We start from the raw sequence: 72,089 nt of genomic DNA, 5'->3' as shown, positions 1-72,089 counted from the left end.
GTGATCTGACCACAGTCACAGACACCATTTGGACAACGAGATAGCCAATGGGTAGTCGGGTGACAAATACTGTGGGTAGTTGGTTTGATATCAGAAAAATTGTAATTCCCCTTAATACTGTAGATTATAACAAATGTGTCGTTTTCAGTAAAATGAATGATTCACTCAGTATTTCCCCGCTGACAAAACCTTTTTCAAACATGTTTCAGGTGATCTGGTATGAGCAAAGAAAAGTGCCGTGGAGCACTCCCAGCTTAGAAAAGTGGCTCAATGTAAATAAATAAACGAACATGTTTTGAAAATAAAGATTTCCCGGAGAAATCACATTATTGTAAATTACGGGATTTTATCCCTCAGTTATAAAACGGGCAGTTTAAATTATTGAAAGATCCTGTTTTTAAAAGACTTCCGCTGTCGCTTAAATTAAATACCACGGGATTCCTGTCCCGCGGCTCTTGAAACGGGTTAAACCGGGTCGGGGGCCGTGACAGTATGTAATATGATACAAACATGGTGGATACGCCGCTGGTACTTCCTATATATAAATGCTTGTATAATATTACATATCGTGGTGTTATCTAAATCATTTCTGTTTAGACATATTACGTTTTACACAAATAACATATTCTTCACAAGACATTATTTTTACAAACAACTTACCTTATACAAATTCATCTTACTAGGTTATACATTTAACCTTACACTTTATTTATACGTATCATCTGAACTTATCGTTTTTCATACGATTTACAAAACAAAACAAATTACAAGGTTCATGACTGACTGTTATTAAACGTTTCTTTAAACTCAAGTCATGGATCCCATTTTCACAAAACCTATGTATCTCACAGGCATTTTTATGCTGACGTACCTACTTTCACATGTGTTTTCAGGAGCTGTTCCATAGGATGATGATCATGACACTAGGGCGGACCTGTGCCTTAGAGACTAAAAATGAAGATAGACTAGTTTAATTATGTTATGAACTCTTTGATTCCTATTTAAGACAATATAACACTCTTGTTTATAAATAAAAATACAACTTTGTATGCCATGGTCATGAAACAATTAATTCTGTCCCAACACTCCCCGGCGTTTCCGCCGCGGTTGCATGTTATACGCGGCCGGGGTGTGACAAGTGGCGCGAGGGCCGCCGCGCACTACCGGGAAAATGACCTGTTGCTCTTGCCATGAGGGTTCATAAGGGCGCTTGCCCTTCTCTTTTGCGTTGTATCTTGGTCCATTGACCATATGGGTTTCTAGGCGTCGGACTTTCTTGTGATTCCCCTCATCCTGGGGTTGAATCTGTCGAGTTTCTTTGCGCACGTTTTTCACCAGGTGGCTTAGCTTCCCGCTTTTTAGCGTTGTCTCAATCTCTTGACGTAAACTGAAGCAATCATCTGTCAGGTACCCTGTATCTTTGTGGAAGTCGCAGTACAGGTTGGGGTCTTGCCCCTTCTTATTTTTCATAGGCCTTGGAGCCTTGGAATCATGATTCTCCGTCATTAACACCTCTTTTGGTGTTTTTATGAGCGGAGTCCAGTGCTTTTCTCGGTTTTCATCCCTGACTGCTTTTCGATAGCCGATTCTATCAATTGTGTCGCGCGCATCTTCTCTATAGCGCGGTCTCTCTTCATGGCCCCTTGATCTTCCGAATTTCCAATCGTTACCTTTGTACTTGTTGCGCTTGTTGTGATCGCGCGAGTTTCCCTTGGAGAATCGGTCTTCGGTATAATAATTCTTGTTTCCAGCGAGTGACTCTTCAGTTTGCGCGACTATTTTCGCGGCTTCCATGAGTTTATCCCATTCTTTGGGCATTCCATCTTTCCCGGTGATAGTTCTGATGAGACTATCACAGCGAATGGCTTTCTTGAAGTGGCAACGCATGAGTTGTTCACTTACGCCACTGATTTCCAAGCACTCCTTGTTGAAGTGAGTGATGAAATCTTCCAAACCCTCGTTATCTCTGCGCCAGATGTCTTCTACCTCGGCTGTGTCGCGCTGGTAACGTCTCTGTTGACTGAAGTGACTCAAGAACTGTGTCTTGAAATCCACCCATGATTTGATCTTTCCCGGAGGGAGGCTGTCGAACCAGGCGCGAGCAGCCCCTGTAAGAGTTTGAATAAACAGATGGCACCACATGGGCATGTTCCATCCTCCCATGCAACCTACGCTTGTGAAAATTCTGACGTGATCATCGGGATGAGTCAATCCATTAAACTTTCCAACTGTCGGAGGTAACTTCTCTCTTGAAAGTGGCGCAAGCGCAATTTTTGGAATGAACTTTGAATGTTCCGCAACTTTAGCTGGTCGATAGGCGAGGCGGAAGTCTCGCTCTGCCTCTTCGGTGTACCCTACGTGTTGTCTTGGTTTGTAGTATTCATGGTTCTTCTGCAAGCGATTGAAGACTGACGAACCCTCATCATCTCCCCAAGTTGGATCGTTCGGGTCAGTATCCTCCCATTCATTGTTCATGTTGCGCGGCGTGAGCCGGCTATGAACTGGACCTCTTTGAAGGTGTGATGGATAGTCATAGTAGCTTTCTGTCTCTCCCCGTGTATCGCGCGTGTCATGCATGCTTAGTCGTCTGGTAGGGGGAAGTCTATTAGCTCTGCCTTGGATGTTTTGCTTTGGGGGTATCTGGCGCGCCCCCTGACTTTGTCCCTGGGGAGTAACCAAGGACGGTTCTGCCGTTAGGACTGCTTGCTGTGCGATCAGAGATTGATACGCCACGTTAATGGTGGCGATATTTTTGGCGTACCACGAGGCTGGAGTTTCGCCCTCTAGTAGCCCTAATAGCGCCGAAACGTTTTGAGGTGGAGCCGGGTTTGAAGGTCCAGCGCCGTTGTTTCCTGGGGTCACCGTCTGAGTGATGCGGGTGATGCTCCCGCGCGGTCCCCCAGTGTTGGTTACTTCGATTTCGCCAATCTCTTCAATGTGTTGGGGTTGGACGTTTTGATTACCCTCACCCAACACCGCATTAGAGTTTGCTCCAAAACCAAACTCGGGAATGATTCCTTGACCAGCCATGATCGAAGGAGGAAAAAACGACGAAAAACTCAAAAAAAAGAAGATGAAAGTGGTTGTAGAAAACCGGTGGGCGCCAATGAAGAAACACGGAACTAATTATGGGACTAATCAGTTGGGTTTATGTCTCTGCCATAGAGGTTAATCTTCTAATGACTTTCTGAGCTTCGTCCTGATCGTCTAATCCTGCAAAACAGAACACCGTTACTCGTTAAGAGGGGAATATGGGGGTTTCCCTCTTAACCGGGCTCCGGCGTGAGAATAAGCGACTGCTTTGGGGAAGATAATTAAGTATTAAGAGTGAGAGTAGAGGGAGTGGAATCCTTTTACCTATGAAGGAAGTGCTCTATTTATAGCCGGAGTGGTGTAGAGGATGTGGGCTGATGGGCCTTGGGCCGTAAGACGACAACAGGGTGGATATGCCTTTTGTCTCACTGGTGTCGACCGTTAGTGTCTTCTAGACGTTTCTCGGTGTTGGCGCACAATGAGTGGAGCCACGTGTCGCTGTTGTCGGTCTCTGTCATCAGCCAGTTAGTGGAGATCGTGGGGCAGGTGTCTCTGCCCCATGATTGGTGCTACGTAGGCGTCCTTGAGTACTTTATGTCTCCTGCATGTCAGGTGATCGTGGAGCACGATTGAGCAAAGCCCAGAGGATGTGGATTGGCTCGTTTCATCTGGCACTTGTACCCTTTGTACTCTAAGATGTCTTTGCGCCGCATCTCTGCGCGACCCTTGTTGCACATGGGGTTAGCCTGCGCGAGGTATAGGTGATTGTAGGCTCGACTTCAAGATGCTAAGTGTTGAAGTCGGTTTCTTTCCCTTGCTTGGATCTCGCGCGGGGTTGTTAAGTGTTGCCTTGCCGCGCGAGGTTGAGATTGAAGAAGTAATTGATTAAGGAGTACGGCCCTGCGCAACCCGGAGGGAGATTCGCGCAGCTTTTTCGGACCATACCCCTTCTGTAACACCCCAAAACTCGAATTATCTAGTTGTTAATATGTTATCACGTTTAAAAGAAGGAGATGTAATAACTAGGTTATCAAACCAAGTTAAATGCTTGGTTTAAACAAATAAGAATAGGAATTGGGTAAATTATGAACAATGGCAAACATGAGGGGTTGATATGGACAAAAGGAAAAGATAAAATATAAACAAAAAAAAATAACCCTTAAACCACACACCTGGGCGTGTGTTCGATCAGAAGAAGAGAAAGAAAGGGGTCAAACCCTAGAACACCAAAATCTATCAAATTGAAAGGGGAATTGAAGCCTAGTTGAATGCATGAACTAAGAATGATGATCATCTAAGCATACCCAACATCAAGTAAGTCGAAATTTGCAATTTTGTGATGTTTGATTTTGTGGGTCTAGTATAATTCGGGTATGTAATGCAAAAAATGGTATGAATAATGGTTGCTATGGTTGTCAAAACATCAAGAGATGTTAAATTTTGAATATGAGCATGGATTAGGCAAAACCCACTTGCATGTCAAGGAATGGCTAGAAATTTTGAGATTCTACATGTTAATTTGGTTGTTGTTGATGAACTTGTTATGAATAATTGATGTTACAACCATACGTTCATAGTTAGGATGAAATATTGTTATGAACTTGATTTATTGTTAATAAGTTATGTGAAGATTTAGTAGGAATCACGCTTTAAAAGCTTGTACATAATGTTTTACAAATGCGAAACCCGCCAAGTGTTCGATGAAATGCCTAAGAGAACAAATTTGTGAAATTGTATGAAAGTTGTGGGTAAATATGTATAAAAAGTGTTCATGGTGTAGTCGTTAGCAAAATAATATGTTAAGTGTGCTTAAGGTGGAGTCCATATGAGAATTCGGATCGAATGTATGGTTTGGTAAAAATTATGCATTAGGGACTTGTACCTTGTGCTTAAATGGTGTGATGCTCACCATGTATTTGATGCACTTGATTTATGGTAGTTAAAAGTGAATGTGTATGAATGTGAAACGAATAGCTTATTGGTAAGTAATAATGTTGGAATTATGTCGTGTACGTATGTATGATAATAAATTTAATTAAGTAAATGTTGAACAATGTGGTTGCCAGTTCATGTCTTATGCGTGATAAAGTTTGACTATTAAAAGTCTATGTAGCTAAGGGTTGGAAATGGATGTGATATGAATGAACACGCATACTAACTATGATATGGGTATAATGACTTGAACGGATAGGAAACCCCAAATTGGCGTGGACTCAGGTATGGAAGGCTAACGGATCAAGAGGAAATGAGGAAGCTATGCACAAACTTGGATGCACAAGGTAAGTGATTCCGTAATCACTTCTTAGTATGTTTAAGTAATGTAGCGTTTTAATTAATTAATTAAACATGATGTCTAAAGTCAAATGTGGATTAGGATGTATGAAATTAGTGGATTTCATTAAGTAGACCAATGGGTCAAATTAAGGTCTTATGATTATGTTGAAATGTTGCATAAGATATGGCTACGATACTATAACTGGTTAATGGGTAGAGTTGCTTGTAAGTACGTGATCTAGGAATCGGAGATGCGGTTTAATGGTCAACATAATCAGAGGTGAGTTTGGTTTAATAGATAAACCATTATGTAAGTGGAGGTTTTAGTAACGAAGTTTGATTCGTAGACTTAAATGAAATGAATGAGTTTAACGAATACCGGGTATTGGGTGTGTAAACCCCAAGTACAAAACTCCGGATAAAGTAAAAGTATTATGATTATAATGTTCATGTATGTTTTGGATAAAACAAATGAGTGGTTTGATGAAAACATGAACGGGTCGAATAATTAGAAAATGACTATTAAGTTGAAAGCGCGTAAGTTAAGAATTTCCTTTAACCGAAAGTGGGATATCAAGTCCATATGATAGAGGGTTAAATTACGATCACGTAGGAAAAAGAATCGGGTAAAACGGATAAAAAATGAGAGAGTTATGTCCGTTTCGGTAAGAATTAATGGCTGGGAAAAGTGCAGAGCTGACACGGCCGGGTGGTGAGTTGACACGGCCGGGTGAAGGTTCTGTCAAAAATATTATTTATGTGATTTATGCATCGTAGGCTTCGGTATATTATCCGTGGACTACGGTGGGCCTCCCAAACATGATTTCGAGTGTTCCCTTGACGATTATAAGTTGTAAACCCAAGTTTAAGCCTCATGTAATTTATATAAGAGTATGATAGATGTATGTAATGAAGTTGGACATGTATTACATGTAAATGGTATACAAGAATGCGTACGGAACACGTAGGTATGAATACATGATTGTAGGTATGATTGAATGTATATTAGGTATGTAGATGTGTATGATTGTAAGTATGTATGTGTGCAAGTATGTGCGAATGCATGATTTGGATGCATTTGAGAATTAACGTTACTAACAATGCCCTTGAGTTTGGGATGTAATGCAGGAATGAGAATGTCGAATTCTTATGAAGTTGAAGCCGAACTCGGATCAAGAGACTTAGAGAGAATAGTCGAATGAATCGAAGCTATATTGTCGAACATTATACGAAAGTTAATTGTGTGAGAATATTGTTGTATGAGGTTGTCAATGACTAATGATTAAGTTGTATGTGATGTTCACAGGTACCATACGGATTTCTTCTTCTACTAACAAAGATGAGCGGACGAAGATCGAGTCAAGAGAAAGGATTGTACGGGAAGGATTGGTCACATAGTTAACAAATGTAGGTCCGAAGTATTAATATAATGGAACGTGGTAAATACTTTTTAGTGAGTGTATGACATTTGGTATTCAAACTTTCCTGTAAGTACTATGTCTATTAAAGAACGAAATTTTGGGTTCATATTTTCCGCTGTGTTGTATTTTTAAGTTATTACAAGTTAGTCTACAGGGAATTGTTCATAATACGAACGGGTCATGCCCGATTTTTGTTAAATTATAGTATGATAATATCACATTTAGGAAGGTGAAACCTTGGGCGTTTCAAGTTGGTATCAGAGCCATGGTTTGAGTGAAATCAAGTAGAAGGAGGTAAATACTTGAACTCAAAATGGTGTGCTCTCGTGACCAAGAACCCGTACAATCCAAGACTCGATCAAGGCCTAAAGGCAAAAGCGAATGTAAGTATGTATTAGATTATGTATTTGAAGGAAACTAATAGTATGTTATGTGAAGGGTAAGCGCAATGGTTTGGAAGGGAGAATCCGTGAATGTTGTATAGGACCGGCATCAAGGCATATAATAGTACAAATTGATCCCAGGTACGTAAATTTAATATGTGGGTAATTGTAATGTTAAAACCTAGCAAGTAAAGGAAAATTTTAAATGAAATATATTAGTAGAATGGTAATGAAGTTTTGAAAATGTTACACGTGCCAAAACCAAATTCTTCGGACATAAGGTGGCGATCACACGAAGACACGAAACTAGTATGTGGATTGTGTACCTGGCCAGTACACAAGAAACATACGACGTTCGTGAGACCGTGATAATTGTTACAGGTATGTCCGTAGAATTAGGTAGTAGGTGGACGTGAGGGTGAAGAGAAACGTAAGACTTTCAGGAATGAAAGTATAAATGATACGTTAGAATCCGCAAGATGGATTCAAGGAATGAAAGGTATGAATGGAATGTTTGAATCCGTAAAACGGATTCAAGGAAGTGAAATGTAGAAATGATACGTCTGTATCCGTAAGACGGATTCAACACATGTAAGAAACAAAAATGTGAATGATATGTTTGAAACCGTGAGACGGATTCAAAACGTGAAAGTAATGAAAAGTGTAAATGATAGGTTAGAATCCTCGAGATGGATTCGAAATATGGAAGGAAATGAATGTTAGAATGAAAAGTTTGAGATTGTAAATAGGTATGAATCAAATAAGTAAGAATGATTGATAAGAATGAAAGGTTTGAGTTTGTAATTAAGGACGAACTAAGCAAGTAAATATTTTATGAAACGGGTATGATTCAAGCTATGCTTTTAAACTTATGTGTATATGTATACGTACTTATGCAAACGCGTTGTATGCAAGAATGATTTAAAGGACAAATGAGTTATGCGGATCAAATGGTAATTGCCATTTGAACCCTGTATTTAATGATTGAAATGGTTAGGTTATATAATGAGAGGTGAACGTAATGTACGGAAATGTAATGTCACAAACTGGAAGGAGATGGTCAAAGCAAGGTATGAATAACGAGTCAATGGATTGGACTCGCGTCAGGTATATATAAAGGTTAGTGTAACACCTCGAAATTTTGCGTCCAATAATGTATTGACACGTGTCTTAGGTTTACACGTGGTATTAAATACTAAATAAAGGACTAAAGTTGACAAACATTGAAAGTATGTGAATTCGAGGGTTAAAGATGTTAACGAGGGATAAATATACTGTACAGTAACCCCAAATGATGCTCGTACCTTCAAACGAATGAATCATGGATCGTACGGAACGAATTATGGAAGAAAGTGAGGAATTACAAACTACAGGGGCCAAATGTGTCAACATGTTTAAGTTATACCTCTGAGTGACCTTTGGGCATACCCGAGGCTTTGTAATGATAAATTATACTCACTAGAATGCGCGATATAAATTTCGCGAAGTTCCGTTTTAAGACGAGAAAGTTATGATCAAAATCGTATGCGAGGGGTTAAAGGCGTCAAACCTTGAAAGTTATGACCTTTCGGATAATGACAAATTAACCAAGGGTTAATAAGTTGGGTAAAAGCCACAGGGCCCTTATACGCAAATTAACGAGGCCCAAAACGCAAAGTTACCCCTTCGAAACCGAAAGGCCTAGGCAATAATTACAAAAGATTTGAAAATCTTGAAAAACAGGTCGCAGGCGGGCCGCGTTAAAGAAACAAGGGGTCTTACGCGGGCCGCGTGGTCTGTAGAAGTTATGGGCTTGTCAGAAGGATTCTGGCGACCCGCGTAAAGGTTAAGTGATCCTTAACGCGAGCCGTGTCAGCCCCCTAGATGTAGAAAACGTGGACAGAAGCACTGTTTGGTGTTTTAACCGACCTTAGAGCCAATAAAGAGAGCATGGGCGCCCCCTAAACGTCCCCAAGCACTCAGGGACAGCTGTTGATCATCCATGAACAATTATAGGTCTTGTTGTAATGATCTCATGCTTAAAAGTTCACTATAAAAGGCCTTGTTGTGCACACTTTAGAAACACACCTAAACCTGCCTTCTTGATCACCTCTGGAGCTCAAGAACACTCTTCTAGCATCTCTGGTCGTGTACCAAACTTCTATAAGTGTGCCTAACCCTTTGTGGTTTAGTTTTTGCTTAGTTATAGCTTAAAAGTCAATCCGTCGTAGTTAACGATTGACTTAACGATAAATCACAAATGGTCCAGTGGTTTGTCGAATCAAAGGTAGTTATATGTTGGTAATCATGTGGGCATTAAACCCCTAAATGGGCACCCTCTGATTCCCACTCTAACTAGTCCGAATGTCGAGTCAATCTTGCTTAGAAAAAGTCAACAGAATGCTAATTTGCGATTTTATGCATAATCAGTAATGTAGATGGCGTGTAACTTGTTTTAACACTCACATAACATGATAATAAGTATATTAACTAGTCTAAGCTTGTTTGATCCGACCATTTACTGTTTTTAACCCGGTTCGGAACCGAAAGTCGCAAAACTTTGACTTTTGCTTTGACTTCAGTTCTGACCCGTTATGGTATGATTTAGATATGCCTTAGGAATCTCTTAGGACCAGGTTACATGATGGTATAACCCTCTGTGACCGGTTCGTTGTTTGTCCGAGTCTTTAGCACATTTCCGTTAAACGCCTAAAAGTTGACCATAACGCCCTTTTTACTTTAAAACGAGAATTTTAGACATGTGAAAGGACAATAACCTTAGTTACTGATTTCTAAGCATGTCCCTAAAATTTCATGACAATCCGAGGTCTAGAATAGGAGTTATGCTAAATAGCGTAATTACGGAAACTTTAGTAATTAAACGGTGCAATTAGCATAAAGCCTATCTAAACCCAAATTTCGACACCAAACCTTTTACACACTGATGTAAAATAATATTTTGGGATTTTTAAAGATTTTTAATAATTTTTAACCTGCTCATAACCTGCGGTTATGGCATCAGTTCGGTAAATACCGAATATACCCTTTTCGAACATAACTTGAGTTCTACATGGTCTTTTGACCCGATTCCAGTTGCTACTAATTTTAAATAATAAATAAAGTATTTTGAACTTTATAAATTGTTCGGAAAACTCATATTTCCTATAGAACTCAGAAATCTCTTTTATAATCTTTATAAAGACCGAAATACCCCTTCGGGGCGTATATTGGATTTAAACTCGTTACGGGCATTATGGAAGGTATCCTACTGATACCACAACCTCTTTAGAGCATATTAACTTAGGAAACCTGTGTAGGACTCTTACGGTTACCCGTTACGCCATTTACGTGTACGGTTCGGTTTATGTAACTAGTTTACATAAACTAGCCGAAACGGGTCAAACCTTACCGTTTTTACTTCAAAATCCAGAGTGTGGTTATATTACCCATATGAAACAAGTCTTCAAACTTGATTGGGTCTAAACCACATTCCATTCCCGGTTTTCGCCTTTCACGCGATTAAACCGTATTTATCCTTTGAAACTGACCGGTCTAAGCTAAGGCTAAATTAAAGACCCGTTAGGATTCTAATAGGTTGTTATAAACCTTCGTTCCAGAATAGGAGACCAGTAAAAGATACTTGCATTTGTTTGATTGAGGTTATTACTTGCTCAGGTAAATACTTTTAACTTATTTTCCGTTATACGGGCTTGGGTTACGGTATAAAAATACCGCTTGGTCGGGCAATTGACCCCAACTCATTAGTAGTTGGGTATTATCAATGTGACCCGTTTAAAAACTTGTTTTGTTGGCTTTACGCCTTTGGGGGCTTAATGACCATGTCCCGAATATCCTTGGCATCATTTTACGAAATGGCCACGACCTCGACACGCGGGTGTAGGCGTACACCCGACAATGTGTCTATATTTATAAAGGTATAACCGTTGGTTTTCCCGCCACGACTTTATGCTATGTGGCGTGTCAGTTAATCTTAAACCCAGCATGACCCGGGCGACCGAACGCATAGTGAACATGTAATTCTTTTACAAGATTTAATTGATAAATTATCCCAAGTTATAAAGAGTTTGTGCCTTGTGCATTCAAATCAATTTTATTAAACATTTTTACAAAAGTGTCGGTTGAATGTATTTACTAGTGTAAACTGACGTATTTTCACCAAAAAGATTAAATGCAGGTTCTGTACGAAATAGGCTGGCCACTCCTTAAGCATCGTTAGAGTGTCGCAAGCTTGGGATGCCATATCTGTTGAACAATATTTATATTTTCATTTTTATCCCCTGTGGATTCATTTCAACTACTCGTGATACTTGGATATTACATTTGGTGGTTGAAATATAATCTATCTTTATGCTTCCGCTGTGCATTTATATATTGTGGTTTGACTATATTGTTGCCAACTACGTCACGGTAATCCCCCACCGGGCCCACCGGTGAAACACGTGGAAATCGGGGTGTGACAGGTTGGTATCAGAGCCAACGTTGAGTGAATTAAACACTATCCTTATGTGTTTAATCTCAATGACACAATTGCACATACTCGAGTCTAGACAAGAACATAGGACAAATTCGAATTGTTATTCCAGTTTGTCTTTTATTGTTTATTGTGATTTAAAAGTTTGATAAGCAGGAAATATGCCACCAACAATTAGAAGAGGGGGAAGAGGCAAAGGGCCGATCACTACTCATAATGATCACGAGGCCGGACCTTCAAACATGCGAGCTCCTTCCAGTACAAGGAGTGAAGAACCTCAGAGGCGTAGGAGAAACCTCTTTGAGCCAGCAAGACGGTCCACCTCACACAGTTCGACACCTTCATACCGTCACTCTTTTGGACCAAATTCGGAGAACGGTCCAGTAACCCTCAACCTTCGTTTATACCTCTCCAGCGTTCTGTTTCGCACCGTTCCTATGGCGATCCTACTCCTTTCTTCCAAGGCCAGTTCAAGCCGGCTGATTATGTCCAAGAACCAATAGGTTATAACCCTTTAGGACCAGAAGACCATTTCTCTGAAGATAATGCGGTAAATATGGACGAGGATACGGATCCCATCGAACCCGCAAGAGGTACTCCCAACCATCCTATCGAGATCTCTGATGGGTCATCCTTTCATGGAACACCCTATCAAGGTCCCGACAGTTACCAGGCGAGGTTTAACCAGTGCGAGTGGTACTTTACACCCTCTCACCATTCATCACCTCACCAGCAGCAACAGCAGCAACAGGATCCTTCAGAGGATTCACGTTTCGTGGCAGTTACGCCACCGCCTCCACCGCCACCAGTTCAGCAAGCACCTCCAGATCCGCCAAGGCGTAGGAGATCAGGCGCGCGGATGTCCACCCGAGGAGGGGAATTCCACTTTAGCACCCCTCGCCACTCGAGTGCAAGTCATTTTCCGCCGCTGCCTGAAGAACCTCAGTTAGGTGAACCTTCGGGTCAACCTGCAGAGGTGAATTCTGCACCAGTTGCACCACCTCCGCCATCATTTGGGTATGATAACCCTATACCTGCGTACGCCGGTTCCGCAGCGTACAACCCGTTTGAGCAGCCAGCTCACACGCGCTACAACTATAATTATGCGGATGCCGACCCATACGTGGTAGCGGCCAATTACAACGCCCTCCATCCCGACAGACCTTATGGGGATCCTTGGGGATTAGGATACGCAGCTCATGGGTATCCAGCTCCTACTAGAACTACGGCTCAGCAAGTAACGCAACAGCCACGTTTTTCCCCACCAGAGCAAGAAGAAATCCTTCACCGTTTAAATAGGGTAGAACGCAAGAACAATCGTGGATTCCTTAAAGGCCTAGCAAACCTGTTAAAAGGGAAGAAGAAGCGAGATCATTAGTCTCTAGATATACTATTGTAGTTCTTATTTTAATCAAGTCCCTGTGTGGACATCTATTTGTTTTAGTCCCTGCGTGGACATTCTTATGCTTAGTCCCTGCGTGGACAATTGCCTTTCAGTCCCTGCGTGGACTTATCTTTTGGTCCCTGTGCGGACATCTATCCTTGTATTTGGTCTCTGCGTGGACTTGTTTTTTTGTAAACCTCTGCGTGGTATTTGTCTATTAAAAGTCCCGTTTAGGGCAGTGTGTAATCATTATTATGATTAATGGAATGTTAAGTTTATAAATTTCATTTTTGTTATTTTAATACATTATCATATGAAATAAATTAAAAATCACTCCTTTTAGTTAAGTCTGCCTAAATAAAGAATCTTAATGGTGAGACCTAGCCTGGTGTCCTTATAAGACCTGGCCAAGATGGTGAGACCTGAGTAAAAGGTTCAGATTCCTGTTAACCTCTGTAAGCATGTTAACATTCTCGGCAGATGTGATTCGTTAAAACCACACGCGTCATTCTTATAAGAATCTTTCAAAGGATTCCAAGACCTAAACTAATGATTTATAAATCATGGGTTAAAATCATCCCTTAGTGATGTGGTGCCTACGGGCCATACTTATTGTCATATAAGACAACAGACAGTTGTAGTCTATGACTCCCTGTCAGAAAAGGTAAAAGAACTATGGTTCAAATCTTCGTGCCTGGATTCTCTGAAATTTTGGCTAATAATATATAAAACGTCCTTGTGACTAGGCTTTTGCGCCACTAACAATATTATTTGTAATTAGAATAAGTTATGTTCAAATCCTAAATAAAAGTGAGTAACAAATTAGCCAAATATGGTCTATGTTTACCATGGTTAATGAATTGCCATAAAAGACAATTCCATAATAAACTCCTAAATAGAATTCTGTCATATTCCTTGTAGTAGATCAAGATCTCAAAATGGCTGACCCAAATGAAGTTAATAGTCATTCGAAGGAGGATGGCAACGATAACGCCCAAATTCATATAACGGGCGCTGAATTGAAGGCTTTGGTAGACAACGCTGTGAAGACGGCCTTAGATCGGCAATATGAAGAGTACAGCGAGTCTCGAAGCAGGACCTTATCTACACCACACTCAAAGCTAAGAACCCATTCTAAATCTCACAGCAAACCACTCTCGACCCCGTCTAAGCCTAAGAAGGACGACGATCGGCACTCATCAAATGAGAATAGTGTCCGTCCTAAGAAGAAAGTGTTCACTGATGCACCCCGCGCCAAGGGTTGCACGTATAAGTACTTTGTCTCCTGCAAGCCCAGAGATTTTACTGGGGAAAAGGGCGCGGTGGATTGTATGACCTGGCTAGACGAAATGGACACTGTCGTGGACATCAGTGGTTGTGCTGAGAGAGACGTGGTGAAGTTTGTATCGCAGTCGTTCAAGGGTGAAGCCCTAGCATGGTGGAGATCATTGGTTCAAGCCTCAGGGAAGGCTGTTTTGTATAGCATGACATGGGAGGAATTTATTGCTCTCATCAAAGAAAACTACTGCCCTCAGCACGAGGTTGAGAAGATAGAGTCTGATTTCCTATCGCTGGTCATGAAGAACCTGGATTGCCAGGCATATCTCACTACTTTCAACACTCTGTCAAGATAGGTTCCGTACCTTGTAACACCGGAACCCAAACGGATCGCGCGCTTCATTGGGGGTTTGGCCCCAGAGATAAAAGCTAGCGTGAAGGCTTCTAGGCATGCTACCTTCAGATCCGTGGCAGATATATCTCTGTCTCTCACACTGGATGCAGTAAGGCAGAGATCATTAAGAAATGCTGATAGTGAGAAAAGAAAGCGTGAAGATGATGATTCACGAAGGTCTAACAAGAAGCACCGGGGGAATCGTGACCACAAGAAGGGGTCAGAGAACAAGAAGAATGATCGACAGTCGGGCGATAAACCCTTGTGCAAGGTTTGTCAGAAGCACCATTTCGGAAGGTGCAGGTATGAAAAGAAATCCCAGCCGAAGGCCTGTGGGATATGCAAGTCCTCTGAGCATAAGACTCTTGAGTGCAAGAAACTCAAAGATGCAACTTGTTATAGTTGCAACGAGAAAGGGCACATCAAGACTAACTGCCCGAAGATAGTGAAGAAGGCTGAAGAAGGGAAAAAAACCAATGCGAGGGTCTTTCAGATGAATGTTCAAGAGGCTATCCAGAACGACAAGGTCATAACTGGTACGTTTCTTATCAATGATGTATTCGCAAGAGTATTATTTGATTCCGGAGCAGATAAATCCTTTGTGGATGATAAGTTCTGTGAGTTGTTAAAATTGCCTGTTAAAACCTTGAATGTGAAATATGAAGTAGAACTAGCTGATGGGACTATGGGAACAGTCTCAACTATTTTAGATGGATGTGTTATATCCATTAGGAATCACTCATTTCCTTTATCCCTGTTACCCTTTAAACTCGCTGGTTTTGACGTAGTGTTGGGTATGGATTGGTTATCGCATAACCAAGCCCAAATCGTGCGCAACCAGAAACAAGTGGTAATCAAGACTCCGTCTGGAGAACCGCTTACCATCCAGGGAGATACTCGTCATGGATTGCCTGCACAAGTATCTATGCTTAAGGCATCCAGATGTTTGAAGAAAGGATGTATCATTTATATGGCACAGGTGACTATCGGTGAAGAGAAACCCAAGATTGAAGACATCCCAGTCATCTCTGACTATCCGAAAGTTTTCCCGGAAGAACTGCCTGGTTTGTCACCAGATAGGCAAGTGAATTCAGCATCGACATCATTCCAGGAGCAGCGCTTATCGCAAGAGCACCTTATAGATTGGCACCCACGGAAATGAAAGAATTGAGGACGCAGCTAGATGATCTGCTAGCCAAAGGTTTTGTTAGACCAAGTTCATCTCCTTGGGGAGCACCAATCCTGTTCGTCAAGAAGAAAGATGGTTCGATGCGTCTATGCATCGATTACCGTGAGCTGAATAAGGTCACAATCAAGAATAGATATCCTTTGCCCAGGATCGACTATCTGTTCGATCAGTTGCAAGGAGCGAGCTACTTTTCCAAGATTGATCTTAGGTCAGGCTACCATCAATTGAAGGTCAAAGACGAAGATGTGCACAAGACTGCTTTCAGGACTCGTTATGGTCAATTCGAGTTCCTAGTGATGCCTTTTGGGCTCACAAATGCACTTGCCGCATTCATGGATCTTATGAATCGCGTTTGTAAGCCTTATTTGGATAAATCTGTCATTGTCTTCATCGATGACATCCTCATCTACTCAAAGAGTCAAGCTGACCACGAGAAACATCTACGATGTATTCTTAAACTGCTTCATCAAGAAAAGCTTTATGCCAAGTTCTCTAAATGTGAATTTTGGCTACGAGAAGTCCAGTTCCTTGGGCATGTAGTCAGTGAGCGTGGTATCCAAGTGGATCCCGCCAAAGTTGAAGCCGTCATGAACTGGCAGGAGCCGAAGACACCTACGGAGATTCGCAGTTTCCTAGGTCTAGCAGGATACTACAGACGCTTCATCGAAAACTTCTCAAGAATTGCTACACCCCTAACTTCCTTGACTAGGAAGAGTGTAAAGTTCAATTGGGGCCCGAAGCAGCAAGAAGCTTTCGATATCCTCAAACAAAAGCTGAGCAATGCCCCAGTGTTGACATTGCCGGAAGGAATGGAAGAATTTGTCGTATATTGTGATGCATCACACACCGGTATGGGTTGTGTGCTTATGCAGAGGGGCAAGGTGATTGCCTATGCGTCACGACAATTAAAAGTGCATGAAAAGAACTACACCACCCATGACTTGGAGTTGGGTGCCGTTGTATTTGCACTAAAGCTATGGAGGCATTACTTGTATGGCATTAAATTTGTGATCTATTCTGATCACAAGAGCCTCCAGCACCTGTTCAATCAGAAAGATTTGAATATGAGGCAGCGACGTTGGATGGAAACTCTGAACGACTATGACTGTGAAATAAGATACCATCCAGGCAAGGCCAACGTAGTCGCAGATGCCTTGAGCAGGAAAGAAAGAGTGAAACCAATAAGAATCAATGCCAAGAGCATTGAGATCAAGAACAGTCTGAATGAGAGATTGTTAGCTGCACAGAAGGAAGCTGTGTTAGAAGTTAACTATCCTAACGAAAAGCTAGGAGTAACTGAAGAGCAGTTATCCTATGGCAAAGACGGAATTCTGAGATTGAATGGAAGGATATGGGTTCCTGTTTATGGAGGTCTTCGTGATGTTATCCTTCAGAAAGCCCATAGTTCTCGATATTCCGTCCATCCTGGAGCGGATAAAATGTACCAGGACTTGAAGGCAAACTTTTGGTGGATAGGCTTGAAGAAGTCTATTGCCACCTACGTAGCAAAGTGTTTGACTTGTGCGCAAGTAAAAGCAGAACATCAAAAGCCGTCAGGCTTGCTACAACAGCCTGACTTCCCGAATGGAAGTGGGAAATGGTAACAATGGATTTCATCACCAAGTTACCAAAAACAAAGAAGGGAAACGATACAATATGGGTAATAGTTGATAGACTGACCAAGTCAGCACATTTCCTACCCATAAAGGAGACTCATAGCTTCGATATGTTAGCCCAGTTGTTTGTAGATAAGATTGTAGCCCTTCATGGCGTGCCTGTGTCTATCATCTCTGATAGAGATACCAGATACACGTCACACTTTTGGAAGAGTTTCCAACAATCTTTGGGCACACAGCTAAACTTCAGTACGGCTTACCACCCTCAGACAGATGGACAGAGTGAGCGTACAATCCAGACGTTGGAAGACATGCTTCGCGCATGTGCGATCGACTTAGGTGGTAATTGGGATAAACACCTACCATTGGTCGAATTCTCCTATAACAACAGCTACCATACGAGCATTAAGGCTGCACCTTTTGAAGCTCTATATGGTAGAAAGTGTAGAACGCCCGTTTGTTGGGCAGAAGTTGGGGATGTCCATATGACAGGACCTGATATAATATTTGAAACAACGGACAAGAACGTCCAAATTCGCGGTCGATTGAAAGCTGCCCGAGACAGGCAGAAGAGCTACGCAGATTTGAAGTGTAAGCCTTTCAATTTCGAAGTAGGCGACAAGGTTTTGCTTAAGGTATCACCCTGGAAGGGGGTGATGCGATTCGGTAAGAAAGGCAAGTTGAGCCCGAGATATATCGGACCTTTCGAGGTAATCGAACGTGTCGGATCGGTTGCCTATAAATTAAACTTACCAGAGGAGCTCAGTGGTATCCACAATGTGTTTCACATCTGTAACTTGAAGAAGTGTTTCGCTGATGAATCACTGGTTATACCGCAGGAAGTATATACCGATTGTGAAGGTAAAATGGGATGCTCGTAGAGGTCCCGAGTACACGTGAGAGGTAGAATCAACGATGAAAGAAAAATACCCTCATTTATTTCAATAAATCTCGAGGTCGAGATTTCTTTTAAGGGGGTGAGGATGTAACACCTCGAAATTTTGCGTCCAATAATGTATTGACACGTGTCTTAGGTTTACACGTGGTATTAAATACTAGATAAAGGACTAAAGTTGACAAACATTGAAAGTATGTGAATTCGAGGGTTAAAGATGTCAACGAGGGATAAATATACTGTACAGTAACCCCAAATGATGCTCGTACCTTCAAACGAATGAATCATGGATCGTATGGAACGAATTGTGGAAGAAAGTGAGGAATTACAAACTACAGGGGCCAAATGTGTCAACATGTTTAAGTTATACCTCTGAGTGACCTTTGGGCATACCCAAGGCTTTGTAATGATAAATTATACTCACTAGAATGTGCGATATAAATTTTGCGAAGTTCCGTTTTAAAACGAGAAAGTTATGATCAAAATCGTATGGGAGGGGTTAAAGGCGTCAAACCTTGAAAGTTATGACCTTTTGGATAATAACAAATTAACCAAGGGTTAATAAGTTGGGTAAAAGCCACGGGGCCCTTATACGCAAATTAACGAGGCCCAAAACGCAAAGTTACCCCTTCGAAACCGAAAGGCCAGGGCAATAATTACAAAAGATTTGAAAATCTTGAAAAACAGGTCTCAGGCGTGCCGCGTTAAAGAAACAAGGGGTCTTACGTGGGCCGCATGGTCTGTAGAAGATATGGGCTTGTCAGAAGGATTCTGGCGACCCGCGTAAAGGTTAAGTGATCCTTAACGCGGGCCGCGTCAGCCCCCCAGATGCAGAAAACGTGGACAGAATCACTGTTTGGTGTTTTAACCGACCTTAGAGCCAATAATGAGAGCATGGGCGCCCCCTAAATGTCCCCTAGCACTCAGGGACAGCTGTTGATCATCCATGAACAGTTATAGGTCTTGTTGTAATGATCTCATGCTTCAAAGTTCACTATAAAAGGCCTTGTTGTGCACACTTTAGAAACACACCTAAACCTGCCTTCTTGATCACCTCTGGAGCTCAAGAACACTCTTCTAGCATCTCTGGTCGTGTACCAAACTTCTGTAAGTGTGCCTAACCCTTTGTGGTTTAGTTTTTGCTTAGTTATAGCTTAAAAGTCAATCCGTCGTAGTTAACGATTGACTTAACGATAAATCACAAATGGTCCAGTGGTTTGTCGAATCAAAGGTAGTTATATGTTGGTAATCATGTGGGCATTAAACCCCTAAAAGGGCACCCTCTGATTCCCACTCTAACTAGTCCGAATGTCGAGTCAAACTTGCTTAGAAAAAGTCAACAGAATGCTAATTTGCGATTTTATGCATAATCAGTAATGTAGATGGCGTGTAACTTGTTTTAACACTCACATAACATGATAATAAGTATATTAACTAGTCTAAGCTTGTTTGATCCGACCATTTACTGTTTTAACCCGGTTCGGAACCGAAAGTCGCAAAACTTTGACTTTTGCTTTGACTTCAGTTCTGACCCGTTATGGTATGATTTAGATATGCCTTAGGAATCTCTTAGGACCAGGTTACATGATGGTATAACCCTCTGTGACCGGTTCGTTGTTTGTCCGAGTCTTTAGCACATTTCCGTTAAACGCCTAAAAGTTGACCATAACGCCCTTTTTACTTTAAAACGAGAATTTTAGACATGTGAAAGGACAATAACCTTAGTTACTGATTTCTAAGCATGTCCCTAAAATTTCATGACAATCCGAGGTCTAGAATAGGAGTTATGCTAAATAGCGTAATTACGGAAACTTTAGTAATTAAACGGTGCAATTAGCATAAAGCCTATCTAAACCCAAATTTCGACACCAAACCTTTTACACACTGATGTAAAATAATATTTTGGGATTTTTAAAGATTTTTAATAATTTTTAACCTGCTCATAACCTGCGGTTATGGCATCAGTTCGGTAAATACCGAATATACCCTTTTCGAACATAACTTGAGTTCTACATGGTCTTTTGACCCGATTCCAGTTGCTACTAATTTTAAATAATAAATAAAGTATTTTGAACTTTATAAATTGTTCGGAAAACTCATATTTCCTATAGAACTCAGAAATCTCTTTTATAATCTTTATAAAGACCGAAATACCCCTTCGGGGCGTATATTGGATTTAAACTCGTTACGGGCATTATGGAAGGTATCCTACTGATACCACAACCTCTTTAGAGCATATTAACTTAGGAAACCTGTGTAGGACTCTTACGGTTACCCGTTACGCCATTTACGCGTACGGTTCGGTTTATGTAACTAGTTTACATAAACTAGCCGAAACGGGTCAAACCTTACCGTTTTTACTTCAAAATCCAGAGTGTGGTTATATTACCCATATGAAACAAGTCTTCAAACTTGATTGGGTCTAAACCACATTCCATTCCCGGTTTTCGCCTTTCACGCGATTAAACCGTATTTATCCTTTGAAACTGACCGGTCTAAGCTAAGGCTAAATTAAAGACCCGTTAGGATTCTAATAGGTTGTTATAAACCTTCGTTCCAGAATAGGAGACCAGTAAAAGATACTTGCATTTGTTTGATTGAGGTTATTACTTGCTCAGGTAAATACTTTTAACTTATTTTCCGTTATACAGGCTTGGGTTACGGTATAAAAATACCGCTTGGTCGGGCAATTGACCCCAACTCATTAGTAGTTGGGTATTATCAATGTGACCCGTTTAAAAACTTGTTTTGTTGGCTTTACGCCTTTGGGGGCTTAATGACCATGTCCCGGATATCCTTGGCATCATTTTACGAAATGGCCACGACCTCGACACGCGGGTGTAGGCGTACACCTGACAATGTGTCTATATTTATAAAGGTATAACCGTTGGTTTTCCCGCCACGGCTTTATGCTATGTGGCGTGTCAATTAATCTTAAACCCGACACAACCCGGGCGACCGAACGCATAGTGAACATGTAATTCTTTTACAAGATTTAATTGATAAGTTATCCCAAGTTATAAAGAGTTTGTGCCTTGTGCATTCAAATCAATTTTATTAAACATTTTTACAAAAGTGTCGGTTGAATGTATTTACCAGTGTAAACTGACGTATTTTCACCAAAAAGATTAAATGCAGGTTCTGTACGAAATAGGCTGGCCACTCCTTAAGCATCGTTAGAGTCTCGCAAGCTTGTGATGCCATATCTGTTGAACAATATTTATATTTTCATTTTTATCCCCTGTGGATTCATTTCAACTACTCGTGATACTTGGATATTACATTTGGTGGTTGAAATGTAATCTATCTTTATGCCTCCGCTGTGCATTTATATATTGTGGTTTGACTATTGTTGCCAACTACGTCACGGTAATCCCCCACCGGGCCCACCGGTGAAACACGTGGAAATCGGGGTGTGACAATTAGGCTTTTAATGGGAGCTTATAGCTCGAAATAGGAGAGGGATGTGACAAGTTGGGTAATTGGTAAATATAGGACATAATGTAATTGTAAATGGACTTCCGAAAAGTTAAACAAGTAAGTATATAGCTATTAAGTAAGTAAATGTAAAAATAGCATGAAGTATATGATTACCTAAGTAGGTAAGTCCGATGAGAGCTAATGTAGTAGCAAGAAACCTTGGTCGAAAGAAATAAGCTTTGAAATAAGTTATGTGTTAGACCTATTATAAATTGACTCTTGGGGGTCGGGATGAATGACGGCTACGACTTAAACAAATGATTTAAGTAGGGGCTAGAATGGGTAAAATCTTGCAGTTAATATTAAAATGATGAAATAGGTCTATGCAAGTATGCAAGAATGGAAAAGGAACTCTAAACGTGTACTATGATACGTCTATAATAAGTAAGAAGTACCTGTTTGACTTGGAAAAGTCAAACTGCAAAAGTTGACAAATGAGCTAAAGATCTACGAAGGAATGGTTATGTATTAACCCGTCATGAACGGGTCAAACAACGAAAGAGATATGTTATAAAGTGGTCATGTATTGACCCGTTATGAACGGGTCGAATGCACTAATGTTCTAAAAGGAATCAAGAAAGAATTAATATGCAAATAAAGTGGTGTAAAGAACATCACGTCTGAATGAACTACGTAAAACCCTAATCTTATGATGAGAATGGCAGGAATCAGGATGTGATAAATCTAGCAAGGTCAATGAAAGAATGCTCATGAGCGAAAGCTCATTACACGGATGAATGAGGTCAATCCGGAAGATGGTACGAGTGGTAAGGAAGAGGACCGGTTCGATCTTACATGCCGAAGCACTGCGCCAAAGTAGTAAGTTTAGCAAATTATTAATATCTGAATGTAAAATTATAGCTATGGTTGAAAAGTATTTTTCAAACAAAAATTATGGTGCACAGAATGTGTTATGAAAATGAAGGCTTGGCTTTTAGAGGTTGATTAAGATTAAGTTTCAGTTTTGGCTTATGCAGTAAGCAGTGTGAATGAGTAAGGAGGTAGAAATAGAATTACAGGAATAAGAGAAATTAATGCTAACAGTGAAATGTATTAGCAAGATCATATGAAATTCAAATTGTTGTAATGTAAATTATGGTATTAGACTCTTTAGGTCTTTACTAGTCAGCACACACTAGTTTAAGTACAATCATGTAATGAGTTGAAAGTTTAAGAAGAAATTAATAAAAAAATGGAATTGTAAAGTAGGTGTAGCTGACCGGTTATGAACGGGTCAATGTGACGAAGAAAGCATAATAAAAGGGGTATGTATTGGCCCGTTATAGACGGGTCAATTAAGACGAGCATGATGGATTGTGATAATGGTCGAAACTTTGACCCGTTATGAACGGGTCGGATGGACGATATTTTTGATATTAAAGGAACGATATATACAATTTAGGTAGATTGAATTATGGAAAGAATGAGAAAAGGGATTTCTAGAAATGATGCTTTTAAAGTTATGACTATACTAATGGTAAGCCGATTTTGATGAAGGTAGACTTGTAACACCCCAAAACTCGAATTATCTAGTTGTTAATATGTTATCACGTTTAAAAGAAGGAGATGTAATAACTAGGTTATCAAACCAAGTTAAATGCTTGGTTTAAACAAATAAGAATAGGAATTGGGTAAATTATGAACAATGGCAAACATGAGGGGTTGATATGGACAAAAGGAAAAGATAAAATATAAACAAAAAAAAATAACCCTTAAACCACACACCTGGGCGTGTGTTCGATCAGAAGAAGAGAAAGAAAGGGGTCAAACCCTAGAACACCAAAATCTAACAAATTGAAAGGGGAATTGAAGCCTAGTTGAATGCATGAACTAAGAATGATGATCATCTAAGCATACCCAACATCAAGTAAGTCGAAATTTGCAATTTTGTGATGTTTGATTTTGTGGGTCTAGTATAATTCGGGTATGTAATGCAAAAAATTGGTATGAATAATGGTTGCTATGGTTGTCAAAACATCAAGAGATGTTAAATTTTGAATATGAGCATGGATTAGGCAAAACCCACTTGCATGTCAAGGAATGGCTAGAAATTTTGAGATTCTACATGTTAATTTGGTTGTTGTTGATGAACTTGTTATGAATAATTGATGTTACAACCATACGTTCATAGTTAGGATGAAATATTGTTATGAACTTGATTTATTGTTAATAAGTTATGTGAAGAATTAGTAGGAATCACGCTTTAAAAGCTTGTACATAATGTTTTACAAATGCGAAGCCCGCCAAGTGTTCGATGAAATGCCTAAGAGAACAAATTTGTGAAATTGTATGAAAGTTATGGGTAAATATGTATAAAAAGTGTTCATGGTGTAGTCGTTAGCAAAATAATATGTTAAGTGTGCTTAAGGTGGAGTCCATATGAGAATTCGGATCGAATGTATGGTTTGGTAAAAATTATGCATTAGGGACTTGTACCTTGTGCTTAAATGGTGTGATGCTCACCATGTATTTGATGCACTTGATTTATGGTAGTTAAAAGTGAATGTGTATGAATGTGAAACGAATAGCTTATTGGTAAGTAATAATGTTGGAATTATGTCGTCTACGTATGTATGATAATAAATTTGATTAAGTAAATGTTGAACAATGTGGTTGTCAGTTCATGTCTTATGCGTGATAAAGTTTGACTATTAAAAGTCTATGTAGCTAAGGGTTGGAAATGGATGTGATATGAATGAACACACATACTAACTATGATATGGGTATAATGACTTGAAAGGATAGGAAACCCCAAATTGGTATGGACTCAAGTATGGAAGGCTAACGGATCAAGAGGAAATGAGGAAGCTATGCACAAACTTGGATGCACGAGGTAAGTGATTCCGTAATCACTTCTTAGTATGTTTAAGTAATGTAGCGTTTTAATTAATTAATTAAACATGATGTCTAAAGTCAAATGTGGATTAGGATGTATGAAATTAGTGGATTTCATTAAGTAGACCAATAGGTCAAATTAAGGTCTTATGATTATGTTGAAATGTTGCATAAGATATGGCTACGGTACTATAACTGGTTAATGGGTAGAATTGCTTGTAAGTACGTGATCCGGGAATCGGAGATGCGGTTTAATGGTCAACATAATCAGAGGTGAGTTTGGTTTAATAGATAAACCATTATGTAAGTGGAGGTTTTAGTAACGAAGTTTGATTCGTAGACTTAAATGAAATGAATGAGTTTAACGAATACCGGGTATTGGGTGTGTAAACCCCAAGTACGAAACTCCGGATAAAGTAAAAGTATTATGATTATAATGTTCATGTATGTTTTGGGATAAAACAAATGAGTGGTTTGATGAAAACATGAACGGGTCGAATAATTAGAAAATGACTATTAAGTCGAAAGCGCGTAAGTTAAGAATTTCCTTTAACCGAAAGTGGGATATCAAGTCCATATGATAGAGGGTTAAATTACGATCACGTAGGAAAAAGAATCGGGTAAAACGGATAAAAAATGAGAGAGTTATGTCCGTTTCGGTAAGAATTAATGGCTGGGAAAAGTGCAGAGCTGACACGGCCGGGTGGTGAGTTGACACGGCCGGGTGAAGGTTCTGTCAAAAATATTATTTATGTGATTTATGCATCGTAGGCTTCGGTATATTATCCGTGGACTACGGTGGGCCTCCCAAACATGATTTCGAGTGTTCCCTTGACGATTATAAGTTGTAAACCCAAGTCTAAGCCTCATGTAATTTATATAAGAGTATGATAGATGTATGTAATGAAGTTGGACATGTATTACATGTAAATGGTATACAAGAATGCGTACGGAACACGTAGGTATGAATACATGATTGTAGGTATGATTGAATGTATATTAGGTATGTAGATGTGTATGATTGTAAGTATGTATGTGTGCAAGTATGTGCGAATGCATGATTTGGATGCATTTGAGAATTAACGTTACTAACAATGCCCTTGAGTTTGGGATGTAATGCAGGAATGAGAATGTCGGATTCTTATGAAGTTGAAGCCGAACTCGGATCAAGAGACATAGAGAGAATAGTCGAATGAATCGAAGCTATATTGTCGAACATTATACGAAAGTTAATTGTGTGAGAATATTGTTGTATGAGGTTGTCAATGACTAATGATTAAGTTGTATGTGATGTTCACAGGTACCATACGGATTTCTTCTTCTACTAACAAAGATGAGCGGACGAAGATCGAGTCAAGAGCAAGGATTGTACGGGAAGGATCGGTCATATAGTTTAACAAATGTAGGTCCAAAGTATTAATATAATGGAACGTGGTAAATACTTTTTAATGAGTGTATGACATTTGGTATTCGAACTTTCCTGTAAGTACTATGTCTATTAAAGAACGAAAGTTTGGGTTCATATTTTCCGCTGTGTTGTATTTTTAAGTTATTACAAGTTAGTCTTACAGGGAATTGTTCATAATACGAACGGGTCATGCCCGATTTTTGTTAAATTATAGTATGATAATATCACATTTAGGAAGGTGAAACCTTGGGCGTTTCACCTTCAGATCTATATTTAAACGTCAACTGAGACGTATCCCAAATCTCCAACTGAGGAGAGGGATCTATATTTAAATGTTAACTGAGATGTATCCCAAATCTCCAACTGTGGAGAGGGATCTATATTTAAACGTCAACTGAGACGTGCCCCAAATCTCCAACTGAGGAGAGGGATCTATACTTAAACATCAATTGAAACGAATCTCCAACTGAGGAGTGGAATCTATATCTAAACGTCGAATGAGATGTGTTCCAAATCTCCAACTAATTCCCAACTATGTGGAAAGGAGAAAACTCTCGTCCAACTACGTGACGATATTCGTTCCAAATCTCCAACTATGTGGAAGGAGAGGAACCATATTAAATACGTTGACTGAAACGTATCTCCAACTAATTTCCAACTGTGTGGAAAAGAGAAAACTCTCGTCCAACTACGTGACGATATTCGTTCTAAATCTCCAACTATTCTCAACTATGTGGAAGGAGAGGAACCATATTAAATACGTTGATTGAAACGTATCTCCAACTAATTCCCAACTATGTGGATATGAGAAAGCTCTCGTCTAACTACGCGATGATATTTGTTCCAAATCTCCAACTATGTGGAAGGAGAGGAACCATATTAAATACGTTGAATGAAACGTATCTTAAAATCTCCAACTAATTCCCAACTATGTGGAAGGGAGAAAATCTTAATCCAACTATGTGACCTTACTTATTTTAAATACGTTGAATATGTATCTACATTGATTACGTTGACTAAAACGTGTCCCTAATCTCCAAATAATCCCATATGTGCGGAAGGGGAGGGACTAAAATGTGACACTCGGCTATTTAGAGGTTGTACCGTACACATGTAACACGTGTCATGAACAAATAAAAAGGCTGTATTTGACTGATATTGATGTTTATATGTGATATTAGATGTGTTGGTGAATCCAAACATTGATAAAAATTATGTTGGCAACAATAAGATAAACGCTTATCGCGTAACGAATAAAATGCGAAACGAACGTCGGTGGCCACCCGATCAATGTTAAATCCTAAAAATAGTTTGTTATGATTAGAATGGTAATTTTAATCATGTCCGGAAGGAAAAAAAATAAAACGCTAAGAAATTCTATTTTTCGAGTTTGAGTGCGTGCCGCGCGATACTGCGCGTATTTGACAAAATACTGTCAACGCGGCCAGTCAAGGCAACTGGTAATTATTTTAGTAATATTTTAGTGAGATTATTTTTATAGAATGATAAAAATAATTTAAAACGCATTAAAACAGGATTAAAACGCTAGATAAAATATCCGGTATCCAGTAAAATACCAGTTTGTAGCCTATATATGATATATATATGTATGTAGACATGAAAATATGTGAGAGAGGGGACTAGGTGGCAGCACAAGACATGCCCACCTTTTTGCCATCTTCTTTCTTTTTGCCAAGTGTTGATCTTGGAAACTTCAAATAATGATTAAGCTTTTCAAATCTTCCATATCTTTCATCTTCCAAGAACATAATGAAAACTCAAACTCTCACTCTATCTCTCTTGAATATACACGGCCGAACACCCTCTTTCACTACACCATTTCCATTTTTCAAACTTTTTCTTGAAGATTAAAGTCCATTCCAAGAAGGTTTCAAGGTGGTTTGAAGATCCAAAGGTGTTTTCAAGGTGAAACAAGCTCCCAAACATCAAAATCTTGTCAAAACCCACTAAAATCTTGAAAGGTATAAACTTATTTTCAAAACCACATTCTTGATTTTTAGTGATGATAGAGATATTGGAAAGTTTCTCTTGAACTTGGAATTAAACATAAACTTGAAACTAATAAAGGATGAGATTTTAAACAAAATGAAAATGGGTGTGTATGTGTATGTGTATGTATGTATGTATGGTCGTAGGTATGTGTGGGTGTATATATGATTGTGTTTTGATTTTTGTTGAATGATTCTTGAATAACATGATTCTTGAATGATTGATTACATGAATGAATCAAAAGTTGTCATAAGAGAATGTTCTAAAAAGGGTTTTGTGATTTGAAAAGGATATGTTAAAAAGTGAACTTTTGGAAGTTCATATGTGTATGTATATATGTCGTATGTATACATATATATGTGTATGCATGCATGTATTTTTTGTCACATATTCATAAATGTAAGAATGTTTGCATTTATATATGTATGATTAGATGATAATGGATGAAATTGTATAAGTGTTGAAAGTTATAAAGGGGGCAGGCCACTTGGTCGGATGATCATTCGATCGGATGGTTAGCCGGTCGGATGATCATTGGAGTGAGTGATCTGTTATTTTGGAAACTTTTTGTAAAATTTTGCCAAGTTAAAAAGTTTGAGTTTTAACGGAGACGGCGTGACGACGTGTCAAACAACGGAAACACACCATGGTCCAGCTCAGTCGATCGGATGGGAATCACCCCATTCGATCAGACTAACTGTTCCTGATGGAGTTTCATGTTCAACCCGTGAATCGGTCGTCTCTCCGGTGGAAATCCGTTTTCAGACCGGTTCTCAACTAGAGAATGAGTGGAGAGCCTGGGATGAGTCTAGATTCCATCGGTTTTGAGTAAAAGTGAAGAAAAGTTGAAGAAAAGTATGAAAACAGTTGGAAAATGTTGAATCTCGTTGAGATTTGTATTGTATAGTGTGTAAATCCTTTAGATCTGAACCATTCTTGATGGGATGACGTCACACAACCGATTGCATAAGCAACTGAGGTGATGTCACCTTCAAGGGTGTAGGATCGTTTTCAGACCCGAACGAGTCGATCAGAGGAGTTTTTATCTAATTCAAAGGCGGAAACAGAGAAATAGACTTCGAAACAGCTTGCAAATCACTATAAACAGCTTTCTGATTGATATAACACTGTTTACAATCACAGGATAAACCGGCAGCACCTCGGTATCCAAATTCAGAATCGTTACCTATGATCTCGCTTGAAAGACTTTATATAGACAAGGGGTTCCGCTTGAAATTGACAAGTAACATTTCAAGCAGAATCAGTTAGATATGATTTCGCTTGAAACTGTCACAAGTCATTTCAAACGGAATCAGTTAGATATGATTTCGCTTGAAACTGTCACAAGTCATTTCAAGCGGAATCAACCCCATTCAAGCGAAATCAGCTCAAACATTCCTAAACCCTATTTTCTCGTACACCGTGCCCTGATCTAACAATCTAGTACAAGACTCGATACAAGACGAAGTCGACAGATGCATGCACCAACAAAGGGTCCAAATCAGGTGATTTCATAGAGAAAATCAGTGATTTTGATGGAGAGGATGATGGAGAAGTGTGTAGTGATGATGGAAGTACAAGATTTAGGGAGAAATACTTACGAAATAGCCTTGAATCGAGGGAAAAGTGCTTGAGAATGATTTGGGAGCGAGTTGGGTCGAATGGAGCTGTCACATCAGTGAACAGTGGTGTACGGGTATTTATAGTGAGAGAGAGAGAGATAGAGAGAGAGAAAGTAAGGCGGTGTGAGTGAGGTTCGAATGGATGTCCGGTCGGATGGCCATCCGATCGGATGGTCATCCGGACGGATGTCCATTCGATCGAATGGTCATTCTACCAGTCGAGTTGTGCGAGTTAATTTCCCAACTCTCGTTTCGTGCGTTGAGCGTTGCGTTGCGTTTAAGCGAGTTGCGAGTAAGCGTTGCGTTGAGATAACCACATAACATAAAACAAGTAATCACACACATAACACACATAAATGCATAAAAGTAAATCTGCGTTTCGAGTTTGCGTTGAGATTGCAATGCGTTAGCGTTGCGATAGCGTTTAGTGTAAACATGCGATGTAATATGCGATAAAATGCGTGTAAATAGTATGCGTTGTAAATATCGTAAAAATGCGATAACTGCGTTTGAAATAAGCATTGTGAACGTGTTGTAGAATATAGTTTAAAATATCGTTTAACCCATTGCGATAATCGAAATCTCGAGAGTACAAGTCAATTAAGCAATAAATGACAGATCTAAGTAATGACTCGACTTTCCGAGAAGTCGGGTTGTTACATTTTGTGGCCCATAATACACTTGAGAGGTGGAAATCTGAAATGAAACGAAACTAACCGTATTACTTTAAACAAATATCGAGGACGAGATTTCCTTTAAGGGGTTGAGGATGTAACACCCGTAAATTTTCGTCCAATTGTGAGGCGACACGTGTCCCGAATTTCCAACTAAGGAAAAGGGAATTTATCGTTCCACTGTGTAATGATACATATTTAATCCTCCGATTATTCCCGACTATGTGGAAGGAGGAATAATTTATATCTACGTTCATTGAAACGTGTTTTGTATCTCCGACTGATCCCGATTATGGGAAGAAGAGAAACTCTTATTGTACGTTAACTAAAACGCGTCCCAGATCTCTGACTAATCTCAACTACGAGCAAGGAGGGGGACTAAAAGTACCAAATGGCCAAAGATGTAAAGTCCAAGGGCTTAAAGTGTAAAAATCCCAAAATTTGTTTTTGGAGGTCCCTTACGGACCGCAAGGCTTAGCCCTTACGGTCCGCAAGGGGTTTAAGTCAAATTTGTGCGTTGAAGGTCCTTACGGACCGTAAGCGGTCAACCCTTACTTTACAAGAACATTTTACAAAATTACTCTACAGGTTATTTTTTTGCCTTTTTCATATTATTCATATATTTAGTATCTTAAAGTTATTTGTACGACATAACTTTACTCAAATAATAAAGCGTAAAAAAACATACACACGAGTTTTCATTAAGACTAAAGGGTATGGAGAGGATGGGCTTGGAGGGGATGAGCCGCCACGTACGTAGGAGTGGCTTGGAGAGGATGGACCTAGGGGGTGGGGGATGAACCCCTTTGTGTATATATATGTATATATGTATAGGTATATGTGAGAGAAGGAAGAAGGAGAGAGGCACGGCGGACCCGGCTGTGGGTCGCCGCTTGTGCTGGGCCGAGCCCCAGGGGGGCGGTGTGGGGGTCCGGCGCCGGGCCTAGCCGGGCATGCCGGCCCCCATACCTTCCAGTCTAATCGACATCTAACCTAACCTTGTCATATTTGTTGCGACTGGTGTTAACAAGCGACAACAAACATTGCAGACGTGGTCAGACCAGAATCAAACAAAACCCCGCATCGACGACTATAAAACCCAGCCAAAGGTACATATACTCACCGTCCCCAACACACAGCTCTAAAAAAGTAATTATGGATGCAGAATCGAACAGTATCAAAGTAAATGCTATGCAATTCGGATACAGTGGCGAGAATCCTCTCTTTGTCAATTTTAACCTCAACATCTCTGCTCGATCCCGTTGTCTTCTTGTCGGCGCCAACGGATCTGGTATTTCTTAACCCCTAACTTTATAAATTCTAATTCGTACTGAATTTCAACGATTGAGAGAGTTATGTGAAATTTGTTATTGAGATCTAGTTTTGTAGTAATTGTTATAAGGCGGATTGGATTTTCTGTGAGTTTTGTAACAGTTTTTATGTTAAGGGTAGCTTTTAAATTTAGATATTAAAGGAGGAAATGTGTGATTTAATATCTTAAAAAAACTGATTAGGAATCTTGTTCCTTTTGCAATCATAATAATAGAATGGAATCCGGATGGAATTGGAATGTAGAAACCATTTCTTATGTTGTTCATTCAACAAATGAAGAATTGAAATTGAATAATAAGATAAGGAACGGAATCTACATTCTAATTCCATCCAGATTCCATTCCGATCAAATTTCCATTCCTACGTAAATTCCAATTCCAGTTCCATTACATTCCACGAAACGAACGTTAACTTAGGGTTAGTTAGTCTGCTGATACACATCTAATAGGCACAATGTTTGTGCTAGGCTAATACATTGTTGCTTACATATATGCAATGCTGCTGGTAATTAGATGTTGCCCAGAATATGTACTAGGCCATGTGTTTTCTTATTGGTAATTGTTAGAACATACATTGCTAACCGATGGGATCGATTAAAATGTAAGCGGCGAATGGTCTTTAATGGGATTAAAGGCAGAAAACCAGTGTAGGCTGGATATTTGAACTTGAGATCTCTACTAAAGGGACTCCAATACTTACCACTGTGGCACCCCCTTGAAGGTTTAAACTAGCCATATTGTGTACATCTACTTGTGTATTTGAAGCTACACGGTGGGCTTCAAAGTACTCGCTTTCTTTTGGTGGTTCACTTTATATCTATTTTATTTTGATTTGTAGAAATTGCTTTGTATTTTAGCATAACATGTTTGTTTTCAGGGAAGACTACTCTGCTGAAGATTTTGGCCGGAAAACATATGGTTGGGGGGAAAGATGTTGTGCGGGTGCTAGATTTTTCATCTTTTCATGACACACACTTGGTTTGTAGCGGTGATTTGTCCTACTTGGGTGGATCTTGGACCAAAACTATTGGTTCGGCTGTAAGTACCTTAGTCTTATAGTTACGTCATCTACTATATACATCATTACATAGTCCTCTTCTGTATTATGTCCTATGTTAGTCTCTCGATCGTTGTAGGAGTTTCATTCTTGTCTCTTGTATTGACATGACCAGAATATTAAAGAGTATCATGGTTTCTTATGCACCAAGTGAACATCCACTTTGTTAATTATTGTATTTTTTTTTATATTTTGAATAATTTCAGGGAGAAGTACCACTACAAGGAGACTTCTCTGCGGAACATATGATATTTGGCGGTGAGTTGTGGCTTATGGCTATTTATCTATCGAGACTTCTCTGCGGGAACATACGGTTTAATCAGTCTACTGTTAATCTAAATCCTCTACCAACCTGTTTTATCCTTGTTTTGGTGCAGTTGAAGGTATCGACCCAGTTAGAAGAGAGAAGCTGATTGAACTGTTGGATATTGATCTACAATGGCGTATGCATAAAGTTTCCGATGGGCAAAGACGTAGAGTACAAATCTGCTTAGGCCTCCTTCATCCTTTCCAGGTCGGTTCTTGTTTTATATCATCTTGAACCTGCAAATACAAATGTAAGGTTAATGATAGTTCGTTTATTCCAGACTTAATACGCTCTTTAACGGAGTCTTTCTGGTTCAGGTTCTTTTGTTAGACGAAGTGACAGTTGACCTCGATGTGGTTGCAAGGATGGATTTACTCGAGTTCTTCAAGGAGGAATGTGAGCAGGTATCAGTTATATGGTTTCACTTGTCAAATACAAATAGCAAGCCAAAAAAAACGTCTTTTAACAGTTTTGTACATGTCATTGGTAACAGAGAGGAGCTACGATCGTATACGCAACACATATATTTGATGGTCTAGAGTCATGGGCAACAGATTTGGCCTACATACAAGACGGAGAGTTAAAAAGATACGAGAAGTTGGCAGATCTTCCGGAAATGAACAACTCCTGCAACCTGCTATCAGTGGTCGAGTCCTGGCTCCGTTCCGAGACCAAAAATCCGAAAAAGAAAACCGTCAATCCTTCGAACTTAATCGCTAACAAAACGTCCCCGTTTGATTCTTCCCCTTTTAGATCATCAAGGCACATGGCATACTATAGATGATTAATATTTTATACCCTAAGCTGCCAAATTGTATGTTTTCACAAAGTGATCAGTCAAATATTCTTTACTTGTAAAGTTGTTTCTTTTTGTCTTTAGGGACATCAGGATACAATTAAAGGTACTTTTGATTGGGTTGTTGACTTAAAATATCTTCTTGTATTGATTATATATGTATCTCATGTTTTGATGGTGGTTAATGATGTTAATCGATTTGAAATGATTTATCTGATGGTCGGATCAAAGGGTCCATTACTAGTCCTCAAACGGCTCTGATTTAGTCGTTACATTCACATTAAGAATATTTTCTGATGCAGCAATAAACTGTTTTAGGGCTGCTAAGTTTTCGATACTGATAAAAACTTTTAAAGGTCTATATAAAATTCGGTAGAGGTGTGCAAAAAACCGAATTAACCGAACCATAACTGAATTAACCGACAAAATCGAACCAAATAAAAAACCAGTGGGTCGGTTAATGGTTTTTTGAAAACCGAAAGTAGCGGGTCGGTTATGATTATCAATTTTTCCATACCCACCATAACCGAACCGAGATGTAATAAATCTTTGTAGGATTTAGGACTTTTCACCATATTTTTAATAGTTGATGTTTTTTATTGAAGATTTTTAGTACTTATAGGTTTTTCATATCATTTTATGGTTTTGGTTGAATATTTATGTGAATTTATGGAATGTATCATGTCACTTATTTGAATATTCGATAATAATTGGTATTAATATTATAGATTATATGTATTTGGGTGGGGTTCCGCTACAAAGTGTGCAAAGTCTTAAAACATCACAATTTCAGCCATAAAACACACCCAAAACCCACAAATAACATAGTGAAGATCACTAAAACACAATATCCAAACCCTAACATTCCTTAAAAACTTCAAACACACCATCGTACAACTATGAATATAAAACACAACACGATAATCAACATAAAACACACTAATGTTAGTCATTCGATAATCAAAGCCTTATCATTCAAAACACAACACAAACCCACGAATATGGTGTTTTAGTAATCTCCACTATGTTATTTGTGGGTTTTGGGTGTGTTTTATGGTTGACATTATGATGTTTTATGACTTTGTACACTTTGTAAAAAAAATAGACTTTGTAGCCAACTTCCACCCATATGTATTTTTTTTAATACTATGTAATATACTAATATAGAGTTAGGATCCTGTAAAAAAGACTAAAAGTGTGAGAAGGGTAAGAAAGAATCTAAACCATTAGATCTTTGATCTAATGGTTGAGATTAATAAGGATCAAATTGTAAAATTAGGTTTATTTTTTTGGGAGTGAATTGAAAATTCTAGGGGTAATAAAGTCTTTATACCCATTCAAAAATAGAAACTGTAAATCAAAATCCCTACAATCTCTCTCTCTCTCTCTCTCTCTCTCTCTCTCTCTCTCTCTCTCTCTCTCTCTCTCTCTCTCTCTCCAGATGATCTCCATCTACGATCAAAGATCTCTCTCTCATAACAATATCATTTCATTAATGGTGATTCCATAAACAAAATCTGTTATGATCGTTTTTTCTCAATTATTTAAGAAATTGGAGAAACTTGTTCAACAATGGCGGAAATGAAGACAATGAAACCGAAGCGGTTCAGTGTCGGTTACGCATTGTTACAGAAGAAACAGAGGAGTTTTATTCAATGTTCGTTACTGAATTCCGCGAAAGCACGCAGTATCGATCCCGTTCGAATTGATACCGACACACCACTAGTGAACCAAAGTCCTTTCGATTGCGTGATTCACAAGTTAACAAGTGAGGATTGGAAGCAACAGCTAATAGATTATCTGGTTCGAAACCCTAGCTCCGTTGTCATCGACTCTCCAGATGCGATTACAAGGCTGCATAACCGGAGTGGTGGTGCGGAACGACAATGGTGGTGCGGCAGTGGTGGTGTCGGAAGTGGAGAAGATGATACATAGGTGTTATATTTTTCTTTACTGAATGGTGTTATATCTTGTACTGAATGGTGTTATTTTGTGTTATGAATGGTGTTTTTTTCTTTTCTGAGTGGTGTTTTTTTTCTTTGCTGAATGGTGTTATTTTTCTTTTCTTAATGGTGTTTTTTCCTTTTCTGAATGGTGTTTTTTTTCTTTTTCTGAATGGTGTTATATTTCTTTTACTGAATGGTGTTATATTCTTGTACTGAATGGTGTTTATTTTATTTTACTGCTGAATGATGTTTTTTTGTGCTGAATGGTGTTATTTTTGTGCTGAAAGATGTTATTTTTGTGTGAATGGTGTTCTTTTGTGCTGAATGGTATTATTTTTTGTGCTGGATGATGTTATTTTTGTGCTGAATGGTGTTATGGGTGCTGAATGATGTTATTTTTGTGTGAATGGTGTTTTTTTTGTGCTGAATGGTGTTATATTTTCTGAATGATGTTATATTTAAAACACCATGTCATGAACATGCTCTGAATGGTGTTATATTTATGGACGGTTATAAGTCCTTAAATCAAGGATTTTCTCTCTCCAAATCCTTAAATCAAGGATTTTCTCTGTCCAAATCCTTAAATCAAGGATTACCATATTTGAATTTGTTAATACATTTACAATTATACCCTTTTTATTAATTTAGATCTAATGGTTGAGATTCTTTCTTACCTTTCTCACACTTTTGGTCTTTTTTACAATAACTTCACCCTACTAATATATACAAATATGCAATAACAATTTATTTCATGTTAAAAAAATTAAGCTATTTTTAGCTATGCTAAATACACGGTTAACCACACATAACCGATCCGCTATAACCATCAAAACCTAATAAACATAACCACCATAACCGATCGGTTATGGTTATGGTTATCCAATAACCAACATCGTGGTTATGGTTATGGTTTTTGGTCAAAATCGACCCAAACTGACCCATGCACACTCCTAAAATTCGGTACCAGTACCCATTTTTACCCGTACCAATACCGAAAGTACCGAATACCAAAATCAATAAATACGGGTACACATACATGTACCGAATACCTAAAATCGGTACGGGTACAAGTACGAGTATTTAGGGAAAAAAAAGCTCATCCCTAATTTGTAGCCTTAGATAATTGCCACTTATATTTATACAAAATTAGTTTTGAAAACTGCCTAACAGGTGTCCTTATTGTTTTAACTGATGATAACGTGAGGCGTAAGGGCCACACTGCCACGCTAGTGAACATAATAGTCATATTAGGCACCACCGATAGCACACTGGTGTAAATGACATAAATGGGTTAGCGACCAGCACCACAAATGATTGGTTATATATAGCTTATTTAGATTTCTAAAAAACAAGTAATCAAGCCTACACAAATTTGTCGCAGGACACGTACATATATGCAAACATGAGATGCTTGACCAAATGGTTATAAAGTGGATAAAAAAGTGTTGAGCGCCAAATGTTTTAAAAAATTATATTTTTATCTAAAACACTGTTATTCTCACGCCGGAGAGTGATTACAAAGAGAATCCCCCAATCCTCCTCCTTGTAACGAGCTTCACGGTGTCGTGTTGTTTTGCAGGATCTCGTAGCAATCAATCGAGGAAGAAAGAAGATTAACTTTTATTTGATGAGACAAAACCCACAAGTTAACCGTCAGATTAACTTGGTGTTTCTTCAGAGCATCAGTGTTTAAAAAAAAAACTATATTTATCTAAAACTTATCCGGAGTACTTGCCGAAAGAATTTGATAGATTATGTATGCAAATTGAATGATTATGGAAAACCTTGTATTGCAAATTGGAATCTTGTGAAATAAGTCAGCTTGTCTCTTGGTTTAGCTCATTTTCTTAACGTAAGGCACCTACTAGGACACCACGGTGAAAATAACTTGTATTTTGTAAACATGTATGTTTTGTAAAGTTCATAAGTTGGCTTGGGTTTTATGGTTTCTCCTTACTAATAATAGCATTAATAGGATGCAAAATATACTACTAATAAGAGTAAATTATACAAATGATCCGTGTAACTTGTCAAAAGTGGCACCATATCTTCAAGCATAACAAATGTAACTAATGATCCATAGATACTTTTGAAACCTAGTATGTATTTAGTTTTAAAAATGGATGAGTGTTTACCACATATGTTAGCTTTGTAAAAACGATAAGTTTACCATTTTCTTAGAATAGTTAGATTACACTTGTGGTCACTAACCCTTTGATCAACTATAAATTCATAAATCGCTCTTCAAAATACCATTCATCACCACCTTACACCATATGTCACCACTCTCTTCACAAACAACCATCACTTTACTTGACCACCACCAACCAACACCTCACACCATTCTGACCGCTATCCCCTTTCTTCCTATCTTGCCTCCTTTTCTTGGCCCACATCACTCTTCCGCCACCTTCACCGTCACACCTAATATCCTTCATTGTCATTGTCATCGTCACACCTCAAACCCCTCATCACAGCTATAATTCTCACCTTCAAAAACCATCACAATCTCTAGCCACATATCTCATCACCCCTTTTCCCTCACATGCAATAAAATTAACCTTAACATTTAGAACAAATTCAAACATTAATAAAACACACACCATCACCGTCTTTAGAAACTATAGCTCAAAATTCTCTAACACGACTCATATTCTCTATAAAATTGAACCCACACATCATATTCTCCAAAATCACCATGTGCAAATAGTTTGTTACACATCCCCACCCCACACACAATCTAGCAATGTTTCTTGGTGTGTGATCAATGGACCAAAGTTGATGTTCGGCGACAACCGTCGAGGAAGAAAGAATGGAAGGAATTATAAATGTAATTTAACTGGTTCAACCAGTGAATGCTTATTCGTATATTTTTGAACTTTGAGACGGAATAAAAAAACATTTATATAAACACTATACCAATAATAATATGATAGTGATTAGTGATTTGGACAACTTTAAATTTTAAATTTGATGTATATATGTATTACACTTTTTCTCTTAATATCATACTTTAGTGGCATTCATATTTCATACTTTGCAAAAGATATTGCTTTATGAATCAGCTATCCATAACTATCAACATTAACAATAACATTATTAGCAATAACAATAATAACATTAACCATACACCAAAATAAAAAAAAAAATTAAAAAAAAACTTGTAAACAAATAAAACCTTCAAAAACAATACAAAATAATATCAACACCTGCCCTTCTTATTTTCTTCATTCTCCCCCTCACGTATCCTCTCTCTCTCTCTCTACTCTCTCTCATCAAATTCAACGCAATCTTTTACCTTTTCCTCATTCCGTTCATCAATTCTTCTTCACCGATGATGCTTTTGAACATTAATCGCCGTTGAACACGATTGCGTTCATCAATTTTGACGATTACGTTGTTGTCAAGAAACGGTTAAAATTAGGGTTTGTATTTGAGAAAAAGTCATTGATTTTGTTCAGGATTTTTTAAAGTTTTGTATATAGATTGTTGATTTGGGTCATTTTCGGTGGAAATTGGAGGTTGATTTGATTGTTTGTTATAAATTAGGGTTGAGTTTTTTTACAAACCCTAGGGGAGGTGTAATTAGGTAGATATAGGTAGATCTGTGTTGTTATGGATCGTGTTGTTGGTGGTAAGTTTAAGCTTGGGAAGAAGATTGGAAGTGGATCTTTTGGTGAGCTTTATTTAGGTATGTTTTTGGTTGTTTTGAACTTTTGATTAAGCTTTTTAGGTATTGTGTTAGTGTTTTTGTGTAGCTGATTTTGTGTTTGATGATATTCAGGTGTTAATCTTCAGACTGGAGAAGAATGTGCTGTTAAGCTGGTATTTACCTTTTTTCTTGATAATGTTTTGTAATGTTAGATACTTATTGGCTATTAAAGTTGTTGGATAGTTGTTTGGTTGATTCATGGTGTGTTTGGATGTGGTTTTGAAAATGATTGTTTGATATTGAATGATTAGAATTAGATAATAAGTAGATGTAATAACTAATAAGTTATTAACAAAGGTATTAAGATACATTTTTGATATGCTTCATTGAAGTTGTAATAATCGCGTTTGATGGTGTCTAGGGTTTGGCAAGTCATGGTTATTTAAGGAAGTATCGGATAAAGTAAAAGTATGAAGCTGATTACGTAATAACAAGTATTCAGATGATTATAAGCAGAATTTGATTCCTAAAAGCTAAAAACTGATGTTTGGATAATCACTTTTCAAACGCGCATCCAAATAATCCTATCATCTATATTCCAAATAGGATTTTGTGTATGATTATTTTATGTATTGTTATAGTATACAAATACGACCATAATAACATCTCGTTCGTTTGTTTAACATTTAGGCTTTATTAGTTGCTTCTTTTTTTTTTCTAGTTAGGACTAGTGGACTACATAAAGGTGTACGTTATCTATATGTCATTACTCGTTTGACTACTATAGTCTCATACTCTCATTAACCCCTTCACATATATATTCATTCGTGTCTCTATATAAAGTGTCTACCGCCATTGATTCTTACCGTATTCGTTTTAATCTTTAGCACGCGCATGCATTCTGTGATTAAAATGTAGATCAACTTGTATTCTTATTTTATTCATTGATTTGACCTAATCTTTAGTTTGATGCTTTATTACTATAATCTTCTTGTCATCAAAGTCACAGTTGCAAACAACTTGTAGGGTTTCTGTTTGAATATTGCATAAAGGGTTGATTTGTGATGTACAATGTACATAGGGAAACATTAGTTAGAAATTTGATCTTTTGTTAGACCAAAGAAAAGAAAAGAAAAGAAAAGAGGAAAGCAAGACTTTTGTGTTGTCGCTTGACACTTGGTATTTCCAACTATGAGTTATAATCATTATCTACATACATTTCATACGCGGTATCCCTATTTGTACGCGTTATTATTTTATGCCCGATATCATCTTTTTCTGTTGCTGCAATTTCCAGGAACCCACCAAGACAAAGCATCCGCAACTTCATTATGAATCAAAGATATATATGCTTCTTCAGGGAGGAAGTGAGTATCCTAGTCTAGGTTTCTGTTAAACATGCATTTTTGTGTAGATTAATAATTTTTAATACCCTAATACATGGCTGTATTCAGTTAGATCTTTAAACTCTCTTTGCTACTGAAGACTAAAGTATGTCGTAATGGTTAATTCAGTATACTTCCTCATTCCTGAAAACAAGTGGGGCATTAATAACTTTGTATATTTAATGTATTAGTTCAAATCTCCAAATAATTATATTTATAGAATTTCAAATCTTTTTTTAGTAATTAATTAATAGTTTAATCATTTTTAAGATCAATTACTAATGCATTTGAAACTTAAATAAAAAATATTGTATAATGCTGTTTACACTTTACATATTTGAGTTCGAACAGTTAGCAACTTGATGTGTCGCGTGTGTATTTTCAATGTATGGTTGAGTTGTTCACTTTTAGAAATAACACGATCGTTCCTTTTTTTAATAATGAAGCTGGGGTACCCAACCTTAAGTGGTTTGGAGTCGAGGGTGAGTACAACGCCATGGCCATTGACCTACTTGGACCCAGCCTTGAAGACCTTTTTAACTATTGCAATAGAAAGTTTTCCTTGAAGACGGTCTTAATGCTTGCAGATCAATTAGTAAGTGTCAGTGATCCCATCCTTTTATAGCGTTTTTGACTTCAAATCATTGATTATTTATATAACGTTGCAGATAAATAGAGTTGAGTACATGCATGCCAGAAGCTTTCTTCATCGTGACCTTAAGCCTGATAATTTTTTAATGGGCCTGGGCCGCAAGGCAAATCAGGTGCTCACCCGCTTCTTTTTACCAGAGCCTTTTTTTTCAAATATGATAATGGCATTTATAAATATATTATCTTATGCTTCTTTTATGGCAGGTGTACATCATTGATTTTGGTCTTGCAAAAAAGTATAGGGATCTTCAAACTCACAGGCACATACCATACAGGTAACTTTACTTTTTAATCTTTTTTTCTGGCGTTATTTCTGTATTTGTGGAACCGTTACAAGATATTTTTTTTCATCAGGGAAAATAAGAATCTCACAGGCACGGCTCGTTATGCTAGTGTCAACACACATCTTGGAGTTGGTGAGTGGTTCACCATATCTGGATTTGTTTTTGTATGATAATTATAGCAATACGGTAAGCACTTAATAAAATCTTCGTTGCTTCTGTCTATGCAGAGCAAAGTAGACGCGATGATTTGGAATCACTCGGTTATGTTCTTATGTATTTCCTAAGAGGAAGGTGAGTCATTTTTTTAGTTCAACATCTTCAACTTTATGCTAATAATCTGTTATTTATTTTATTCACTATTTGTATATGTTTTTTTTATTAGCCTTCCCTGGCAAGGACTGAAAGCTGGGACCAAGAAGCAGAAATACGACAGGATAAGTGAAAAAAAGATGATGACTTCAAAAGAGGTATATTTTGACTTTTTAGTTTTGTAGTCATATAAAACTCACATGACGCTAAATCTATCTCAACGACTTAACAGGTTTTATGCAAGTCGTATCCGTCAGAGTTCATGTCATATTTCCATTATTGCCGATCTTTGAAATTTGAAGATAAACCTGACTATTCATATCTAAAGAGGCTTTTCCGAGACTTGTTCATTCGTGAAGGTGTCAAATACTTGATATTTTTATGTTATCTTACAGTCGTCGAGCATGAATTCATTCTGAATTTGTATATATATGTTTCTTTTTTCCAGGCTATCAATTTGACTATGTTTTTGATTGGACCATGTTGAAGTATCCACAAATTGGTGCCAGCTCTAGAGGACGAGTTAGTGAAAAAAATGCTTGTATTACTGGTATATTTATGTTGGTTTTGTATAAGATATATTCATCGTGTCCCCCTTTTGCAGATTCAAAGCGGCAATGCTGGTCAAAACGTCGGTACGTCTGCAGAAAGACCAGGAAGAACTTCAGGTGTGATTTAAAAGCAGAAGTGGCTATATTTGAGTTTATGTATTTATTTCTCGAGTCTGCTTACAATTGTTACTTGCATCTTTCCTGTAGCTGTACAAGATGTTCGTGAGGCACTTTCTAGAAGAAATCCAGCAGGTGGACCCCGCCTTGAACTTTCAAGAAACAGGACTCCAGATGATGTACCTTCATCCAAAGATGTGGTAACGAATTTAATTACATTTTTATTGACAACTTTATTCATGAATAAAATTCAAAACGCTTGTGAATAAATTTAACTATGATACTACCGTGTACAGCAACCTGATTCAGAAAAGGTCCGAACTTCTAGAAACGGGAGCTCGTCAAAACGGGCCTCCTTTCTAAGCAGCAATAAACCAAGTTCTTCAGCAGAAGCGACAGATGGCAGAACAAGCCGACACATGTCGAGTAGTGGAGCCCGCTTATCTACTATACAAAGAGGATATGATAACAAACCCTCGCCAACGGGCTTGTCCGGTACTTCAAAGGGTGGCCGTGAAGATCTTCTCAGGAGCTTTGATTTTCTTCAAATCAGGAAGTAAAACAATACAAGGTGTCAAAATTACATTAAAGTGAATTTAAAACCCCTGCAAGTTTAAGTTATGTAAAAAATGGAAAATTCATGTTTTAGGGGAATTTGCAGACTTTGGTTAACAATTGGAACTTCAAGTGGACTGATGTTGTATGTGTTGTTTTTGTGCTTTAGTGCAAATTATTCTTTTTAATATTTTCTGGTTGGACTTTTGAGAACCTGTTTAGAATTGATTGTCTACTTGTTGAAGTCAGTGACCCGAGAGTAGTTCAATCACGCTATCATATTTGTATAGTTATTTCTTATCTTATGCTTGATCTATGATTGCCCGATTGCTTTTAAGTTGGTCACCCGGGATGTGGCTCAATTGGCTTGGCATATCTGTAGAGTTATTTAGGCCTCTTTGTATCAAAATGGTAGCCAATCATGGTGAACTGCATCGAGCAACGGCAGGTTTACTGTCGCAGAAAATGTTGAACATGAGTGGAATTTTAAGTATGACATGGTTAGACCTTCTCTAACGTGGCGCACATGAGGGTCCGTGGCTGTTGTAGAAGAGAGAGACGGGTTGGGAGGATGTGGAGAGCAGAGAGGGGGGGGGGGGGGGCAGGAATGTGAGAAGAGGAGAAAAGGAAGGCTGTTAGTGAAGACTTTTGACGTGGAGATCAGAAGATTCGCCTTTCGTTTGCTGCAATGAAGATGGTCTTGGTGAGTTGGTGGCTCGAAAGAAACCCATATGGTTACAAGTGTTTCTCGAAAGTGTTCTCAATGTTAAGTTGAAAGATGGATGTAATTTTTCTTCCATAAACTGATCGACCATATGGGTTAAGTTTATGGACTTTTATAAACAATTTATCTATTCTATAAAAATCCTCAAAATGATTTAATTTGTTTTACAACTAGATTTAAACTCCCCCGCGTTGCGGCGGGGGTGTAGAACTATGCCAAGTAGCACTAATGCCACACCACCGTCAGCGACTACCAACACTGAGTCGATCCAGGATCCGCGCGTTGCGACAAACTTGTCAAACGAAAAAAATAAATGTAAAACACTGAACCACACATGCATGTTGTGTCGTGTTAACTCGCATAATTTTGAACGAAACAAAAAAAAAAAAGAAAACGTTAAATGACACACGCACGTCGCGCCGTCTTAACTCGCAAAATTTAGAACGGAAGTAAAACGAAAATTTACGAAAGATGAAAAGTAGAGGGACCAAAGTTGAAGGTAAAAATATTGTGAGGTTAAATTGAAAATAATAAAACTTTTGAGTTAAAAATGAAAAAAAAAACAATTTATATGTGTTAAAATTACAAAACATAAAAAGCTTTTGGGTTAAAGTTAAAAAATCAATTTTTTTTGAAAACCCCCCAAAACATAAATTACAACACCTTATGCACAAAATTGTTGCTAATTTATGGAGTGTAAATTTACAAATAAAATAACACAACTTTGAATGGATCAAACCGATTGAATTTGGTAAGCTAATGAAACCATTATTTGATTAGGGTACAACCACTTAAGCACAATTTACAACCATACATGCATACAAAACAGATTGAATTTGGTTAGATAATGAAACCATTATTTGATTAAAATACAACAACTTAAGCACAATTTAGAAAAATGTTACAAAATAACAATATATAAATAAATTAGATAATGAACAACAATTTAAGCACAATGTACAACTATTTTGATTAAGATACAATAATTTAAACACAATGTACAACTATAAATGCATACTTTTGTTACAAAATAATAGTATATAAATATTGACCTTTTCCCGCCAACCATTTAAAAGTATAAATAATTTAGAAAAGTTTATTGTGTTCAAAACTCAAAAGTTGTTTATAAGATCTTAACATGATTTATTCTTTAGGCTATTCCATTTGGCTTCATTAATCGTTGTAGTTGACTTTAGGGGCGAGTATAAAACTGTATTAACCAAAATTGAAACCGAATAACCGAATTAATCAAATCGAAGCAATAACCGATGGTTCAGTTATTGGTTTTTGAATAATCAAACTTTTGGTTTCAGTTTCGGTTAATCTTATATCTAAAACCGAAAATAACCGAACCGATTAGCCAAACATACATACACACACATATATATATATATATGTATATATATAGGGTTAAGTTTCTTTGTGAACAACTCCCTTGATAGTGAACTGTGTGAACTAATCCTAGCCGTTAGATTAACACAAGTGTAAATCACTAGTGTATTTTACGATTTGATGATGTAAATCAATGGCCAGGATTTGTTCACTCAGTTCACAAATACACTAGTGTTCACTCTAGAACCTCATCCTATATATATATATGGGCAGGATTTGGAGTAAACGCTCTAAAGTTACCCAATCATAAACGTGTGTGTAATTATTTCATTTATGTTTTTTTGTGTGTCAAGATGATCAAAGAGAAGGTAGCGTTCGTTTAATGAAATGTAATGAAATTGGGATTGCAATTTGCGCAAATTTAAAATTTGATTTGGAATTTAGGTGTGTTTGTTTCACAAAATAGAATGGAATTTGGATGGAATTGGAATGTATATTCTCTTCTCTTTGTTGTTCAATTCCAATTCATTTTTTAAACCAACAGTTGAAATTAAATTAACATTCCAATTTTATCAAGATTTCATTTCATTTTGTAAACCAAACACTACCTAAGAGTTGTAAAGAGCATACGTAAAATAGTAATGCTAATACACAAGGAAACTTGTGGTAAATGAGGTATCTATGACTATGATTGACTATGACCCGCTAAGAAAATGGGCAAGAGTTAAATTCACAAACAAGGCATATGCATATGGATATAGTGTTGGGTTTTTCACATAGTTATCAAAGTAATTTTATCTATATAAAATAAAAACGCAGCGGAATAATTATTTAAAACATGTTACTTTCAAGATATAAAACTCATTATATATGTAAAACCCAATAACCCAGATCCATATACGAAGATGCATGCTATCTAACACAACCATAGGGTGTTTTAGAATGCTACCTTTCTAAGAACAAGTAGGTGAAAAGGATGATGCTTCTTGAACGGTAATCTTCAAAGGAGAAGACCTCAAGCTTGTATACCCCAAGCCTTCCAACAAACACTTTGATTTTTACTAGGATTTCTACACTTAAAATCAAACTTGAACCCCTCTTTGAAACCTTATCTTGGCCGAAAATTTGAGAGGAGTTATCAAGTTCATCCACTTTGATTTTGTCTTACAAAATGTTATTAAAAGTGTGAGAGATGTTGCCACCCAATCATGAGTCATCTAATTATGAAAATTGCATGTAATCTCATTGGTCAAAAAAAGTCTTGGGAAGACAAAGGGGGGGGGGGGGTACTTGTGTTTTTTATAAAAAAAACTCAAAATTTTTCTTTTATTTAAGTCTTGGTTTTATTTTATAACTTTTATAAAATTATAACATCATATGTTTACAAGACTTATGCAACTTTTTAAAATGTTATTTAATCCATTAAATAAGATAATAAAATATTCTCTCAAAATTAATTATCCATATAATTTATTAGTTTCTCAATTGCAATTATTTAGAAAAACAATTTCTAAATATTCTAAATGTTAATATTTATATGTTTGATCATATCATAAATAAATATTATAAGTGTTTGTCTAGCTTGTTATTGGGCATGACCCGACTTGGATCATAACGTACTAGCCACATCAATTTAATATGCGTCTTGGGCATACAGAGTCCAACAATCTCCCACTTGCACAAGATACATAGAAGATTGATGCAAGCAGTAAATATCACCTAACAATAGTTTACTACCCCTAATATGTATGACTTCGTGCCATTCAATAACATCATCCCTTTCAAGTCACTTACTTGAACATGATTTAGGTGAATCGATCATTTATCCTTTCGTTACAGATGTCATGTTAAATCCAGAGACATAGAGTGATCACTCTCTATTGATTTAACTTTAGCAGGCCTTAGACATCTTACTCTCAACGAATAAGAGGAACACATCCCTTCTTGACTACATACGTCTCTCACAATCACCTTGTACCATACCTAAGCTTAGCCTTATGTACTGTCATATTACTGACATCAAAGAACTAGGTGAAGGTATAATATTTGGTGAATATCAAGACCCAATATGTATCTCAGGTCAGAGGATACTATGATATTCGCCTTTACTCAGATTTACTTATGATCAATCACAAATGATTCCATGTAGTAATATTTGAAAGCGGGTCAGTCCAATATTTGTATCCCACAAATATCTATGAACTTTGTCAGTAACACTTTGCTCTATATTCATGCCAAATGAATATCCACCAATCTAAGTTCATAATAGTCTTACATTCATATTTGTTCCCACAAGTATGATCGATTACGGACATTTAGAATAATTAACATATTCATGGATTTAAACATGCTAAAATGGAACATAACTCAAAATGCCATAATCATATAAATGAGTCAAAATTACAATCGTTCCAATATCCAAATATAAAATAGATCAAATCCAATCACTAGAATATCAAAGTCCCAAGGCACAAGTATGATTCTCATGTTTTGGCCTTTCAAGGAGCTTCGTGAGTGGATCCGTAATGTTTTGATCGGTGTGAACTTTGCAGATACATATCTTTCCCTTTTCAACTTCATCCCTTATGTAGTTGAATCTCCGCTCAATATGTCTAGTCTTTTGATGCGCACGAGGTTCCTTGATTTGAGCAATTGCACCCTCGTTATCACAAAAGATCTCTAGGGGGTCTTGAATGGTAGGGACCACCCCTAGGTCGGCAATGAATTTCTTCAACCATGCAGCTTCTTGGGCTACCAATGAAGCGGCGATGTATTCTGATTCTGTAGTGGACAATGCTACCACATCTTGTTTTGAGCTCATCCAAGAGACCGCTCCCCCATTTAAAATGAAGATATACCCCGATTGCGATCGAGAATCACTTCAATCAATTTGGAAACTGTAACACCCATATTTTCCACGTGTCACCGGTAGGGGGTTCCGTGACGTAGTTGATATCGTCATAGTCAAACAATACAAAAATATAAATGCACAGCGGAAGCAAAAGAAAGATTTATTCCAACCAAATAAAATTGTAATATTCAGTATCACAACAGTTGAAATAGATCACAGGCGGATCAAGACAAAAAGGAAACTTTTATTCAACAGACTTCATGCATCCTAAGCTTACGAGACTTATACTGATGCTAAGGAGTGGCCAACCTATTACGCGTAGTACCTGCACTTAGCCTTTTTTGGAAAATACGTCAGTTTACACTGATAAATACAATTTAACTGACTCATTTTGAAAATGTTTAAAAATTGATTTGAATGCCCGCGGCACAAAACTTTTTATAACTTGGGATCATTATTTGCTTATAATCTTGTAAAAGAATTACATGTTTGTTATGCGTTCAGTTTTCCGGGTCGTACCGGTTTAAAGATTAATAGACACATCACATAGTATAGTTCCGCCGCGAGATTTCTTCTCGTACCGACTGTTATACTTTATTGAATTTGATGCACTACAGGTGTACGCCTACACCCGTGTTCTAAGGTCGTGGCCATTCTTTGAATGATGCCAAGGATATCCGGGACATGGTCATTAAACCCCCAAAGGCGTTAAACAAACAAAACAACATTTTCAAACGGGTTACTTTGACAACACTTAACCACCGACCGGCTAAGGTCAATTACCCGACCAAGTGGTATTTTATATACCGTACCCCAAGCCCGTATAGGGAAAATAAGTTAAAAGTATTTACCTGAGCTAAATAGAAACTTAATCCCAGCCGTATCAAATCAGCAAGTACAGATAGCTTTTACTGGGCTCCTATATCTGGAATTAAGGTTTTAAATAACCTATTAGAATCCTAACGGGTCTTTTAACTTAGCCTAAGCTTAGACCGGTTAGTTTTAAATGAAGATTACGGTTTAAACACACGATACGACGAAGACCGTTCTAGAATGTGGTTTTGACCCGACAAGCTTGCATACTTGTTTAATATGGGTAGCTTAATCACATTCTGGATTTTGAGACAGAAATGATATGGTTTGACCCATTTCGGCTAAAATGGGTAAACTAGTTACATAAGCCGATTCGAACGCGTAAAGTGCGTAACGAGTAACCATAAGAGTCATATACAAGTTTCCTAAGTTAATATGCCTTAAACATGTTGTGATATCAGAATGATACCTTCCATTATGCCCCAAATGTTTTTAAACCAAAACTATGCCTCATAAGGGCATTTTGGTCATTTTAAAGGGTGTAAAAGAGTTTAAATAATAACCTGAGTTACAGGTCTGATTAAATCAGTAAATATACTTAGTTTACTAAGTTATAACAGCAAGGTATCATGTATATATGTGAAATTTATTACTTATAACCATACTATGTTCCGAAGGGGCATTTTGGTAATTTCACATATGCCTAAAAGGTCAAAACTGGAAATTCTGTGTTTAAAAGATTCACCTACTGTTAAAATATAAAATTTTACTGAATACAATCAGTAGGTATCATCCCCATATGTTTAAAAAGATTTTATTACATACTATGCGTTAAAAACGCTTAAAAAGGCGATTTGGAGCCATTTCCGGGTTTGGTACAGAAAGCTGATATTATTAAAATTCCAGAAGGCTCAAAATACTTTATTTAACATATTAGATCAGTAGAAAAAGGTTTGGGGTCCATAGGATTTATAAAACTCATTTTATAGCCCAAAAGGGCAAAACCGACATTAGCCGAATTTAGCTTAGAACACTAAGTTATGCTCAGCCTAAAATTAAATAAAAATCTTTAAAAATCCCAAAATATTATTTTATAACATTAGGTACAAAGTTTTGTATAAAAATTTGGGTTTAGATAGGCTATATGCGATTTGTGCCATTAAATTACTAAAGAAGCTTCTAATTACGCTAATGAGCATAACTCTTAATCTACACCTCAAACTGATCTCAAATTTTAGGTGCAAGTTTATAAATCAGTAGCTAAGGTGTTTACCCTTTTACATTTTCAAAAATCATATTTTAAGGTCATTTGGGCAATAATGGTCAACATATAAGCAATTAACGGAAACATGCATGTGAATAGGATTTCTAATGAACCAAGTTGCATAATCTCAGAGAGTTATACTAACATGTAAATAGGTCCAAAAGAAGCTCTAAGGCAATCCTAAACTTGGTTTAAACGGGTCAGAACTGAAAGTCAAAGCAGAAGTCAAACTTTGCGACTTTCGGTTCCAAACCGAGCCTATACTGAAAATTGTCGAGTTGAACATGTTGGGACATGTTCTTACATTCATTACCAAGTTATATTAATGTTCAAACAGGTTGCATGTATCCTACATTGCTAATTATGCAATAATTTGCAAATAAACATTCTGTTGACTTTTTAAAGTAAGCTTTGACTCGACAATTAACATAGATAGAGTGGGAATCTGAAAATATCTGTTTAAGGGTTTATTACCCACATAATTACCTACTTATAGGTATTTTTAATTCGAGATTTGACTGAGTAACTAATCTCGAAGTCAAACCTTAATTACGACGGTTTGACTTTTAGCTAATTAATTAAGCTAAAACGAATTAAGAAGGGTTAAGGGTACTTACAAGAGTCCTAAACACGACTAGGGATCACTAAGAAGCTTGATGCTGATCAGGGGAGCTCCAGAAATGAAGTTGTGAATGCTTCAAATGCAAGTGCCCAAATGTTGCAACTTAGATTTTCTTATATAGGGGTTTTGATCACACAAGATGATGCCAAAGAGGTCTATGCTTGTTTCCAGATGATGACAAGTGCCCCTAATGCATGTAAACTGGTTGGTGCAGCCCCTGGTATGTAAAAACAAGGTTTTGAGTCGGTTTAACAGCTTTAACAGGCAGCTGCCATTTTTTTTCGAATCAGAGGACCCCTCGCGTCACGCGTAGGTCACCTAAGGGTCCTACGCGTAGCGCGACGCCCTTGTGAACGAATTTCAACTTTCCAAATTTGCTGTTTTGGTCCCAGGCCCTTCATAACGTGGTTTTAAGTCCTATTTTTGCTATTTCAGCCCTCTAACATTATTTTTAAGGGCTTTAGGACCTTTACCAACTTAGTTAAGTCCCTTGTTAACTTTGTGAACACCCGAAAGGCCTAGAATTTCATCGTTGACGCTTTTAACCCCTCGTACATGAATTTGATCATAACTTTCTCATACGATAACGAAACTTTATGAAACTTTTACCACATATTCTAGTGAGCATAATTTACCGTTACAAAGCTTCGGGTCTGCTAAAAGGTCACTCAGAGGTACACTTTGCACATGTTGACACATTTAGCCCCTGTAGTTTGTAATTCCTCACTTTCTTTCATATTTAGCTTCGTATGATCCATGATTTATTTGTTTGAAGGTATAAACATCTTGTAGGGCTATTTTTAAATATAATTATCCATCGTTGACACTTTGGACCCTTATATTCACATAGTTTCCCCGTTTGTCAACATTAGTCCCTCTAAAGTATTCTTACACACGTTCAGAGCTTATGACACGTGTTCATACATTATTGGACATAAATTTTCAAGGTGTTACATCCTCACCCCCTTAAAAGAATCTCGTCCTCGAGATTTATGAAAACAATTGAGAGTATTTCTCTTTCATTGTGGATTCTAACTCCCACGTGTATTCAGGACCTCTACGGGCATCCCATTTCACCTTGATGATAGGCACAAGCTTCCTTTGAAGCCTTTTTACCTGTCGATCCTCAATCGACACAGGTTTCTCCACAAATTTCAAACTCTCGTCTATGTGCACATCTGCGTGTGGTATGACTAGCGATTCGTCAGCTAGACATTTCTTCAGATTGCAGACGTGGAATACATTATGAATACCACTGAGCTCTTCAGGTAAGTTTAACTTATAAGCCACTGATCCTACACATTCGATGATCTCGAATGGTCCTATATACCTTGGGCTTAACTTACCTTTCTTACCAAATCGCATCACCCCTTTCCAGGGCGATACTTTAAGCAAAACTTTATCGCCAACCTCAAACTTGAGAGGTTTTCGCCTTTTATCAGCATAGCTCTTCTGCCTATCCCGGGCAGCTTTTAGGCGGTCATGAATCTGGACAATCTTGTCCGTCGTCTCAAAGACTATATCAGGACCGGATAATTGCGTGTCTCCTACTTCTGCCCAACAGATGGGTGTTCTGCACTTCCTACCATATAGTGCCTCAAAAGGTGCAGCCTGAATGCTGGTATGGTAGCTATTATTGTAGGAGAACTCAAGCAGAGGTAGTGCTTATCCCAGCTACCACCTAAATCAATCACACATGCACGCAGCATGTCTTCCAAAGTTTGAATAGTACGCTCACTTTGTCCATCCGTCTGAGGATGGTAAGCTATACTAAAATTCAATTGCATGCCCAGAGACTGTCGGAAACTCTTCCAAAAAGGAGATGTGTATCTAGTATCCCTATCAGATATAATAGATACTGGTACGCCATGCAAGGATACAATCTTATCCACGTACAGTTGGGCTAATATGTCGGAACTGAAAGTCTCTTTAATGGGTAGGAAATGGGCTGACTTAGTCAGTCTATCAACTATGACCCATATAGTATCATTTCCTTTCTTCGTCTTTGGCAGCTTGGTGATGAAATCCATCGTCACCATTTCCCCTTTCCAAGTGGGAATTTCAGGCTGTTGTAGCAAACCTGATGGCTTCTGATGTTCAGCCTTGATTTGAGCACACTTCAAGCATTTAGCTACATAAGCAGCTATAGACTTCTTCAAGCCTATCCACCAATAGTTTGCCTTCACATCTTGGTACATCTTGTCTGCTCCAGGATGAACAGAATATTTGGAACTGTGGGCTTCCTTGAGGATAACATCCCGAAGTCCTCCATAAACAGGAACCCATATTCGTCCATTTAATCTTAGTATTCCGTCCTTGCCATAGGATAACTGTTCTTCAGTCACTCCTAGCTTTTCATTAGGATAGTTAGCTTCCAACACAGCCTCCTTCTGTGCAGCTAACAATCTTTCATTCAAACTATTCTTGATCTCAATGCTCTTGGCATTGATTCTTATCGGCTTTACTCTTTCTTTTCTACTCAAGGCATCTGCGACTACGTTGGCCTTGCCTGGATGATATCTTATCTCACAATCATAATCGTTCAGAGTTTCCATCCAGCGTCGCTGCCTCATATTCAAATCCTTCTGATTGAACAAGTTTGAAGGCTTTTGTGATCAGAGTAGATCACACACTTAGTTCCATACAGATAGTGCCTCCAAAGCTTTAGTGCAAATACAACGGCACCCAATTCCAAGTCATGGGTGGTGTAATTCTTTTCATGCACTTTCAATTGACGTGAAGCATAGGCAATGACCTTGCCTTTTTGCATTAACACACAGCCCATCCCGGTGTGTGATGCATCACAGTAAACTACAAACTCATCAATCCCATCAAGCAATGTCAGCACGGGAGCATTGCTCAACTTCTGCTTCAAAATATCGAAGGATTCTTGCTGCTTAGGCCCCCAATTAAACTTGTTATTCTTGCGAGTGAGAAGGGTCAGGGGCGCTGCAATTCTTGAGAAGTTCTCGATAAAGCGTCTGTAGTATCCTGCCAATCCTAAGAAACTGCGAATCTCTGTAGGCGTCTTCGGCTCTTGCCAGTTCATGACAGCTTCAACCTTAGCGGGATCTACTTGGATACCACGCTCACTAACTACATGTCCAAGAAATTGGACTTCCCGAAGCCAAAATTCACACTTTGAGAATTTGGCATAAAGTTTCTCCTGCCGAAGTAGTTTCAGAATACATTGAAGATGCTTCTCGTGGTCAGCTTGGTTCTTCGAGTAGATGAGAATGTCGTCGATGAAAACAATGACAAATTTATCCAGATAGGGCTTGCAGACGCGATTCATGAGATCCATGAATGCGGCAGGTGCATTAGTGAGCCCAAAAGGCATCACTAGGAACTCGTAATGACCATAACGAGTCCTAAACGCAGTCTTGTGCACGTCTTCATCTTTGACCTTCAACTGATGATAGCCTGACCTCAGATCGATCTTGGAAAAGTAGCTTGCTCCTTGTAGCTGATCAAACAGATCGTCGATCCTGGGTAACGAATACCTATTCTTGATAGTAACCTTATTAAGCTCACGGTAGTCGATGCATAAACGCATCGAACCATCTTTCTTTATGACGAACAAGATTGGTGCTCCCCATGGAGACGAACTAGGTCTAATGAAGCCTTTAGCTAGCAATTCATCTAACTGCGTCCTTAATTCCTTCATCTCTGTTGGCGCCAATCTATAAGGTGCTCTAGCTACAGGTGCAGCTCCGGGGATGATGTCAATTCTGAATTCCACTTGCCTATCTGGTGGCAAACCAGGTAGCTCTTCCGGGAAAACTTCAGGGTAGTCAGAAATGACAGGTATATCTTCAATCTTAGGCTTCTCCTCATCAATGGTTACTTGTGCCATATAGATGACACAACCCTTCTTCAGACATCTGGATGCCTTGAGCATAGTCACTTGCTCAGGCAATCCATGTTGAGTACCTCCCTGAATGATGAGTGGCTCACCAGACGGAGCCTTGATCACCACTTGTTTCTTGTTGCACATAATCTGGGCTTAGTTATGCGATAACCAATCCATGCCTATCACTATATCAAAGCCAGCTAGCTTAAAAGGTAATAAGGACAAAGGAAAAGAGTGGTTCCTAATGGATATGATGCATCCATCTAATACAGTCGAAGCGGTTTCTATGGTTCCATCAGCTAATTCCACTTCATATTTCACACTTAAGTTTTTAACAGGTAATTTCAATAACTCACATAACTTATTATCAACAAAGGATTTATCTGTTCCAGAATCAAAAAGTACCCTTGCATAGATATCATTTACGAGGAAGGTACCTATTATCACATTGTCGTCCTGAACAGCTTCCTTTGCATCCATGCGGAAGACCCTAGCATTGGTCTTCTTTCTCTTCTCAGTCTTCTTTGCAAGCTTTGGGCAGTTGGTCCTCAGATGCCCCTTTTCATTACAGTTATAGCAAGTGGCATCCTTGATTTTCTTACAATCCAGTGCCTTGTGGTCCCATGACTTGCAAATCCCACACGCTTTCGGCTGGGACTGGGACTTCGACTCATACATGCACCTCCCAAAATGGTGCCTCTTACAAACTTTGCACTTGGGTTTATCACCCATCTGCTGATCTCCTTTCTTGGATCCCGACCCTTTCTTGTGGTCGTTGTTTCCCTTGCGCTTCTTGTCTGAGCGTCGTGAACCATCATCTTCTCGTTTCCTTTTCTCGACATCCGCCGCTCTCAGCGATCTCTGTCTAACTGCATCCAGCGTGAGGGACAGAGATATGTCAGCTGCTGATCTGAATGTAGCGGGCCGAGAGGCCTTGACACTTGCTTTTATTTCCGGGGCCAGGCCCCCAATGAAACGGGCTATCCTTTTAGGTTCAGGCGTCACGAGGTAAGGGACTAACCTCGACAAAGTATTGAAACTCGTAAGATAAGCCTGGCAATCGAGGTTCTTCATGACCAGGGATAGAAAATCAGATTCTATCTTTTCAACCTCGTGCTGAGGACAGTAGTTCTCCTTGATGAGAGCAACAAATTGATTCCATGACATGTTATACAGCGGAATCTTCCCAGTAGCCTGAATTAACGACCTCCACCAGGCCAGGGCTTCACCTTTAAAGGACTGAGATACAAACTTCACAATATCCCTCTCCGCACAACCACTAATGTCGACTACAGTGTCCATTTCATCCAGCCAAGTCATGCAATCCACGACCCCCTTCTCCCCAGTAAAATCCCGGGGCTTACAAGATACAAAATATTTATACGTACAGGACTTGGTACGTGGGGCATCATCAAACACTATCTTCTTATGAGGAACACTGTCATGGTTCGAGGAGTGTCTATCATCATCTTTCTTAGACTCATCCTTCTTAGACTTGGGTTGGACAGAGGGTGGCTTGTTGTGACCCTCCGAATGAGTCTTTGACTTTGTGTGTGGTGTAGACAGGGTCCTACTCTGAGTCTTAGAAGACTCACTGTTCTGTCGATCTAAATCCCTTGTAACAATGTTATCAACTAGTGCTTGCAACTCTGCACCAGTCAGCTGTATTCTAGCATTATTGTGGTTCTCCACTGGACGATTGTTCACTTCGTCCGACCCCGCCATGTAGCTTCAATTGCTACATAAAGACATAATAGGCAAGGTTTTATTTAAAGGCTTTTACAGAGATTTATAATTTATTAACCATGGTTTTAAATAGCCATTTCTGGTTAATTTGTTAATTATTTATTTATTCAGGACCTTTATTAAAATCCTATATCACATTTAATATTAGCATAAAATTCTAGTTCCCAAGGACGGTTATAACCAGGATTTTCACAGAATCGAGGTATTCGGGTTTGAATCACAGTTCATTACCCTTCTATAGACAGTGAGTTACAGACTTCTACTGTCTTTTAGTCCCAGAGGACGTTAATTATTACCCGAAGGCACTTCATCCTCAAAGGATGGTTATATAATTACAGGGAATTTAAATTAACCCAATTTTAAAGATGGCATGTGTGATTTTTACTATATCACAATTTGCCCAGCATGTTAACATACTTACAGATATTAACAAAATTTTGGAATCTTTTAGACAGGTTCTACCATCTTGGCCATGTCTACAATGACACGTGGCTAGGTCTTACCCCTAAGATTCTCTTTTAATATTTACACAGAATAATCCTAAGTTGAGATGTTAATTATAGACCTGAATCTAATTATGGAGATACCATCTTGGCCTTGTCTCAAAATGACACATGGCTAGGTCTTGTCCTTTTTAGATTTTGCCATTTAATATAATGGTAGATCTCTTACAGGAATGTTATTTTCATTTTTACTTTGTGTTTTAAGTTTATGCATATACTTAATAATAAACAAATATGAAAATTTAAATTCAACCATTCCATTACTAAAATTTAACAGGTACAACAATTGCCCTAAACGGGACTTCTACAAAAATAACATGCCCGCGCAGGGGCAAAACAAACAACAAACAAACCCACGCAGGGGTTAACTAAAAGACATGCCCACGCATGGGTAGAATATTAAAAGACAAGCCCACGCAGGAGCTGAGTACAGAAACAAAAAGTCCACGCAGGGACTTGATTACAACTAAATCAAATAAACAACAAGGTCTTCAATGACCCCTTCTTTTGGACTTCCCTTTGAGCAAGTCTGACAGACCCTTGAAGTAGCCTCGGTTGTTTTCGCGCACTGTTCGGATTTCCTCTTCACAGTGGTCCAATCTATCGAGGACCTCTTGTTGACGCTCTGGCGGAATCAGTTGTGGCTGCGGCGGCTGATACAGAGGTTGAGGAGGTGGCGGACGCTGGTACCCATAAGTTGGGTAACCAGTGGTCCAAAGACCACCATAGGGTCCCTCTGGGTGACGAGCATTGTAGTCATATGCTTCCTGGTATGGGTCCACGTTGGCATAGTCATACTGAGTATGAGCCGGCTGCTCAAAAGGGTTATTCGCCGCTGAACCGATGTAGGCAGGGATTGGGTTATCAAAACCCACTGGTGGCACCATAGGCGCAGAGTTGATCTCTGGGATGGGGTTTGATGGACCCCCCATCTGTGGTTCTTCTTCTTCTTGGAGTGGCGGATAGTGACTGCCACTCGATGGCTGAGGAGTGCTGATACGGACTCCTCCTCGCACGGACATCCATGCGTTTGACCTCCTCCACCTCGGTGGCTCCGGAGGCGGTTGCTGTTCCACTGGTGGTGGTGGTGGCGGAGTGACTGCCACAAACCGGGGATCCTCGGAAGGATCCTGCTGTTGTTGTTGTTGTTGCTGCTGCTGCTAGTATGGGGACGAGTGGTGAGAGGGGGTAAAATACCAGTCAATCTGCCTGAACCTCTCCTCGTAGCTGTCTGGACCGCGATAAGGCGATCCGTGAAATGAAGACCCATCTGAGATCTCGATGGGGTGGTTCAGGGTCCCGATCGCAGGCTCCACGGGATCCGTGTCTTCATCCATATCATTTTCACCCGAGAAGTGATCCTCGGGTCCTAGTGGGTTGAAACCCACGGGTTCTTGAAGGTAGTTAGCCGGGTTGAACCGGCTTTTGAATGTGGGGGTAGGGTCACCAAAAGAGTGGTGTGAGTTGGACCTCTGCAAGGGTATGAAAGAGGCTTGAGGGTTAGTGGGCTCATTTTCAGATTGAGGCCCGAAAGAATGCAAGTATGAAGGTGAAGAGCTGAGGGAGACAGATCGCCTCCCAGGTTCAACGTATGTCCTCCACGGTTCTTGAGGACTTGTACTCATGGTAATCGAATGGGTACGCCGGTGCGAAGGCCCAACTTCATGGTCGTGGCTCGTGAAAGGTGCCTTTCCCCGTCCGCGTCTCGTTCGTGGTGGCATGGTTAGACCTGTCAATCAATAAGATACAACAACATATATATAAAATAAAATAACGACAAAAATGAAATAAAACAAAACAGAGTTTGTCCTATGTTCTTTGTCTAGACTCAGAACTCGAGGAATGTGCATTTATTTATCTGAGATTAAACACAAAAGGCTAGTGTTTAATTCACTCAGCGTTGGCTCTGATACCAACCTGTCACACCCCTATTTTCCACGTGTCACCGGTGGGGGGTTCCGTGACGTAGTTGATATCGTCATAGTCAAACAATACAAAAATATAAATGCACAGCGGAAGCAAAAGAAAGATTTATTCCAACCAAATAAAATTGTAATATTCAGTATCACAACAGTTGAAATAGATCACGGGCGGATCAAGACAAAAAGGAAACTTTTATTCAACAGACTTCATGCATTCTAAGCTTGCGAGACTTATACTGATGCTAAGGAGTGGCCAGAATTCACTCAGCGTTGGCTCTGATACCAACCTGTCACACCCATATTTTCCACGTGTCACCGGTGGGGGGTTCCGTGACGTAGTTGATATCGTCATAGTCAAACAATACAAAAATATAAATGCACAGCGGAAGCAAAAGAAAGATTTATTCCAACCAAATAAAATTGTAATATTCAGTATCACAACAGTTGAAATAGATCACTGGCGGATCAAGACAAAAAGGAAACTTTTATTCAACAAACTTCATGCATTCTAAGCTTGCGAGACTTATACTGATGCTAAGGAGTGGCCAGCCTGCACTTAGCCCTTTTTGGAAAATACGTCAGTTTACACTGATAAATACAATTTAACTGACTCATTTTGAAAAGGTTTAAAAATTGATTTGAATGCCCGCGGCACAAAACTTTTTATAACTTGGGATCATTATTTGCTTATAATCTTGTAAAAGAATTACATGTTTGTTATGCGTTCAGTTTTCCGGGTCGTACCGGTTTAAAGATTAATAGACACACCACATAGTATAGTTCCGTCGCGAGATTTCTTCTCGTACCGACTGCTATACTTTATTGAATTTGATGCACTACGGGTGTACGCCTACACCCGTGTGCTAAGGTCGTGGCCATTCTTTGAATGATGCCAAGGATATCCGGGACATGGTCATTAAACCCCCAAAGGCGTTAAACAAACAAAACAACATTTTCAAACGGGTTACTTTGACAACATGATGTGTGTAAAATGCAACATATAAATCACATCAATTAAGGCATAAAACTAACCCTTTTTGAGTACTAATGTTGGAAAAAGAGTGTTTTTGTCTTCCTTTTGTATTTTCAGGATGAAATGAGCTCAAAATCACAAAAGAAGCAAAAAGACCACTAATTCTACCATAAATACAAGAAAAGGAACAAAAGTAGACTGCCCGGACCCTCATCGGCACCTCCCAAGGCAAAGGAGAAGAAACAGAGTCTGAACACGCCCCGTGTCCAGCGAACACGGGGGCGTGCCCAGGAAGCAGCAGAAAAGACAAACCAGTAGAAGCTTCCATTGCCCACCACGGGGCCGTGTCCAGCGGGCACGGGGGCGTGGTGAAAGTACAGCAGGCGCATTAATTGTAATTCGCAATTACAATTAATGAAGAGAGAGAATGTCAGACGGGCACGGGGCCGTGTCCAGCCTTCTGTTCAGCCTATAAATAGAGGAGCTTGGCTTCATTCTCTCTCATCCCTTGGCACACCACCTCTCTCACACCTCATCCACCACCCACCACCACCATAACACCATCATCCACCACCATCATCCATCATCCATTGTCCATCGTAGAGTGTGTGAGTCGTCTCGGGATCCAAGATTGACCGTAAGAGTTCTTGACAATCAAGGCCATGTTTGCCTAAGTCTCTTACATCACTTGGTGAAGACAAGTGTTTAGTATAATACTTTTTATTTTTAATCTTTTGCACTTTTTATTTGGTTTTGTATTAATGACTTTAATAACTAGTTACTTATGTTGAAGGTGATCTTTCCTTATCGTTTGTCCGTGGTGTCTTGGCATTATTTTACTGTCTATATAAAATAAAAGATTTTCACCATTCATATCTCCACGGTCTATATGGAGGTATGTTGGCTACCTGGTCGGGGGTTAAGGGAACGGTTTGGTAAGGGTCTTGCCCTTGTTCAGCGTTTAGAGGTCCTGCTTGGGACCTGGGTCAAATTTAGTAGGGTCTCCTTCAATGCCCATAGGTATTGGATGGCGGGGATCCAAACTCTTTGACCCCCTCCTAAGTTAACTACTATTAATACTATAACCCGGCTATTTAGGACTGTATCCCTGCTGACTCAGACTACTTAGCCGAGGGTAACGTCACCGCCAAAAGCGGGGCCTACCACAATTCGCATTAATAACTTAATTCATTATCTTTCAATAATCCGACCCTTTAGGATTGTATCCTTGCTGACTCAAACTACTGGGTTGAGGGTAACGTCGCCTTCAAAAGAGGGGCCTACTACAATAACTAAGATAATCTCTTAAACATGTGCAAAAGTGCGAAAATAATTAAAGGTTATACTAATACACGTGTCGGATCCAAGTGATTCATCTTGTCTATCTGTTTTTATTTTATTTTTATTTTCAGCATTTAGTTAGTTTTTACTTTTCTTAGTTTAAAACATTTTTCTAACCTTTTTGATTTGATTAGACGTTGAGGATAAACCGGTACTAAAAGCTCTTGTGTCCTTGGACGACCTCGGTATCTTACCAACACTATACTACGTCCACGATGGGTGCACTTGCCCATATGTGTGTTTAGTGTTAGTGAATATCGTGTTTTATAAATTTAAAACTTGGCTAAAAGTGTAAAAAGGGCTTAAATATATATCTAAAATATATACACACCGACACACATCAAGTTTTTGGCGCCGCTGCCGGGGACACAAGGATTTTAAGAAAGTTAGGAATCAACGGCCTAATCATATTTTTATTTTTCTTTAATTTTCTAGGATTTTTTTTTTCTTAGATTTTCAGCTTCTGCAGAGCTCAGCACGGGGCCGTGCCTGGTCGGACACGGGCCGTGCTCAGCATTGTTACTGGCAGTTTTTTGTTTTTCAAGTTACAGAAGGCTGACCACGGGGCCGTGCCGGTGCAACACGGGGCCGTGTCCAACTTCCAGTAACTGGGATCTGAAAAACAATCACTGTAATTCCGACCACGGGGCCGTGTTCGCTCAACACGGGGCCGTGGTGAACCTTCTGACCATCATTCTTTTATGTTTTTATTGCAGGACTTGGAACCCGACGCCGACCTCTCGTAGTGTATGAGCTCCAGTTCCAATAAAGACATAAAAGAACCATTAGAAGAACCCGAACGCTTTCTCAGAAAAAGGTTAAAAGCCAAAAACCAAGAGAAGGTTTCGGGTGATCCACCTCCAATGGCGGACCAACGTACCCTTATGGATTATCTACGGCCCACCGTAGGTAATCTAGGCGTCGCTATCAATGCTCCGAATGTCGAAGCCAATAACTTCGAGCTTCGACCGCATTTGATACAAATGCTCCAAAACTTCGCAACCTTCCACGGGCTTGCGGACGAGGATCCCCATCTACATATAACTAATTTCTTAGAAATATGTGATACCTTTCGGATCAATGGGGCATCAAACGACGCCATCCGCCTCCGTATGTTTCCATTCTCGCTAAAAGACCGAGCGAAAGCTTGGCTCAACGCCCTCCCAGCTGGTTCGGTAAACACCTGGGATGAACTAGCCCAAAAATTTCTATATAAGTATTTCCCTCCTGCTAAAACTGCTAAATTAATGGCTGAAATTAATACATACTCACAAGAGGACGGGGAATCCTTATATGAAACTTGGGAAAGGTTTAAGGAGCTATTACGCAAGTGTCCCCATCACGGCCTCGCAATATGGCAACAAGTATCCACTTTCTACAATGGATTGTTGCCACACACTAGGCAGACACTTGATTCTAGCTCCGGGGGACTTCTAGGTAACCGACGCCCACATGAAATATATAATCAGATTGAGGAAATTGCTCAAACCAATTTTCAATGGCACACCCCCCGGGGAAATAAGTCTATCGCCCCGGGCGCCCATAAGGTCGACGAAAGCACTTCTTTACAAGCCCAAATCAAGGCCCTTTCTTCAAAAATAAAAAAATTAGAAATGACAAAAACAGTCTCGGTTATGGCTTGTGAAGGGTGTGGTGGGTCACATGAAAATTGGAGTTGCATGAAAGAAACGGACGATCAACAAGAAATGGTAAACTACATTGATAATAGACCTAGGCCGTCGGGTCCTCCAACGGGAACTTACAACCAAGGATGGCGAAACCACCCAAACCTTGGTTAGAGGGAACCCGGCAATAGTAGTAACCAACAAGCCCAACGAACAAACTTTCAGCAATCAAGAAATGAGTCACAAAATTTCACTCAACAACAAGGTGGACGAGAAAGGCTCGAAGATACTATATCTCGCCTTGTCTCTGACACTGATAAGAAAAACTCGGAAAGATTTCTACAATTAGAGTCTAATTTTAGGAATCAACAAGCTAGCATTCAAAACATAAGAAAAACAAATAAATCAAATAGCTCAAAACTTTTCCGAGAGACCGCAAGGCGCATTACCTAGCAATACCGAAACAAACCCAAAGGCGCAAGTTCACCTCATCACACTACGAAACCGCACCGTAGGGCCTGCAGAAGTACCACCACCTACGGAAGAAACAATGCCAACACCTCTGCAGGAAAAGAACTCTCCTCCATCACCAGAGCCTACCAAGGCTCCTCGAGTTCCGTACCCCGGTAGGTTAATTCGTCAAAAGACCAATGAGCAATTCGCAAAATTCGAAAGTCTGCATGTCAATATTCCTTTTATCGAAGTCCTAACCCAAATGCCCAAATACTCTAAATTTATGAGGGACTTCCTTACACATAAAAAGAAAATTGAAAATTTGCAATTAGTTAATTTAGGCGAAGAATGCTCTGCCCTCGTACTTAATAAACTACCCCAAAAGAAAATCGATCCCGGAAGTTTCACGATTCCATGCTCAATAGGGGAATCGCCCGTTCGCAATGCCTTGGCCGACCTAGGGGCTAGCATTAACCTCATGCCCTTATCAATGTTCAAGAGGCTTGGCTTGGGAACCACGAGCCCTACAAAGATAAGCATACAACTCGCTGATCGATCCGTCAAGTTCCCACAAGGTGTCATCGAGAATGTCTTGGTAAGGGTAAGCAGATTCGTTTATCCAGTTGACTTTGTCATACTCGATATGGAGGAAGACACCGAGGTCCCCCTTATACTAGGGAGACCCTTCCTTGCCACAGCACAAGCAGTGGTAGACATGAATGACGGGACACTCACTTTGAGGTATGGGGATGATGAAGTGAAGTTCGGAGTTGGGAAAAGAATAGAGGACGACGACCCAGTAAACTACATGAAGGTTATTGATTCAAGCTTAGATGCTGCTCTCCGACGGTGTAACATGGGAAGCAAGGCATCCCACTCAGAAGATATATAGCCTCAAATCGGGTCTAGCCAAGGACCCTTATAAACGTGGCGCACCACGGAGGCATTCCGCGGAACTATCCTTAGTTTAGTTTAATCTTTTAAGTTTTTGCAGAATAAAACACACTCATGGTGGTAATGGATGAAAAAGGGAACGAGAAAAATGGAACCATGCACGAAGAACAGGGCAACCCGACAGAAATCTCCATCACAGAAGGCTCAACACGGGTCGTGCCCAACCAACACGGCCCCGTGCTAAGCCCCCTGCAGAAAATCACCCAGTTCAGGTAACTGGACACGGGCCGTGTTCAGCGGACACGCCCCCATGTCCAGGCTTCTGTTTCAATTCTATAATTTTTGTTACTGGCACTTGACCACGGGGCCGTGTCCGGTCAACACGGGGCCGTGTCCAGGATGCCAGTAACATAAAACTTTGCTTTTAAACCCACTTTTACACATTCTAATCAACCAAAAAACTTTATTTTTGGACACATTGAGGACAATGTGTAATTTAAGTGTGGGGGGGATGCTAAAACCTTGAAATTTTGCAAAATCCTAAACACAAGCCTTACACAAAACTCTATTGGAACCGCTAAACACCCCAAATTTTTTCAAAAACTTTTTCATTTTTTATTTACTTGTCCTAGTTTAAGTTGGGAATAACAAGTTCTAAAAAGGTTATATTTTTACAAGTTTACAACCGATAGCGTCGTGATAAAAAGAACCAACACAAGAAAATTATGAAACGGCATGACAAGCTTAGTTAAAAATTCGATTATATATACTTGATCACATAAAAACCCATTCCCACAAAAGTGAGTTTTGAGCCTTTATTGAGCATAAAAATATACATATTTAGATTAAATGCTCATTTTTTCGTTTCTTGTGTGAATAGCCGCTCGGTTCTTACAAATCTAGAACTTGCCACGACGATACATTCCCGGTCCTTACCAACTTAAACCCAAGTAAGTAAATGATGGAGGCATTAGGACTAACCATTTTTCTTTCAAAACCATTGTTTTTCATTTTTTTTATCACCTACCCAAAATCCCTCTAGATAGCCCCTTTGAGCCTAAACCTTTCATTTCATTACCCCAAAACCTTTTTTTTACCCACCAAAAACCTTTTTATTTTTCACCCTTTATTTTAGTAACAAGCTCGCTTTTTCGTAAACTCACCTTTTTATGTGACGAAAAAAAAATTTATAATGAAGTCAAAAACAAACAAAAGCTATATAAAAGCTTGTTTGGAGAAATACTTCAAAAATAAAAAGTCACTAAAAACAAGGTATTTCACGAAAACCGACGCTTGTTACGATTTTCGCCCTTTTTACTAACCACTAACCAACCACCCACCTTTAACCCAAGCCTAACCCTTCACCCCAAAAGTCCTCTTGATATTTACAAAGGTAAAAAGTTAAAAAGGAGGAGGATTGATTGCTTGGCAAGCCTATGGAAGGCGTAAGTTCCATGCCGCTCTCGAGTGATTCACTAAAAATATACACCTTCGGCCGAGTGTTGAGTGATCTCCCGTGAGGTATGTGAACTTGTATATAAATGGAATTTTAATAAGGCATGCTATGCCCAAATAAGTAATTTGTCTTATGAAACGTTCAAAATAAATCATAACGAATAGGATTGTAAATAAATAAAAATAAAACCTATAAAAACCTTGGATCCCCGACACTCTAGGACAAGCTAAAAACTTCTCTTCTACCTATTCCATTTGGGAGTGTAAGCCACATTTAAAGAGTTTTGCTTGAGGACAAGCAAAAGTTCAAGTGTGGGGGTATTTGATGTGTGTAAAATGCAACATATAAATCACATCAATTAAGGCATAAAACTAACCCTTTTTGAGTACTAATGTTGGAAAAAGAGTGTTTTTGTCTTCCTTTTGTATTTTCAGGATGAAATGAGCTCAAAATCACAAAAGAAGCAAAAAGACAACTAATTCTACCATAAATACAAGAAAAGGAACAAAAGTAGACTGCCCGGACCCTCAACGGCACCTCCCAAGGCAAAGGAGAAGAAACAGAGTCTGAACACGCCCCGTGTCCAGCGAACACGGGGGCGTGCCCAGGAAGCAGCAGAAAAGACAAACCAGTAGAAGCTTCCATTGCCCACCACGGGGCCGTGTCCAGCGGGCACGGGGGCGTGGTGAAAGTACAGCAGGCGCATTAATTGTAATTCGCAATTACAATTAATGAAGAGAGAGAATGTCAGACGGGCACGGGGCCGTGTCCAGCCTTCTGTTCAGCCTATAAATAGAGGAGCTTGGCTTCATTCTCTCTCATCCCTTGGCACACCACCTCTCTCACACCTCATCCACCACCCACCACCACCATAACACCATCATCCACCACCATCATCCATTGTCCATCGTAGAGTGTGTGAGTCGTCTCGGGATCCAAGATTGACCGTAAGAGTTCTTGACAATCAAGGCCATGTTTGCCTAAGTCTCTTACATCACTTGGTGAAGACAAGTGTTTAGTATAATACTTTTTATTTTTAATCTTTTGCACTTTTTATTTGGTTTTGTATTAATGACTTTAATAACTAGTTACTTATGTTGAAGGTGATCTTTCCTTATCGTTTGTCCGTGGTGTCTTGGCATTATTTTACTGTCTATATAAAATAAAAGATTTTCACCATTCATATCTCCACGGTCTATATGGAGGTATGTTGGCTACCTGGTCGGGGGTTAAGGGAACGGTTTGGTAAGGGTCTTGCCCTTGTTCAGCGTTTAGAGGTCCTGCTTGGGACCTGGGTCAAATTTAGTAGGGTCTCCTTCAATGCCCATAGGTATTGGATGGCGGGGATCCAAACTCTTTGACCCCCTCCTAAGTTAACTACTATTAATACTATAACCCGGCTATTTAGGACTGTATCCCTGCTGACTCAGACTACTTAGCCGAGGGTAACGTCACCGCCAAAAGCGGGGCCTACCACAATTCGCATTAATAACTTAATTCATTATCTTTCAATAATCCGACCCTTTAGGATTGTATCCTTGCTGACTCAAACTACTGGGTTGAGGGTAACGTCGCCTTCAAAAGAGGGGCCTACTACAATAACTAAGATAATCTCTTAAACAAGTGCAAAAGTGCGAAAATAATCAAAGGTTATACTAATACACGTGTCGGATCCAAGTGATTCATCTTGTCTATCTGTTTTTATTTTATTTTTATTTTCAGCATTTAGTTAGTTTTTACTTTTCTTAGTTTAAAACATTTTTCTAACCTTTTTGATTTGATTAGACGTTGAGGATAAACCGGTACTAAAAGCTCTTGTGTCCTTGGACGACCTCGGTATCTTACCAACACTATACTACGTCCATGATGGGTGCACTTGCCCATATGTGTGTTTAGTGTTAGTGAATATCGTGTTTTATAAATTTAAAACTTGGCTAAAAGTGTAAAAAGGGCTTAAATATATATCTAAAATATATACACACCGACACACATCACAACACTTAACCACCGACCGGCTAAGGTCAATTACCCGACCAAGCGGTATTTTATATACAGTACCCCAAGCCCGTATAGGGAAAATAAGTTAAAAGTATTTACCTGAGCTAAATATAAACTTAATCCCAGCCGTATCAAATCAGCAAGTACAGATAGCTTTTACTGGGCTCCTATATCTGGAATTAAGGTTTTAAATAACCTATTAGAATCCTAACGGGTCTTTTAACTTAGCCTAAGCTTAGACCGGTTAGTTTTAAATGAAGATTACGGTTTAAACATACGATACGGCGAAGACCACTCTAGAATGTGGTTTTGACCCGACAAGCTTGCATACTTGTTTAATATGGGTACCTTAATCACATTCTGGATTTTGAGGCAGAAATGATATGGTTTGACCCGTTTCGGCTAAAATGGGTAAACTAGTTACATAAGCCGATCCGAACGCGTAAAGTGCGTAACGAGTAACCATAAGAGTCATATACAAGTTTCCTAAGCTAATATGCCTTAAACATGTTGTGATATCAGAATAATACCTTCCATTATGCCCCAAATGGTTTTAAACCAAAACTATGCCTCATAAGGGCATTTTGGTCATCTTAAAGGGTGTAAAAGAGTTTAAATAATAACCTGAGTTACAGGTCTGATTAAATCAGTAAATATACTTAGTTTACTAAGTTATAACAGTAAGGTATCATGTATATATGTGAAATTTATTACTTATAACCATACTATGTTCTGAAAGGGCATTTTGGTAATTTCACATATGCCTAAAAGGTCAAAACTGGAAATTCTGTGTTTAAAAGATTCACCTACTGTTAAAATATAAAATTTTACTGAATACAATCAGTAGGTATTATCCCCATATGTTTATAAAGGTTTTATTACATACTATGCGTTAAAAACGCTTAAAAAGGCGATTTGGAGCCATTTCCGGGTTTGGTACAGAAAGCTGATATTTTTAAAATTCCAGAAGGCTCAAAATACTTTATTTAACATATTAGTTTAGTAGAAAAAGGTTTGGGGTCAATAGAATTTATAAAACTCATTTTATAGCCCAAAAGGGCAAAACCGGCATTAGCCGAATTTAGCTTAGAACACTAAGTTATGCTCAGCCTAAAATTAAATAAAAATCTTTAAAAATCCCAAAATAATATTTTATAACAGTAGGTACAAAGTTTTGTATAAAAATTTGGGTTTAGATAGGCTATATGCGATTTATGCCATTAAATTACTAAAGAAGCTTCTAATTACGCTAATGAGCATAACTCTTAATCTACACCTCAAACTGATCTCAAATTTTAGGTGCAAGTTTATAAATCAGTAGCTAAGGTGTTTACCCTTTTACATTTTGAAAAATCATATTTTAAGGTCATTTGGGCAATAATGGTCAACATATAAGCAATTAACGGAAACATGCATGTGAATAGGATTTCTAATGAACCAAGTTGCATAATCTCAGAGAGTTATACTAACATGTAAATAGGTCCAACAGAAGCTCTAAGGCAATCCTAAACTTGGTTTAAACGGGTCAGAACTGAAAGTCAAAGCAGAAGTCAAACTTTGCGACTTTCGGTTCCAAACCGAGCCTATACTGAAAATTGTCGAGTTGAACATGTTGGGACATGTTCTTACATTCATTACCAAGTTATATTAATGTTCAAACAGGTTGCATGTATCCTACATTGCTAATTATGCAATAATTTGCAAATAAACATTCTGTTGACTTTTTAAAGTAAGCTTTGACTCGACAATTAACATAGATAGAGTGGGAATCTGAAAATACCTGTTTAAGGGTTTATTACCCACATAATTACCTACTTATAGGTATTTTTAATTCGAGATTTGACTGAGTAAATATTGACTAATCTCGAAGTCAAACCTTAATTACGACGGTTTGACTTTTAGCTAATTAATTAAGCTAAAACGAATTAAGAAGGGTTAAGGGTACTTACAAGAGTCCTAAACACGACTAGGGATCACTAAGAAGCTTGATGCTGATCAGGGGAGCTCCAGAAATGAAGTTGTGAATGCTTCAAATGCAAGTGCCCAAATGTTGCAACTTAGATTTTCTTATATAGGGGTTTTGATCACACAAGATGATGCCAAAGAGGTCTATGCTTGTTTCCAGATCATGACAAGTGCCCCTAATGCATGTAAACTGGTTGGTGCAGCCCCTGGTATGTAAAAACAAGGTTTTGAGTCGGTTTAACAGCTTTAACAGGCAGCTGCCATTTTTTTTCGAATCAGAGGACCCCTCGCGTCACGCGTAGGTCACCTAAGGGTCCTACGCGTAGCGCGACGCCCTTGTGAACGAATTTCAACTTTCCAAATTTGCTGTTTTGGTCCCTGGCCCTTCATAACGTGGTTTTAAGTCCTATTTTTGCTATTTCAGCCCTCTAACCTTATTTTTAAGGGCTTTAGGACCTTTACCAACTTAGTTAAGTCCCTTGTTAACTTTGTGAACACCCGAAAGGCCTAGAATTTCATCGTTGACGCTTTTAACCCCTCGTACATGAATTTGATCATAACTTTCTCACACGATAATGAAACTTTATGAAACTTTTACCACATATTCTAGTGAGCATAATTTACCGTTACAAAGCTTCGGGTCTGCTAAAAGGTCACTCAGAGGTATACTTTGCACATGTTGACACATTTAGCCCCTGTAGTTTGTAATTCCTCACTTTCTTTCATATTTAGCTTCGTATGATCCATGATTTATTCGTTTGAAGGTATAAACATCTTGTAGGGCTATTTTTAAATATAATTATCCATCGTTGACACTTTGGACCCTTATATTCACATAGTTTCCCCGTTTGTCAACATTAGTCCCTCTAATGTATTCTTACATACGTTCAGAGCTTATGACACGTGTTCATACATTATTAGACATAAATTTTCAAGGTGTTACAGAAACTCGCGTCCGTGTAACCCTTTACAACGAGTTCCTCCTCACCAGATCCATATATTAAAAACATATCCTTAGTCCTTCTAAGGTATTTTAATATGATCTTAACAGCCTTCCAATGACTGTTACCTGGATTTTGCTGGTATCTACTCGTCATGCTCAAGGCGCATGACACGTCCGGTCTAGTGCATATCATTGCATACATGATGGATCATATAGCAGACGCATATGGGATTCCTTTCATTTTCTCTTGCTCATCTTATGAGCTTAGACATTAAGACGTATTCAATATTGTCCCTTTTTGAATAGGTACCAAACCTCTCTTAGAGTTTTCCATCTGGAACCTTTTCAAGACTTTGTCAATGTATGAACTTTGGTTTAAACCTATCAAGCGTCTTAGTCTATTCCTATAGATCTTTATTCCCAAAATGTAGGCGACTTCACCAAGATCCTTAATTGGAAAACAACTTCTAAGCCAGGTTTTTACACCTTCCATGGTTGGAATGTCATTTCCAAATAGTAGAATGTCATCGACATACAATACTAAGAAAGTGATGATGCTCCCACTAGCCTTCTTGTACACATAAGCTTCATCTCCGTTCTTGATGAATCCAAAATTCTTAATTTCTTCATCAAAACGGTGATTCCAACTTCTAGATGCTTGTTTCAATCCATAGATTGATTTCTTTAACTTGCATACTTTGTTAGGATGTTTTGGATCGACAAAATGTTCAAGCTGAACCATATAGACATCTTCATCAAGATATCCATTAAGGAAAGCCGTTTTGACATCCATTTGCTAGATCTCATAACCATAATATGCAGCTATGTCAAATAATATCCTAATTGACTTTAGCATCGCCATGGGCGAGAAGGTCTCATCATAATCAACCCCTTGAGTTTGAGTGAAACCTTTTGCTACAAGTCTTGCTTTATAAGTATCCAAGTTACCATGCATATCAGTTTTCTTCTTGAAAACCCACTTACTTCCAACTACTTTGGAATTAAGAGGTGGCACAACCAGTTCCCATACTTGGTTGTCATACATGGATTGCATCTCTGTGTTCATGGCTTCAAGCCATTTGTCACAATCGGATTTTGACATTGCATCATGGTATGTGGTTGGTTCATCTGAATCTACCACGTAGCATCCATCCATGAAAAATCCATATCTTTTAGGCGGACTACTAATTCTACCAGATCTGCGAACATTTTCTGTGTATTGATCAACCTCTTGATCGTTTTCAACAACCTCTTGTTGAGCACTAGTATCAACCAAACGTATATCGACTTGTGGTTCTTGATCCTCCTCAAGTTCCACCGTTTTACCACTAGTCCCTTCCATAAGGAACTTAGCTTCTAAGAACTTACCCTTTCGAGCAACAAATACCTTTTGCTCGGTTGGATCGTAGAAATAATATCCTATATCATCTTTAGGATATCCTACAAAGATACACTTAGTGGATCAGACTTCCAATTTATTTGGGGTGTATAACTTAACATAAG

General features: G+C 38.8%; 2 protein-coding genes, 1 long non-coding RNA gene and 1 other non-coding gene across 4 annotated transcripts; 3 read left to right on the top strand and 1 right to left on the bottom strand.

Annotated features, from left to right (window-relative positions):
* The first annotated feature begins 23,537 nt into the window (after nt 1-23,537).
* LOC110864971 lies at nt 23,538-26,177 on the top strand. Its single transcript, XR_002550229.2, has 3 exons — nt 23,538-23,685; nt 24,559-24,651; nt 25,954-26,177. It is a non-coding gene; the product is annotated as an uncharacterized LOC110864971 (long non-coding RNA).
* A 5,044-nt stretch (nt 26,178-31,221) lies between these two features.
* Nucleotides 31,222-34,052, top strand: LOC110864972 (ABC transporter I family member 19). The gene is made up of 6 exons (XM_022114143.2): nt 31,222-31,658; nt 32,576-32,736; nt 32,962-33,013; nt 33,133-33,269; nt 33,380-33,466; nt 33,556-34,052. The coding sequence occupies exons 1-6, from the start codon at nt 31,523-31,525 to the stop codon at nt 33,844-33,846; spliced, it is 864 nt and encodes a 287-aa protein (XP_021969835.1). The 5' UTR covers nt 31,222-31,522; the 3' UTR covers nt 33,847-34,052.
* Nucleotides 34,053-39,018: 4,966 nt separating this feature from the next.
* LOC110864973 (casein kinase I) lies at nt 39,019-43,501 on the top strand. The gene is made up of 14 exons (XM_022114144.2): nt 39,019-39,495; nt 39,589-39,629; nt 40,754-40,823; nt 41,288-41,436; nt 41,510-41,605; nt 41,697-41,767; nt 41,847-41,908; nt 42,004-42,067; nt 42,159-42,243; nt 42,318-42,444; nt 42,534-42,607; nt 42,690-42,753; nt 42,844-42,953; nt 43,050-43,501. The coding sequence occupies exons 1-14, from the start codon at nt 39,420-39,422 to the stop codon at nt 43,311-43,313; spliced, it is 1,353 nt and encodes a 450-aa protein (XP_021969836.1). The 5' UTR covers nt 39,019-39,419; the 3' UTR covers nt 43,314-43,501.
* An 18,992-nt stretch (nt 43,502-62,493) lies between these two features.
* Nucleotides 62,494-62,600, bottom strand: LOC118480064. The gene has a single exon (XR_004861703.1). It is a non-coding gene; the product is annotated as a small nucleolar RNA R71 (small nucleolar RNA).
* Between the last annotated feature and the right edge of the window lie 9,489 nt (nt 62,601-72,089).

Source organism: Helianthus annuus, chromosome 6, assembly GCF_002127325.2.
Source record: "Helianthus annuus cultivar XRQ/B chromosome 6, HanXRQr2.0-SUNRISE, whole genome shotgun sequence".
Classification (NCBI taxonomy): domain Eukaryota; kingdom Viridiplantae; phylum Streptophyta; class Magnoliopsida; order Asterales; family Asteraceae; genus Helianthus; species Helianthus annuus.
The sequence above is the reverse complement of the archived record's forward strand: the minus strand, read 5'-3'. Positions and strand labels throughout refer to the sequence as shown.

Excerpts from the sequence above, each read along its gene's own strand:
- LOC110864972 (XM_022114143.2), top strand. The coding sequence starts at position 31,523 with ATGGATGCAGAATCGAACAGTATCAAAGTAAATGCTATGCAATTCGGA. Across the intron at positions 32,737-32,961 it reads CCAAAACTATTGGTTCGGCT|GGAGAAGTACCACTACAAGG; the intron begins GTAAGTACCTTA and ends GAATAATTTCAG. Across the intron at positions 33,270-33,379 it reads GCCTCCTTCATCCTTTCCAG|GTTCTTTTGTTAGACGAAGT; the intron begins GTCGGTTCTTGT and ends TTTCTGGTTCAG.
- LOC110864973 (XM_022114144.2), top strand. The coding sequence starts at position 39,420 with ATGGATCGTGTTGTTGGTGGTAAGTTTAAGCTTGGGAAGAAGATTGGA. Across the intron at positions 42,244-42,317 it reads AGATGATGACTTCAAAAGAG|GTTTTATGCAAGTCGTATCC; the intron begins GTATATTTTGAC and ends ACGACTTAACAG. Across the intron at positions 42,608-42,689 it reads GTGCCAGCTCTAGAGGACGA|ATTCAAAGCGGCAATGCTGG; the intron begins GTTAGTGAAAAA and ends CCCCTTTTGCAG.